Raw genomic sequence first — 70,053 nt, 5'->3', positions numbered from 1 at the left:
GGAAGCCTCTGTCATGAAGGCATTCAAGTGTCACCATGTGGTAAGGGAGGGTCAAGGGCACTGTCAGGGTCAAAATTAAGGTGAAGTTCATGTGGTAAGAGGGAAAAGATCAGAGATGATTTCAGGGCACCATCGAGTTCAGGATTGGGCCTGTGGTTAGGATCCTAATTGGGGTAAAGCTCATGGCTGGGGTTAGAGTCGAAACAGGGTCATCATAGGGCCATGGTGGGATCATGGCTAGGGCTGAAATCAGTCATGGTGGAAGTCAATGCTGAGTGTTCACATCATTGTTAGGATCGTGGTCAGAGTTGATTCAATCATGAAGATTGGGATGATAGTCAGATCGATTAAGGTCACGGGTTAGCGTCAGGGTCATTGTTAGGTCAGGATTAGGGTTATGGTCATGGTTGGGGTTAGGAGGGTTGGTGTCTGGGTCAGTTGTGACAACAGAACAAGGTTTTGGCCAGGGACATCAAGGGAGCTGGGAAGACCTGCAACCAGGCTCTTTGTCCATCCCAGGTACGTCTCCTGGGTGTGGTGTCTCAGGGTCAGCCAACTCTGGTCATCATGGAGTTAATGACCCGAGGGGACCTCAAGAGCCATCTTCGATCTTTGCGGCCTGAGGCAGAGGTAGGGACCAGGAAGATCCTGGGTGAAGGGCTGGGGAGTTAGAGAGGACTTGGGCACAGTTGTAGGGGTAATCATTGGACAGGAGTCCAGCCTCAAGTTCCTACTTCACTAGCCCCCTCTCTTGGCTCTAGAACAACCCTGGGCTCCCTCGGCCAGCACTGGGAGACATGATTCAGATGGCTGGTGAGATCGCGGATGGCATGGCCTACCTCGCTGCCAACAAGTTTGTGCACCGAGACCTGGCGGCCCGAAACTGCATGGTGTCCCAAGACTTCACCGTCAAGATCGGGGGTACAGAGGGGGCCAGGCGGGTGGGGGCAGCCTGGGTACAGTGACTCCCCCTAAGCGAGGCTTGAGGAGACCCAGGCCTGTCCCACAGCTGTGTCCCTGATAGCCCCCCACCCTGGATCTGTCTCCTCATCCGAGGGCAGCTGGATTTGGATGAGATGATCTCTGAGGTCCTTTGAGCCCTCACATTCCAGGATTCTTGGAGACTGTGGAGGTGGAGAGGGTTGGGAGAGGTATTCCTGGGGCAGGAGCTGGTGAATGGCTCTGTTGCCCCACACCCCGTCTACCCTCACTTTCCAGACTTCGGAATGACTCGAGATGTGTATGAGACAGACTATTACCGCAAGGGCGGGAAGGGGCTGCTGCCTGTGCGCTGGATGGCCCCTGAGTCCCTCAAAGATGGAATCTTCACCACCCACTCGGATGTCTGGTGGGGCCTGGCTGGAACAGAGGGCTCAGCGGGTGTGGAGGCAGGGCCTTGGGAGAGGCCTGGGTGCACTCCTTAGGGTGGGCTGAGCTGCATTTATGGTGCTGGGCTCAGGCCCTCCTCCACGTCCTCCAGGTCCTTTGGCGTGGTGCTCTGGGAGATTGTGACCCTGGCTGAACAACCCTACCAGGGCCTATCCAATGAGCAGGTGCTCAAGTTCGTCATGGATGGCGGGGTCCTAGAGGAGCTGGAGAGCTGTCCCGTTCAGCTGTGAGTCACCTCAGTCTGCCCCTGCCTCGTCCCTGCCCTGCCTATACCTGTCCCACCCCCGTAAGTCTGGCCCACCTCCTCTGATGCTTTTACTTGCACTCATCACCAGCTCTGAGCTCTCCAACTCAAAATCCCCACTACAACCCCCGTTTACTCCCCTGTGACCCTCGCAGACATAATCCCCCATGACCCCCCCTACAATCACACTGATTGACCCTCTCAGTGCAGGAGGCAGGACGTGTGCACCCCTCTGACACTGTCCCCCACCTCCACCAGGCAGGAGCTGATGCACCGCTGCTGGCAGCAGAACCCACGCCTGCGCCCAACTTTTACCCACATCCTGGACAGCATACAGGAAGAGCTGCGGCCCTCCTTCCGCCTCCTTTCCTTCTATTACAGCCTAGAGTGCCGGGGGGCCCGGGCTTCCCTGCTGCCCACAGATGCAGAGCCCGACTCCCCGCCAACCCCTAAAGGGGCTTCCTCAGACTTCAGCCCCCAAAATGGGGGTCCAGGGCACTGAGGGGCACCCCATTCCCTGGCTGGTTGGCCTCCCATGGGCAGAGAGGAAGGGACCTGACCTTTGCAGCCATGAGATGCTGAGACAGGGCATGGGGTGGCCGAGGGGGGCTCAGAAAGCAGGAGCAGGACAGATTGGGGGTGACGGGGAGAGCGGAGCAGAGTCATGGCAGGAAAGATTTTCTCAGGAATCTGATCCTCCATGAGAAAGTAATCAAGGCCACAACAGAAGTGGAGGTTAGACCGTGGACAAGACATCCTGCCCTCTGAGTGAGAGAGCCTACTCAGACTAGAAAGAGAGGCCTGCCCGCCCCAGAGGCAGGGTCTGGGGAAGCCCACCCCCGGCTTTGGAGCTCCTGTGGGCATCTGGGGCCATCAGCACATTTGAAACCAGATGAGCAGCCAGAATCGGGCCTGGAACCCTCTCTGTCTGTGTTTGGGATGCTGGGTTTGGGCGTCCACGTGACTGCTCCTCTCACCTCCTCCCCTCTTGCCCATTCGGCAGGGGTTGTGGGGAGAACCCAGGGACCCGGGCGAGTGGGTTCCCAGCCTGGCCTGGAGGCCTGCCCTCACCCCCCTTCCTCTCCTTTGCCATACCCAAAGACCCCAAGCTTGGTGCTCCCCCTTCCTCTTCTCCAGGGCGTTCCCTTGGTGCAGATTCACCCCTTCTTCCAGTCCTTTCCCCCTCGATCCCCCTCCTACCCTTGGATTATTAAGGCTTTAATAGCCTTGCTTCCTCCCTGCCCTCACTTCTGCCCCCCACCCCTGCCTCTCATGGGAAGACTGGAGAAGGCACAATAAAGGCCGAGGTCTCTTTATACCCTGGTCCCGGCAGCCCATTATCTCTCCATCTATACGGTGTTAACACTGGATGAACTTCCTCCCTCCCTCCTTGGGGACTTGAGGTGGTGACCCTGAGGCAGTGATATAGGATAAATATACTGCTGTCAAACTCCACCTGCATGAGGACCTGAGCAGCCAGGGTTGCCATGGCAGTGAAGCAGGACCATTCTGCTATTATCTGTGCCTCAGGTGGCCAGAAGTGGTTGAGCCCGGCAAGGGAACCTCCGTATCTGGCCTCCCTGCCTCACCAACCCGTCCCCCACACCTCATCCCTCCCTATTTCCACTGGGCAGACATTTCCTGGGGTATCACAGGACAGACTTGAAGTGGGCAGAAGTTGGGGTGGGGGAGGGGTACTGATGACATCACCAGTCCGTGGTGGATGCCCCCCAGGCAAGGCAGAGGACACACGTCAGAGCAGAGTCTGTGTGTCTGGCTCCCTACTGTTATTCCATCCCAGGAGCAGAGATGCCCTGGAGGCAGGTTAAAGGAGCACACGGGAGTCTGTTTCCAGGCTCTTATGCCAGTGCTGTCGGGGCATTCGAAAGGGAGGAGCTGCAGATGAACGACTTAAAACCTTGGTGAAGAGGGTGATAGCAGAAGGGGCTGGGCCTGGCTCAAGGCTTTTTCGCATCCTGTATCAGCGTTTCCTGCATCCAGGTCCTCAGGGCCAGAGCTCCCATGCTGCCACACACAGGCGTTCTGAGGAGGTTTATACTTCTGAGCGTGCTTGCTCACTCCAGCAACTGTCCTGAAAACCACAGCTCCTTAAGGCACGAGCGGAGTGTGCATGAGTCTGTGCGAGGCCGTCTCTATGAAAACCACAACTCAGACACTATCCTGTTAGGGCCAGGTGGGCAGCAAGGACCACCTGTCCCACCGCACTCACCCCTGCCCTTCCCTGTCCCTGCCTGTCATTGCTGGCTAAGGCAACAGTGACCCCTAATGGTTGCTGTCGGAACCACAGCTTAGCGAAAAAAGAGTGGGGAAGGTTGTCCTCTCCTCCCTGGGTTGCTGGTCTCGGGCCACCAGCGAGTACAAGGGAGGAGAGACTCCACACATAAGCCCTGGATCTGAGACCCACACACTCGCACAGCAGACAGGCACACTTTCACTTGCACAAGCCCAGAGGGCAGCCCTGGGGTCAAACCTTCTCCCCGCCACCCATGTCCCCTAACCTCCACAGGATGGGACACTGCGTGCTCAGGAAGCGCTGGGCATGTGGATGTGGAAGGGCCTAAAGAAGGGATTGGGAGTTGAAGGAAAGAGGGCTTCAGAAAAACACTGCCTGTGCCTCACCTCCAAAGAAACAACTTTCTTGATTTCCTCCTCCCCCCCAACCATCCCGATTCAGACAGAAGTCCAGAAAAAATAACCTACAGCTGGCTAGGAAGGGTAGGAAATGGTGTGGAGACAGATTAGCATAAAAGAATTACATGTTTACCATCTACCCCCTTGGAACTGTTCTTGTGCCCTCTTGTCAAGTCCCCCACCTGGGCAAAGGGATGCTGGTGGCTATAGGTCTCATGTCTCACCCCCTCCCAGCTCAGGAGCAACTGATGCATCTTTGTGGGGAAGAGGTTGGAGTCCTCCATAGTGAGAGGCCCAAAGGCCTGGGGCAGGAGGGTTCGAGGTCAAGTGGTCCGGGGTCAGGTGAGCTGTGCCACTGGACCAGACCTTGGTTGAGGCAGGACAAATTGGGGTGTTCACAGTTCCTCTTCCTCTAGACTCTGGGTACAGAACAGAAGGCTGCAGCCAGGGTGGTTCCTGGCTATCATCACGTGGGAGGAAGAGCCAGGTACGAAGACAGGAGAGGTCAGCACCCTGCTGCTGCTCCTGGGTCAGCCGCACAGCCTCATACTCCCTCCGAGTCCCAGGGAGCTTGGATGGCAGGGCACCAGGTCTTAGACGCCCAGCCAGGGGCAGACCTGGAGTAGAAACGTGGACCTTCCCCTTGGCCTAGTGTCAGCAACACTGTGGAAGCCCCTCCCGTGGTCCAGGAATTGTTTGTCTTCTTCTCCAACCTTAGCCGAGGTGAAGGTCAAGGGAGATGTTAGTCACAGCCATTAGCCCACAGCAAGGGTCTTCCTCCTTCCAGCAAGAGGCTTCAATGCCCAACTCCTCAGGCCACCAGTGCCCCCCCCAGAGGCACGAAGGAGAGTTTGGGGGTCCTCTCATCCCTGTGAGGCCGATGGGCAGTGTGCTGGCACCTCCTACCCACGCCTGATCTTTGCCCAGAAGTCAGAGGGCCTGAACACCTGGGGCTTCTTCTGGCTGCCTTCCATGAACGGGAGCCCCTCTGGGTCACTCATCTAAAGGCACGACTAGTGAGTGGACACTAGGATGACACTATCTGTCCCTGGAGAGAGTGAGGGAAGTGACGTTGAATGTGCCAACTCAGGAATCCAGGCTGGTGGGGTTGGGATGGAGTCAGAAGGAAGGGCATTTGGTGAGCCCCTGGGCACATGATCAGGAGCTTAAGATCAAGTGCTCAGGTACCCCTGATGCCTGGCTGAAGGAAGGGTCTCAAAGGGGCCACACAGCTAAGAGTTTTGATGTCCTCGCTGTGGAAAGGAGGCCTAAGGGCCATGGGGCAGGCATTCAGGGTGGGTGTGGTGAGGGGTGGAGTGCCCCTTGGGCCCGAATATCTGGATTACCCAAACTCAGGGGCACTTGCCCTTCTCCAAAGCCAGGAGAGGTAGCCACATGCCCAGGATGGTAGCTGGCTGAGTAGATGCTCCAGCCCAGCTTCCTCATCTGGTCCCTGGGAAGGCAGGACATCTGAAGAGTTTGGCTTCTTGGACTGAGCAGGCCAGGAGCTCCTCTTCCCATCTTCACTTCCACCACAGAGGGGAGAGAGGAGAGATGGGGCCGCCGGTCAGGGTGGGGGTGGGCAGGGGGGGCACTCGCAGGATAAAGATGTCAACTGAAATCCTAGGACAAAGAAGCAGGGGCACAAGACATTCCTTTCTGTCTCTCTCCCCGGCCCGAGGGGCTGCAGCTCTCAAGCACCAGGGACATCGTCAGATGTCAGGCAGAGGGAGGACAGGAAAGGATGGGGATGCTGGGGAGGTAGTGAGGAGGGAGAAACAGGCAGAGGAAGGGGGTGTGGGAGAGGAGACCCAGAGAGGCAGGGAGACAGGAGTTCAGAACCCCTCTTCACACACGCACTGGAGGCTCTGAGGACACCCCAGCCTGCCCCTTGGCTCTCTGTGGGTCTGGCCCCCACCCATCCCCACTCATGAGCAACAACAGGGAAACTCTGTGCTTGGTTGTATCTGGAGATGAAGAGGGGTCACATCCTGAGGGAGCAGAGGGTCACACAGGTTCCCACCCTCTCAGGTTGTGTCAAGCTGGTCCTCAAGCAGAATTGGACAGGAGAGGGGAAGTGGTCAGAGGTGCAGGGGGAGAGAAGGGAAGGATGGCTAGGGTGGCAGTGGCGGACAATATTCTGAGACTATGCAGGAGGATTCTTCAGCAAATGGACAGAGGCCCCTTCCTCTCTAGGAGGCAGAGAAAGCAGAGCATGTGGACAAAAGGACAGAGGTTGACAGCTGGGTCAGGCAGGAAGAAGTAGAGATGGAGGAGAAGGGTCTAGTCAGCATGCGTCTCTCCAAATGGCAATTGGAGTCGAAACTGACTGCTGCTGAAGCAGGAAGAATGGAGGTGGAGCTATATAAAGACTTCCGGGGAACAGGGTCGGGGGGCAGGGGGCAAAGGAGGCAGGAGTGGCCTCTTTTGGTAGCAGAATTACCTAAGAGAGAGCCCTCCATGAGAGAAGGCCAAGGGCTGAAATAAGATAATGGACACCAAGTGCTTTGTAAGCTATAGAGCACTATACAAATTATAGTTGTTGTTATCTAATTGTGATATCATTTAAAAAGATGCTGCAGAAGTACATTTAGTGCTATGGAAAGATGGCCATGATGAACTGCAGAGTGAAAAGAGCAGGTTGCAAATAATATAAATGCCATTTTTTGCATTTACATGTACAAACCCAGAGAAGTATCTCAAAGTGTAAATATACATCTGGGAGATGGGGTTGTGGATGATTTATATCTTCTTTTTGCTTATCTGTATTTTCTCTTTATGTTTTTAAAGAACATACATTATTTATGTTGTGAAAAACAAGCAGTTTGCTTTGAAAGGAATGAGACTTCCTCCCAGTTGGTCGAGGTCCTGGGCTCAGGAAGGGTGAGGTTAGAGTCGGCCGGGGCCCTGGCTCTGCCCTCTCTCTGCCTTGTTGGTTACCTTGGGGTCTGACAAATACATATTCTCCATGAACATTTTTTTTCCTCTATGCTCTAGGCTGGGCCAAAGTTGGTTTGCATGAATTTAGAATTGGCAGCATGTTTTTGTAACCCCACGATGTTTCAGGCTGGGAAGATATAAAACAGGGGGGAGGTAGAGAAAAGCAGACAGAGATCCCCAGCAACTCTGAGCCCACCCACAGCAGGGCCACAGCCCTCTGCTTGCAGTGTCCTTGGGACCACCTTCCCCAACCAGCCCTGCAGGATCAGCCTCCACCTACAGTGGCTTCCAGGGCCTGTGGCAACCTAGGTTCCCACCCCCACTCATTCCTCAGCCTTACCCATGTATCACGCCAACACCGAAACGTGGCTTCCTTTTTTATCCCTTCCCCCACCCTCTGCCTCCCAATCTGAGTGTGGACCATCACACCCTTGGAGGCCTCCCCCCACATTCTTCCCCACTGGGCTCCCACCTTGTCTCTTTCCCAGCCCGAAAACACCCTCCTCCCTCCTATGAGCCCCTTCCCCAGAGCTACTTAGAATAGTGCCTAATATCAATAATTCCTTATGCTGGCAAAGAACTTTCTGTTTCCAAAGTGTATGGAATATCCACTTAGAGGGGATGGCATCAGTGATCTGAGAGGCCAAATGACTTGCCTAAGATCACATAGCCAGTTCCTGAAGGTCCAGCCCCTTCTATCACAAACCCAGCCTCAAGGGCTGAGAGTAAACTGATTTGTCCTCTCTGTCCTTCAGTCCCTTCTTTATCTCTAAATTGCATCTTCTCTGGCATGTAAGCCTTCCACTTCTAGCTGCAACTTGCCTTTCCAGCACCATGATCTGCCCCACCCCAAAACAAACCTCATGTTCTAATCAGTCTAGACTCTTCCCTATCCACCAGCTTGCACCATGCTGCCCATCACCTGACCTGTGCTCTACTGGGAATTGCCTCCACATCTGCCCCACCCCCTGCCCCATCTTTGGTCTCTGGGGCTCCCTCTCAGGCCCCATCCACAGGGCACTGAGTACCTGCTGCCTTATCTAGCCATGATGTTAGCGTCAGGACTCCCCTTAGGAAAACTGAAACCACGCTAGGTATTTCCACAGAGAGTATTGAATATAAGGGGTTGGCTTTACTGGTGTGGGAAGGCTGAAAAGCAAAGAGGGAACACGAAGTAACACAGAGAAAACCGCAAGAGGAAGCTCCCACCTCTAGGTTGGGAGAACAAGCAGGTAAGGTTGAGGTTGTCAGAGTCTAGAACCTTAGGGAAGGGATACCCCAGAGGTGGGATCCAGATCTTGGAGGAGGTAGTGCTGCCCAGCTGGTGCTGGAGCAACGTTGAAAGAAAGCAACCAGAAGAAGCAAGTCCTCCCCTCTCTCCCTGTAGGCAACCTCCCTGTTTGCAGAACTTAATAAGAGCCCACTGGCAAACTACACTCTGCAAAATATGGTTTGCAGAGTCAGCCCCAGCCTCACAGAGCAGAGTATAGAAGGGAGGGGTTAGAGCTGAGAGACAATAGGTAAGTGACTAGCACCCATGAGGGTCATTATTTATTATGATTATTGGACCTAAAATGTACTGAGCACCTTCTACATATCTACACTTGACATACACTCGAACATAAAGAATAAAGTGGGGACTTCCCTGGTGGTCCAGTGAGTAAGACTCCTTGCTCCCAGTGCAGGGGGCTGGGTTCAATCCCTGGTCAGGGAGCTAGATCCCACATGCATGCCACAACTAAGAGTCTGCATGTCGCAACGAAGAAGTCTGAATGCCAAAACTAAGACCTGGCACAGCCTAAATAAATATTTTTTTTAAAAAAAGAATAATCTGGTGAGCTTCATTCTATCACTGACATTGTACAGATGAAGGAACCATGCCTTCAGGAAGTGAAATAACTTGCCCAAAGTCCTGCAACTAATAAATGGCAAAGCTGGGATTGAAAGTCCACAATTTTTCCACTCTATACTGTTGTCTACAAGGTGCCCCACACAGGGCTAAGAGGGCTCTGGAGAGGGGTGGGCATAAGTCCTTATGGGCAGGGATGGCAGATTGTACAATGTTCTGGCTGCAGCGCCAAACCTCCTTGAGCATGTTGTATGTGCTAAACCCCTGCTGACAGTAGTTCCTGCCATGGGTGAAGGAGCCACAAAGATGGACAAAAGCCAGGCCCTACTCTTGTAGAGCGCACTGTCTCCTGGGCAAGAAGGCATGCAGACAAATCACTGCAGTGCACCACCACAGTCCCATGGAGCCGTGCAAGAACCAGGGCTCCGAGAGCACTGTAACTGAAACTCAGATCTCATCACCTCCCTGCTGAAAGCCCCTCAATAGCTCCCTGGTGCCGACCAGCAAAGGCAAAGCTCCCAAGCAGGCTGACCTCTCAAGCTCTCTGCCCCTCACACCCATGCCACCCCCAGATGGCACCACAGCTCTAAGCCTCCGCACTTTCACTCACTTTGCTCCTTCAACCCAGAACGTCCTCCACTCTCTCCACCCTCCCCTTCCCATGCATCCTGAGGATCATCTGCTCACCCTTTAAACCAGCTCTCTCAACTACCACCTCCTCTCCGAAGCCTTCTTGACTTCGCTCCCCCTTCACAGCGTTATCCTGGGCAGCATGGACCACTCCTTCCTACACGCCCCCTGAACCACAGGCTTCTAGTTTAGCTCCTGTCACTCTGAATTATCTGGGTTTGTTTACCTATGTATCTCCCCTGCCCTCGAGTCTTTTTTTTTTTTTTTTTTTTGCGGTACGCGGGCCTCTCACTGCTGTGGTCTCTCCCGCCGCAGAGCACAGGCTCCGGACACGCAGGCTCAGCGGCCATGGCTCACGGGCCCAGCCGCCCCGCGGCACGTGGGATCTTCCCGGACCGGGGCACGAACCCGCGTCCCCTGCATCGGCAGGCGGACTCTCAACCACTACGCCACCAGGGAAGCCCTGCCCTCGAGTCTTATTTATCTCTGTAGCCCTTGAAACTATCACACACTCCAGTACATAATAGTTGTATTTTTTTTAATTTATTTTTTTTCTTTCTTTTCTGCAGCACGCGGGCCTCTCACTGTTGTGGCCTCTCCCGTTGCGGAGCACAGGCTCCAGACGCGCAGGCTCAGCGACCATGGCTTACAGGCCCAGCTGCTCCACGGCATGTGGGATCCTCCCGGACCGGGGCACGAACTCGTGTCCCCTGCATCGGCAGGCGGACTCTCAACCACTGCGCCACCAGGGAGGCCCCATAATAGGTTTTTAATAGATGCTCCATGAATTCATGATAACAAACCAGCCAAGGGTAGGGAGTGCAGAGAGGAAAAAAATACTGCCTTTGGAGCCAGACCTGAACTGAATCTTATTTAAACATACTTACTAGTTTGCTTGAGCAAGTTATTGGTAATTTACTGCTCCTGGCCTCTGTCAAATGGAAAGTCCATTGCACTCCTCACAGCACAATGCCTGAACCCAGACATCTGCAGGGCTACCTGCATTCTCTTTCAGGTGGTCATGGGTGAGACCCAGGCCATATATGAGGGCCTCAGCCCCAAGGGCTGCACCAGGAAGTCTGCAGGCCTGACTGCCATCACTCCTTCCCAGCCACAAAGTCTACATGATGGACATTCTAGAGGAGAGAGAGTGGGAACCCTAAATCTCCCCAGCCGCCCTAGACCTCAAGTTCCACGCCCCCCCCCCAGAGTCTATGAGATCCCAATCTCCCTTGAACATCTTCGTGTGCTGACCCACAATGCCCTTGGTGCCTTTGATGCCCCCAGCTTCACAGGCACCTCAGCACATCTGGAGCTTCCTCTGGTGGTCTGGAGTCCCTTGAGATCACCAGGATCCTCTACACTTCTCCACCGCTCTCCCTTCCCCAGTACCTCCAAGCAGTCCTGGAACCTGACTCTCAGTCACCAAGAACCCTCTCCGCAGTCTCTCCAGACTGCCAGGGTCCCGCAGTCCTTGCAATCCCTCTCCGCCCCCTCCAGGCGCTGCCAGCTCTAACCCTGCACCATATGGATGAGCGGCCAGCCAGCTGGCGCAGGGGCTTAAGCTGCTGCAGGATTCCTTCCGCGGCACTCCTGTCACTGCCGCCCAGCCAGCCCTTTCCTTTGCCGTGTTGCAATTCACTCTAACAGCAAATTCAGCCTGAGGAAACTTCTGGCAGCACACACATTCCCAAAGTACCCACAGCAGGGGAGAGAAGCAGAAGAGAAGTGGGGACGGCAAACCGATCTGACCCGGCGTGCTCTTCACATGGCCCCAAGTCTTTGCCCAGACATCCCCCAGGCCTGGGACTACCCCTCTGCCCACAACTTCTTATCAAGGCCCAGCCCAGATGTCCCCACATTGTACTCTCCTCTGAGACTCCTTCCTCCGTCACCCCAGCCAGAAGAGTGCTCTCTCCTCTCAAGTCCTGGAGGATGCACATGGCTCTGAGCATGACTGCTTCTCCTCTGTGGTCCTAGCTACCTTAGAACTTGAGCTCCTTGAGGGAAGAGGACAGGTTTGACATTTGGTATATGGACTGAATTGTGCCCCCTCAAAATTCATATGTTGAAGCCCTATCCCCAACGTGGCTATATTTGAAGATAGGGCCATGAAAGAAGTCATTAAGGTCAAAAGAGGTCATTAGGGTAAGGCCCTAATCCGATAGGACTAGTGTCCCGATAAGAAGAGGAAGACACACCAGAGATATCCCCCTCTTCCCCACATGAGCACAGAGGAGAGGCCATGTGAGGACACAGTGAGAAGGCAGCCACCTGCAAGCCAGGAAGAGAGGCCCCACCAGAAACCAACCCTGCTGGCACCTTGATCTTGGACTTCCAGCCTCCAGAACTATGAGATAATAAATTTCTGTTGTTTATGCCACCCAATCTGTGGGTTTTGTTATGGCAGCTTGAGCATACTAATACATTCAGGAACTCAGGGAAAGCGTTCTGGGAAGGGAACACCAGCAGACAAGCCGTCTCACATGTGCTCTTGAGCCCTTCCCATTATCAGCCCGGCAGCTCACAGGACAGAGGGGAGGGACCAGACCCAGCTGCTACAAGCCCAGCCAGAGGGAAGACCTGAGGTCTGACCCTCTGCCCTGGCCCTGAGGAGACAATGGTTAAATGTTCCCATCACGTTGCTAGGAACTTATAGGAAAGAAGGGAAAAAAATTCCTGAGCTCCTCCTGCAGATCAGACAGACCCTCTGCTGGGATCAGCACCCTTTTGCTGATGGAATCCCACAACTGCCCTTCCAGAGAGGTATTCTTCCACATTCCAGACCAGGCAACCAAAGCTTGGAGAGATCAAGCAACTTGCCCAGGTTGACCTTGGCACAAGGGTGGAGGGGGATGAAAATACAAATAAGGGTGAGAGACAGTCACAGCCTCAAGGTGCTAGAGCTCTTCCAAGCGTACCTACCTGACAAAATGCTGAGGCACACGCAAGATTTCGGCGGCAGGCCCGGAACCCGGTCTGCATTTACGGGAGGGATCCGCTGTACCTGTGTCTAAGAGAATTCATTCCTTGCCAGGTCTGCTGGCCTGGGCCCAGGCCTCCAGACAAAGAGAGTGAGTAATTCCATTTTAAAGGTGAAAAGTACTTCCGTTGCAATTATCACACAGTGTATCAAAGCAGTGGGCACAGTTTCCAGAAGCGGGGCGCCGGGGTGGGGGGAGGTGGGGTGTGGTGGTTGGTTTGCACACAGAGCAGCCAGAGCAGAGTCGTGGCATTTGGTGGAGCTGCACCAAGCCTGCCACCTCCCCACCCACACCCCCAACTTGGTGATCAATTAAGCGGCAGGTTTGGAGAAGATGGCAATCAGGTGTTCAAGTACTGATCATCAGGCTTGAGGCTCTCCTGCTCGATTCTTCTCTCTCTTCAAAAGGAGACAACTGATGGGAGGGGAGGGTGGCGGGTAGATACTTAATACCAAGCAGTGCTCATCCTCATGGTGTCCTCCTACTCAGGGGGGTGTAGAGAGAGATTCCATCCCCAGGGTCCTCCCTGTCCAAAAGGCAGAATCCCAAGATGGGGGTGACCAGGATTCTGGAATTCTCTGCAGAATCTCTGCAGAATCTGGGCTAGGTAGACAGACTTCTGGGCTGGAGAGACCATTGCAGCACCTCCACACCCCTCCTTTCTGCCTTTTGTCTTTGTTTCCATCTTCCCCAACACCTTTCATGCCCGCTCTGCCCCGCCCCAGGCCTGGGCCAGCCCTCCCTACTTCCCAAAGAAAGACTATTACGGGAGGTTGTAACTGAGCCAGTGCTGGCGTGGCTGGCGTGGGAAAGGCTTGCGAGGGAGCCACGCTGGCCCCAACTGCGGGCGGCTCTCAGGAGAGGTCAGCAGCCCACAGGCAGGCGGCTGCTTTGGGTGCCTGGCCCTGTGACTGTCACAATGCTCTGGGTCTTTGTACTCTTGCTCCCCCTGTTTGGGACACTTTCCCCAGACCTTGAAGGGCTGGCTCCTTCTCACCTGGTCAGTGGGTTACAGTGTCTGTCACCTCCTCAGGAGCAGCCTCCCAAAGCAGCATCTACTCTACATCCTGCAGTATCATCTTATTACTCGGATCACGACCTGAAATTATCTTTCTGATTTGTTACCTGTTTCTTTTCCTCTCTCCTCACCAGAATGCAGGCTCCCAGAGGGCAAGGGCCATGCACATCTTTGCTGCTGCATTCCCAATGCCTAGGCTGCCTGACACATCCTGGGAGGGCTCATCTCTGTTGAACTGGTCAACTGGATGGATCTCCATTTCTTATTATTACTCTATTGATATAATAAATAAAATAATGATACAGAAACACAGCAGACTTTTCCAGTTGACGAAGCATTGCATGAGTCACAGCATATTTTCTACATACGACAGCTTAGTCTGGGTTATCCCCATTTTACATGTCAGGCAACTGAGGCTCAGGCGGCCTCCAGGATTTGCCCCAGGTCACAGGGCCTGTAGGTGGTGGAGCAGGAGCTCAAACAGACCCAACTTCTATTCTCTTTCCACAGCGCTATATTCTTCTCTTCCTCTGACATTCTCATCCACGCAGGTGCCCACGGCAGGTACAAGTGTGCATGGCGAAGAAGAAGTCTGAACCGTGACAGAGGCTGTCCTGCAACTGTGCGCAAGGAGACACATATGGAACTGCAGGAGAGTGGCCTGTGGAGGGGACCGTTGCACACAGCATGAGGAGGTGGGGAGGTGACAACATGGAGCCACCTCTGCCTGTAGGGTTTTTTTTTTTTAATTGAAGTAGAGTTGATTTACAATGTTGTGTGAGTTTCTGGTGTACAGCAAAGTGATTCATTATACATATATATATATATATATATATATATATATATATATACACACATATATTCATTATATATATACATATATACACACATATATATTCATTATACATATATATACACATATATATTCATAAGAATATATATACACATATATATTCTTTTTCATATTATTTTCCATTATAGTTTATTACAGTATATTTAATACAGTTCTCTGTGCTATACCGTAGGACCTTGTTATTTATCTATTTTATATACAGTAGTGTGTATCTGTTAATCCTAAACCCCTAATTTATCCCTCCCCCACCCTTTCCCCTTTGGTAACCATAAGTTTGTTTTCTATGTCTATGAGTCTGTTTCTGTATTGTCAATATGTTCATTTGTATAATATTTTATTTTTTATAAATTAATTTATTTATTTTTGGCTGCGTTGGGTCTTCGTTGCAGTGTGCGGGCTTTCTCTAGTTGCGGCGAGCAGGGGCTACCCTTCATTGCGGTGCGTGGGCTTCTCACTGCTGTGGCTTCTCATTGCGGCACATGGGCTCTAGGTGCCTGGGCTTCGGTCATTGTGGCATGTGGGCTCAGTAGTTGTGGCACACAGGCTTAGTTGCTACGTGGCATGTGGGATCTTCCCGGACCAGGGTTTGAACCTGTGTCCCCTGCATTGGCAGGCGGATTCTTAACCATTGTGCCACCAGGGAAGCCCCTGTATCATATTTTAGATTCCACATATAAGTGATATCATATGGTATTTGTCTTTGTCTTTCTGACTTACTTCAATTAGTATCTCTAGGTCCATCCATGTTGCTGCAAATGGCATTCTTTCATTCTTTTTACGGCTGAGTAATATTCCATTGTATATATGTACCACATCTTCTTTATCCATTCATCTGTCAATGGACATTTAGGTTGCTTCCACGTCTTGGCTATTGTAAATAATGCTACCATGAACATTGGGGTGCATGTATCTTTTCATATTCTTCAGGTATACACCCAGGAGTGGAATTGCTGGATCATATAGTAACTCAATTTTTAGTTTTTTAAGGAACCTCCATACTGTTTTCCATAGTGGCTGCACCAATATACATTCCCACCAACAGTATAGGACGCTTCTCTTTCCTCCACACCTCTTCCAGCATTTGTTATTTGTAAACTTTTTTTAAAAATTTATTTAATTTATTTATTTTTGGCTGTGTTGGGTGTTCGTTGCTGCACGCAGGCTTTCTCTAGTTGTGGAGAGCGGGGGCTACTCTTCGTTGCAGTGCACAGGCTTCTCATTGCAGTGGCTTCTCTCATTGTGGAGCACGGGCTGTAGGTGCATGGGCTTCCATAGTTGTGGCACATGGGCTCAGTAGTTGTGGCCCACAGGCTTAGTTGCTCCACGGCATGTGGGATCTTCCCAGACCAGGGCTCGAACCCGTGTCCCCTGCATTGGCAGGCGGATTCTCAACCACTGAGCCACCATGGAAGCCCATTTGTAGACTTTTTTTTTTTTTTTTTCCCAGTACGCAAGGCCTCTCACTGTTGTGGCCTCACCCGTTGCAGAGCACAGGCTCCGGACGCGGGCTCAGCAGCCATGGCTCACGGGCCCAGCCGCTCCGCGGCACGTGAGATCCTCCCAGACCGGGGCACAAACCCGCGTCCCCTGCATCGGTAGGTGGACTCTCAACCACTACGCCACCAGGGAAGCCCCCATTTGTAGACTCTTTAATGATGGCCATTCTGAGCAGTGTGAGGTGGTACCTCACTGTAGTTTTGATTTGTATTTCTCTAATAATTAGCGATGTTGAGCATCTTTTCATGTGCAGAAGGACTGTTTTTAATTCTCTAAAAGCTTTCTTTTCTCCTTTAAAAAATGTTCTCAACATGTTAATATATGTTGACTATCTCTGACATGCCAGCATTTTTCCAGGCACTGGGAATTCAACATAAATAAGAAAAGATTTTCACCTTGGAGTGGAAAAGAATGAAAAGAAACTCGGAAACCTATCCTGCCATTGATTCATTGTTTCCTTTTTTTTTTTTTTTTCTTTCCTCCTACTCAGTTACATGGGGATCTTTCTTGTGGCTCTAGTTGTATAAGAGATCTTCTGCCAGCTTTCAGCTGGTATTCTGTTCCACATGAAGATGTAGTTTTGATGTGTTTGTAGGGCGAGGTGAGCTCCATGTCCTTCTACTTGGTCATCTTGATCTTCTCTATCTGATTCATTGTTTTGGGGGGTTTTTTTGTTTTGTTTTGGTTGGGGGGTACGCGAGCCTCTCACTATTGTGGCCTCTCCCGTTGCGGAGCACAGGCTCCGGACGCGCAGGTTCAGTGGCCATGGCTCACGGGCCCAGCAGCTCCGCGGCATGTGAGATCTTCCTGGACCGGGGCACGAACCAGTGTCCCCTGCATCAGCAGGCAGATTCTCAACCACTGCGCCACCAGGGAAGCCCTATCTGATTCATTGTTGACTCAAGGAAATCAGATGCTCTTTGAGCTCTTTTACTATTAAAAAGTAAGAAATTGATCTAATTTATCAGTGTCAATACTAATATTACATTTGCAAAAGGCCTTATAATTTTCCAAAAAATTGTAAATATAGTTATTATGTATATTACTTTATAGAGGAAGTTTTTCTCATACCTTCATAAGAACAAGGAACAACTTTACTAGGCCTGGCTCATTACAAATTCATGTACTAATTTTATAATAAAGCTATGATTTAGAAACGCAGCCAGACACATGCAGACCCACGGGGAAAAGGGGCTGTTGAGGGGAGGGCTAAGGGTGAACATTTCAGTTCACAGTCCCTCACTTATAGCGTGCTTCTTTTGTTACCTACTGGTTTTCAATTAGAAGTAAGAGGCAGTAAAAGGTTAATATGCCGTGGGCACTTCTCTTCACCCAGATGTGAATTCCAAAAGAACAGGTTGTTGAGTTTTTATTTACTTTTGCATGCCTAGCCCCTAGCATGTTTGGTATTCTGTAGGCAGAGAATACTTGTTGACTAAATAGATAGAGCAAGAGTAACTATAAAGTAATGCCTTTGGTCCTGTAAATGCCTAGAGCTGTTCAGAGAAAAGGCATTATGTGAAATCTGAAATATCACTGCTCCTTTCCATAGCATTGTGGGAGTGTGTCATGATCGCTTGTGATGTCAGCAGAGCACATTATGCTGGATGAAAAACTACATTCAAAGATACTATGGTTTTGCAAATGAGTCCATGTTGTGAGTTGAAATTGCAGCAAAGCATAGGTTACGAAAAGGGTACAGTTATGACCTGTGGTTAGAAAAGTTTCCTGGATTCTGATTTTTTTACAGCTTGAACATTTTGGTCTTCACAGGCAAATTCCTTAGAGGGCTTTTTGTTCTAGTGATAATTAAAGTCTTGAAAAGTCTGTACCTTTTCTGCTCTTCTCAGGTATCTTTAACATGAAACCATTCAGTGGGAAAGCAGTGAAGCAGGGCCCACCCATCCGTATGGAGTTATGTCCCTAACTTCTTGCCATCTGTATTGGCTAGTAGTTAATCAGATCTGATCCCAAGATCTGAAGCCAGACCGCCTGGTTCTAATGCCCACTTCCTGACTGTGTGACCTTGGGCTAGTCCCTTGACCTTCTTAAGTCTCAGATTCCCTGTCTGTGAAGTGGGGATGATAATCAGAGCATCTCCTTCATGGGTCTGTATAAGGGTATAAGAGTCCATGCCTGTAACGCACTTAGCACGATGCTTGCTAATGGCAAACACTCAAGACTTGGTGGCTCTAATCTCCCTCCCCACCCCCATACCTAGAGGTTCCAAGTTGGAAGCCCCAGGCTAAGACTAATGTTCTCATTGTGTGACTGAAGCTAAGTCTCTTGACCTTGATCTCAGTTTTCTCACCTGTAAAATGATGCCAGGTAACCCTCAAATAAGGCAAAGCCTGCCCTTGGCAGTTATTTATCAAGTAATAGCTGATTATACAAGGTAATGGTGGGCCGTTGGTAAAGTCTGAACACAGGGTAGGATGGTACACACACACACACACACACACACACACACACACACACACACACATGCACACACCAGTTTTGTTCCCTGAATGCAAATGGTAGGAATGAAAAAGTAAAGAATGATATTTGTATATATTATCCTTGCTATGCTGGACACAGATCTCCTCAGATTCCCCCCATTGCCACCTCCTTTCCAAAAGCCCTGGTCTGGAGCTTGCTATAAAGGACAAGATGTTGCTCCTTATACTTTCCAGCACTAAGAAAGAGACACAGCATTTATTTGGACTCTTTAGGTTTGGAGGCTAGGTGTGCTGCACTTGAGAATATCACCTCAAACTAGTTGTGAGGTGATCCAGAAGGCTGGCAGTTTTAAGTGAGTCCCAGAGCAAGATAGTCCCCTGCAGCAGGTCCAGGCTGTAAACAAGCTGCCCCGGGGCTTCCCTGGTGGCGCAGTGTTTGAGAGTCCACCTGCCGATGCAGGGGACGCAGGTCCGTGCCCCGTTCCGGGAAGATCCCACATGCAGTGGAGCAGCTGGGCCCGTGAGCCATGGCCACTGAGCCTGCGTGTCCGGAGCCTGTGCTCCGCAATGGGAGAGGCCACAACAGTGAGAGGCCCGCATACCGCTAAAAAAAAAAAAAAAAAAAGCTGCCCCGCCTCTTGGGCCTTGTGATCAAGCACTTTCAGTGGTGCTAGAAATCCCTGTTGTGATGGATAAGGATGCTGTGTGGAGTCTGGCAAGCTCTGATGGGGAAATGCAGCACATACCCTGGGATTCTGGAACAAGGTTATGCCCTTTCTGACAAAGAATTACATCTGAAAAGCAGCTCCTGGTTCGATACTGGGCCCTAATAGACACTGAGTGCCTGACCAATGGGCACCAAGTGACCATTCAACATGAGCTGCCCATCATAAAACTGAATGTTATCTGATCCACGAGTCCTAAAGTTGAACAGGCAAAGCAAGTAATTCATTCTGTAGTGGGAATGATACATCTGTAGCAGTCTTGAACTGATCCAGAATTCAAAAGTAAAGTGCATGAGCAGGTGGCCCAGACTGCCAATCTCCTGCCTCTATAGCTACTGCTTCTTCTTCAACCACATTTGTGACCTCATAGGGATTCCCTATAACCAACTGATAGATGTGCCAGGATGACATGTTGGCACTAGCAGCAGTATGGTCTCAGAGTGTCCCTGAAAGACAGTGCTAAAGGGAAATCCTCCCAGAGCTGCAGCATACATCAGTCATCCTCTTTTGCACATAGGGAAAGATGGTCCAGAGTAAGGATCAGCATGGACCACTAGGGAGTGGCAAATAGCTTGGCCAGCTGGTCAGAGAATGTCTGGGACATCTCTTAGTACTTCCATGCCTGGCGATGACTGTTAATGGGTAGCTACAACAACCAACAAGGGCAGGGCAACTAGGGGTCTATACCTTGGGGGAATGAAGTTCTGGATCACCCCACCAGAAAAACAACCCAGACCAGATGAAATGCTAACTAAAGGTGGGGGCATCTAGAAAGAGCGACAGAGGAGGGAGACGATGATTATCAATTGGAGCCTCTGGATCAGTTACAACTACAAGGATTGTAGCTTTTCTCACTTATCCTCTCACCTCAGTCTTTGAGAAAGACACCCTTGACCTCCACCTTGAAGGGGGTTGTGTGACTGAGTGTAGCTCCCCTCTTGGAGAGTGAGGATGTTTCTGTTTGTACAGAACAAATGTTAAGCCCTGTCTTGTAGTATAAGATCTGTATATGATGAGAAGGCACAAGGGGTGGACTGTTTTGGACACAAAACTTGTACACCTCCTTAGATTCTTTTCATTGACTCCTTGGCTGGCTGCCTCCCAAACCACTTCCACGTTCTTCAGAGACCCTTTTTTGGGACCTGAGCTGGCTAGAGTCCAAGCTGAATCCTAGGAGTGCACAGTCTTCACACCTCACCTGTTGAACCTATCTCTCTGAGTCACCTCTCCATTTCTGATTAATATCAGACACCACACCAAGGACCATGAGATCTGGCTTCCTGAGTGCATACCAAGGTACAGGGGATGCAATCTCTAAGTCGGTTCCTGTGGGACCATCTCGATCAATGGGAAGTGTGAAGTATGAGGGAGCTGGGAAGATAAGTTCCTCCTCCTTTCTCCCCTCTGTGGGTTACTCCAAGTTGTGGTTTCAGCTTGCACGCTGTCTGGAGAAAGTCCTCAAGTGAAAATGCCTGTCAAGAAACTGGAGGGCTTCCCTGGTGGCGCAGTGGTTGGGAGTCCGCCTGCCGATGCAGGGGACACGGGTTTGTGCCCTGGTCCGGGAAGATCCCACGTGCCGCGGAGCGGCTGGGCCCGTGAGCCATGGCCGCCGAGCCTGCGCATCCGGAGCCTGTGCTCCACAACGGGAGAGGCCACAGCAGTGAGAGGCTCGCGTATCACAAAAAAAAAAAAAAGAAAGAAACTGGATGTTTGTCTTCAGCTCATTTTGAAGTGGTAACCAATGCAGTAATATTTTTTTTTTTTTGCTTCACTTCTCTTCTCATCCTCACCACCCTGAGATTGTACCTCCCAAATAAAGTGTCAAACTTTGAGTCTTGCATTGAGCTCTACTAAGACACTTGCTAAGCTTGTCCTCAAGACTAAATCCTGAGCTGGGATGCTTCCTCACTACAGGAGACATGATTGGTTCATCAGTGTAGCCGTTGCTCTTCCCCATCTGGGCATGTGGAAGAATACGCATCCCTGGGAGTTCCCTGGTGGCCTAGTGATTAGGATTCCAGGCTGTCACTGCTGTGGCTTGGGTTCAATCCCTGGTCATGGAACTGAGATCCTGCAAGCCACATGCTTTGGCTAATAATGTGTTAGCAGAAGGAACATGTTTCACTCCCAGAGATGGGGAAAGCATTTAGGAAAGAGTGGATAACTCTTCATGATCCTCTTCCCCTGCCACAGTGACTGTGGGAGGGTGTGTAGATATGGCAGCACCATAATGTTTAGGCAACCTGGGAGGCTGAGCCACCACCTGGGCAAAAGCTGCCCTGAAGAGATGCCCAGCTCTTCAGTGTAACTTGCATAGGTAAGAAACAAACTTCTGTTGTGTTAAGCTGCTGAGATTTTGGTGTTCTTTGTCACCTCAGCATAACCTAGCCTATACTAACTGATGTTCCACTTCCAAACCATACGAAGGAGAGGTGTTCAAGAGAATCACACACCATCATGGGAGGAGGGCTTCAAGAAGAGGACAGGGGCATCTTGCTCCCTAGCTGACATCTGCTGAGCCCACTCTGCTTTCAGTGCACAGCATAGTGAGGGAGATAGATCATTCATCATGCCTTAGTCTCGATCCCATCCCTGGGGGCTGGGATCAAGGCTAAGGCAACAGTTTTTAAGGAAGGGAAGAGGGCTCAGGCAGCTCAGGGGGAGGCAAGGCTTTGGGGTATGGGTGTGGCTGGGCCAGCTGTGACTCCTGGGGGAAGTCTTTCCCTCTCAGAGCTGCTGGGGGAGTAGCTCTCCAGGCTGTTGGGACTCCAAAGTCCTTCCTGGGTGCAAGGCAGTGTGTACTCTGGCCCTGGCCCCTCCAGCTGCATAATCCACTGCTGGCAGCCCCCAAGCCAGCTTCTGCTCCAGTCACACATCCCCTGCTCCACCCTATTTCCTTTTTCCATGCAGTTGCACATGCTCATTCCTCTTCTAGAAACACCTTTCCCCACCTTCCTCAACCCTGCTCATCCTCCACAGCTCAGCTCAATCCCCTCTTCTGACATCCCAACCCCCTGTACATGCAGGCATGCACTGCACACATGGCTAGATTAGGAGCCTCTGAGGTGGGCTCCCGTAGCACCGGCCCACACCACTAACTCACCACAACCTTCTGTAAGTACCTGTTGGCAAGTCGTTTCCCCCTCTTGACATCTTGAGACAAGATCCATTTTCTCTCTGGGCTCTCAGCACCAAGAACAGTGCCTGGCACATAGCCATGGACTGTTGACCTAAATCACAGTGAAATTTGTAAAAGAAGGTCTAGTTTCTAGTCCCAACTATGCCATGAACATCTGAGACACTGAAAGACCCTGGCCAAGGCACTTAACTTCTCTGAGCTTCAGTTTACCCTTCTGGAAAATGGGGATAATGTTCCCTGACTTCTTTTCATTTGTGAGGATCACACGAGAGAGAAATGGGATTGGTCCTCTAGGGTGGCAGCAGATGTAAGCACACTGCAGGTTTACGACATCAGCACTGAAGTTATTAATAACTGCTAATAATGACCTGCTTAGTTGAAAGAAATTTCCCCTCCCTTTCTGCGGGATGGCCTGGTTTTGTCCTAACCCAGCTCCATTCTCTGCTTGATGATGAAGCCAGGTTCCCTCTTCCCTACCCCCTTGTCTCACAGGTTTCATATGACCTCAGAAAGTCCTTCAAGAGTCCGACCCACATTCTTTCTGTTGCGGCTCTGCCCCCTCCCCTCCTCGTGTGTCCTTAGAGCACAGTCCTGCCTATGAATCTTCAACGATCCTGAAGCCCCATCACCTTATAAGGCTTATCCTCCTGAAGTTGACGTCCCCACTGCCATTGCTCAGACAGAGGGAGAGAGAGGGAGAGAGAGACAAAGAGAGAGGGAGAGGAAGGGAAGCCCCAGTCTGGAGTGAGGGCGTGAAGAAAGAATCACCGGAGAGATGGAGATAAGACAGCAACAAGGACTCCCCAACACCCAGACACACAATGACACAAATACTCACCACACCACCGCCACCTTCAGCTGCCTGGCTTCCGGGGGAGGGACAATTGCCTTACGGCTTTCCATGACGTGAGTCCTCCGCGAGGGCTAGGGCTGTGGGTGAGGCGACATTTCCTGCCCCCGGGGGCTGGGGTGAGAGGAGAGATGAGTAGCTGAGTGTGCACAACTTTTGAGAACCCAGACACACACCCTGCTCCAGGGGCTCCTTTCCTAGGCTGACCCCATGGAGTTCCCCCTGGCCCAGATATGCCCTCAAGGTAAGTGTGAAGTTGGGGAATGTGGGTGAGAGGGAACATCAAGACCCCTATGATGCCTGCTCTCCTCCCTCTGGGCCTGAGCTCCCACTTCAGGGGTGACGGGCCACACCTCAAGCCAGAGCTGGCGGGCAGGCGGCCCACAACCCCTCCTCCTCTTCGGGGGCTCCAGGTCCACACATCCCTGAGGATAAGGGTGACAGGGTCTTCTGAGGGCTTCTTCGAGTGGAGAGAGGAGGCAGCAGGAGGATGAAAGGGGGCTGAGAGGCCGAGCATCCTGGGCCAGAAGAGGGACCTGCCCTGAAGAGATCTGCCTCCTTTCCCGGATTTCAAGACTTCCGGACCAGCCGAAGGCCAGCTGGCTTCCCAGCGCTCCTTCCTGGGGCCCAGTTTCCCTGAGAAGCCCCTCTGCGCCTCATTGGCCCCTTACTCCTCCTCCCTGAGAAATCGTGTCTGCCATCCCTCCTGCATTTCTCCTGCTGTCACAACTGTCCCTGTCCTCCAGGTCCCCAGGGAGAGGCCTATGGGGCCCCTCTGAGCCTGGGGAAGGGGCAGGCCCTCACTGAGAAACTTCTCTGTGCTAACAGGGAGTCAAGAAGCCCCCACCATAACCTTCAGCACCTTGCAGCCCGTAGACTTGAACCGCAGGAGCTGCCAGGGCCTGGGCTTGCTGCCGGGACCCAGACTCCAGGCCCTGAAGGCCCAGGAAGCCCGGCCCAGCCCCAGGGCCTCCGCTGTGCACACTGTGGTGAGTGGGAACCTGGGGGGTTGCTGCCTCCTCTCCTCCCACCGCCCCCCACGGGTGAGGGCTTGCAGGGGGACAGAGGCCAAAGCAGGAACGAGCTGGGGCTCCCGACAAAGCCAGGGGCCCAGAGGGAGGGTCTGCATCTCGGTCCGTGGCCTTCATTTGCCCAGTGCCTCCTCATCTCAGGCCTTCTCACTCACCCAGTCATCACGAAATCCTCCCCGTGAACCAGCTCAGTCTCTCCTACTGTAGGGTGAGCCCTCCCTCATTCTGGCCTCTGGCGTTCCCTTCATCCCTCAGGCCAGGGAATGCCTTTCTGTCCATCTGGAAGGCCTCATTCCCATTTCAGCACAGTTTAACAGTTCACTGCTACGGGATCAAAGGCCCACGGACCCAGACCGAAGTGGAAGGAAATTCCCTGGAAACAAAAATAGTTTGACCTAAAGAAGAGATTCAAGTTACACTTTGGGAGGGACTTTCTGGGCAATTATACCCTAAAATAGGCAGCAGGGATGGGGGATGGGGAGCTTCCTCCGCATGTCCAGGAGGGGCTAGGTATGAGGATGAGAAGGGAGTAGCTGGCTTGAAGTCAGAAGAAGGACCACTAATCATGGCTACTTCTCCCTCCTTAAACTCTTCCCCTATCCAGGCACCTCCCCAGGCCCCAGGGGCTGCCTGCAGCCCAAAGGATATTGGGAAGGAAGAGGTGCCTAGGGAAGGAGGCATGTCCCTGCAGGCTGAGACTCAGGCTTGGTTTCAGAAGACCCAGGCCCATGAGCTCCTGCAGCATGGGGCAGCCCCTGATTGGTTCCACGGCTTCATCACCCGGAGGTGAGTCACAGAGGAAGAAATAAGCTCAGAGAAGGGCGGGGGCCAGTCTTGGGTCCTGCGGTCAATCAGGAATAGGTTGAGGCTACAGGCCAGGCTATGACACCTGGAGGTTCCAAGGCTACTCATTAAGGCAGCTCTCCTGGGGGAGATCATTGGAGAGGCTCTAGCCCAAACCCCCACTCCATGCCTCAGTGTCTCCCTTCTAGGCTCAACTTTCCTCCTGTCTCTAAGGCTTCTAGTGCTCAAGTTTCCACCTCTGCCTCAGTCTCTCTCCCTCCATCTTTATTTACCTCTGGCTCTCTGCAGCCCTCTCCTCTTTCTTCCCTCTCTTGCAGTTCCTCCCTCTTCCTCAGCTTCACTTCTCCTGTATCTCTCTGTTCACATCCTCTGTTCACCTTGTGACTTGTGAAGTCTAGAAGTCTATTACCATCCCTGTTGCTGCGGCCGCTGTACTGCCCCCCTTAGTCCCCCACCCTGCTTTTCCAGGATGAGGCCAGGAGGAGGATGCAGGGCTGGGAGGTCTCCTGACGCCCAGTCCCTGCAGCAGGAGCGCAGTGCCCACATCCTCTCTCTCCCACCTCCACCCTTCTCTAGCCACTTAAGCCCTCTTGGTAGGGGTAGGGGTCCCCCCATGAGAGCCAGGGAGACAGGGGGTGAGGCTGGAAGAGTCTAAGCATCTTCCGTGTCTTCTCCATCACCCACAGAGAGGCTGAGAGGCTGCTAGAGAGCAAGCCTCAGGGATGCTACTTGGTGCGTTTCAGCAAGAGCGCCGTGACCTTTGTGCTGACTTACAGGTGAGGGGCGGAGCGCTGCGCTGGGCGACAGGGAGGCGGGGCTTCGGGCTAATCAGAGGGCGGGACTTGATACTGACGGACGTGTGAGGGGAAGAACTTCATGCTGCTTCCCATCAGGGGCGGAGGGGGGGTCTATACTCAGCCCCCAGGCTACTAAGGGTGGGAGACCCTGGCGCGGGGCGGGTAGGGGGTCACTCCTCGTGCTGGTGCCCTGGCCGGGAAGAGGGAGAAGGTCTGATCCTGACTCGTGCCTCCAGGAGCCGGACTTGCTGCCGCCACTTCCTGCTGACCCAACTCGGGGACGGGCGCCACGTGGTGCTGGGCGAGGACAGCGCCCACGCGCGGCTGCAGGACCTGCTGCGGCACTACAAGGCGTGCCCACTGAGCCCCTACGGGGAGACGCTCACCGAACCCCTCGCCCGCCAGGTACGCAGCCCCCATCCCGGGCCCTGACACTGACCCTGACCCTGGGAACCCAGGCCAGCGCCCCTCCCCACGCAGAGCCCAGGCCGCAGGACCTCGACATCAGGCACTTTCCCATTCCCACCGACGACCCAGCCAAACCTCCCTTGCCCACACATCTCCACGTGGATGCCCTTCCAGAAAGATGCATGTGCTGGAGGAGGGGTCCTTGAGAGACCAGCCCAGCCACACAAAGGCTGGAGAGGCTGGGAGTGGCCAGCTAGGCAGATGGGTCACTTGGGGGGGGTGTTTTTTGGTTTTTGGTTTTTGGTTTTTTGCAGTACGCGGACCTCTCACTGCTGTGGCCTCTCCCATTGCGGAGCACAGGCTCTGGACGCGCAGGCTCAGCGGCCATGGCTCAGGGGCCTAGCCGCTCCGCGGCATGTGGGATCTTCCCGGACCGGGGCACGAACCCGTGTCCACTGCATCGGCAGGCGGACTCCCAACCACTGCGCCACCAGGGAAGCCCCTGTTTTTCGTTTTTTGCCTCGAAGCTTGTGGGATCTTAGTTCCCTGATCAGGCATTGAACTCGGCAGTGAAAGTACCCAGTTCTAACCACTGGACGAATTACCGGGAATTACCGGGTCATTTGTTCTTTAAATTAAGAGATATTTACTGAGACAAGACATATGGGTGTCAAACCCACAAAGCTACTTACCAGCGGCAAAGACATATAATAGGAATCAAGTGTGAGAGTGTGATGAGAGAGGAAATACAGAGTGGGGTGCCATTTAACTCACATGGTGGGGAGCCGTGTCAGAGAGTGCCTCCCTGAGGAAGTTCAGGCAGTTCTGAGGGACCGCTCTGTGCCAGGCATTGGTCCAGGTACTGGGAAAATAGCAGTAAACAAAACTGACCCAAATATCCCTACCTCCATGGAGCTTCCATTCTAGTGACAGGAGACAGACAACGAATGCGCAATACAGATAACAAACAGAGAATACAGAAACAAGGGGTGACAGGGTTGGGGCTATTTTACATAGGAACATCAGGGAAGGCTATTCTGGTAAGGGGACATTTGAACAAAGGTCTGAATAAAGTAAGGGAGAAAGTCATGCAGATAACTAGAGGAAAAACATTCTAGGTAGATAGCACAGCAGGTGCAAAGGCCCTGAGGCAGAAGGATCCTTGATATGTGTGAATAAGAATAAGAGCAGTAAGGAAGCGAGCATGGGTAGAGAGGTAGGAAATGAGACCACAGGGGTGAAGGAAAGAGGCCCAGTAAATTCTTGTATGATTTGGAATTTTATTCTGAGATGGGATGGCACTGGACAGTTACAAGCTAAAGAGTGACATGACCTGGCAAGTTTGAGAGGGACATGGGTGACCAGATGGAGACCACTACAATACTTCAGGAGAGAAGACGGCAGCCTGGACCAGGTTGGTAGAGGTGAAGGGGTGAGGAGGTGGAACACTGGGTCTGTTTGGAAAGTGGAGCTGACAGGGTTTTTGCAGGATTGGGTGAGGAGTGTGAAAAGATGGAGTTGTCATTGACTGAGATGAGGAAGGCTATAGGAGGAGCAAGTCTGGGGGAGGCAGGGGAGACCGCGAGTTCAGTTTTGACATTTGCGGTTTGAGACATCCATTCAATATGCAAATGGAGATGTCAAGTACGCAGTTGGAATATAGGGATCTGGAGTTTAGGACAGAAGTCTAGGTTGGAGATCAACATTTGGGAGCCATCAGCATGAGGATGGGTTGATTCTAAAGGCTTCAGGAGGGATGAAATCTCAGGAATGAGTGTAGATGGAAAAGAATACCAAGTCTCCAGCATTGAGAGTTTGCAGAAATGGGGGGGAACCTACAAAGAAAACTGAGAAGGAGCAGTCAGAGAGAGAGGGGAGAAGAACCAGGAGTGTGATGCTCTAGATGCGAAGCAAAGAAAATGCATCAGGGAAGAGCAGGTGCCAGTGGGTCCAGAATTAACCACTGGATTTGGCCAACAGAAGGTCACTGGTGACCTGGGCAAGAATAGTTTCCTGGAGCTTGATTGGAGTCAGTTCAAAGAACTTGCCTTGAGGGACTGTGCCTAGGGGTAACTCTTGTGCGGAATTTTGTGAGGAATACATGGAGACCTGAAGATTCCCAAGCAGCTGGAACAGGGTGTAGGGAAGTCTGGTGGGGAGGGGAGCCAGCTGGAGCTGTGAGAGCAAAAGGCAGAGCTATCAGAGACCAAGCTCAATGACCAGCCCCCAGAGGGTCTTGTCACTTACGTTTTCTGGAGTTTGGGCTTTATCCTGGAGCAACAGGCAGCCACGGAAGGATTGCTAGGGGAACTTCTGCAGGCTTACTCTGCTCACGGAGTGGAGAATGGGTTAGCAGGGCAAGATGATGCAGGAGGAGGACTTAGGAGGCCTGAACTGGAGCGGTAGCTGTGGGAGAAAGTGTGCAGATGTAAAGATATTTAGGCAGTGGAAGGAGCGGGGCTTGTGCTCCGCTAGATGTGGGGAGGAAGGGAGAGAGGTGTCCAGGTTGACTTCTAAGGTGCTATCTTTTATTCATAAAGGGAATGCTAAGAACTCTTAGGGGGTTGAGTCAAGGAAAAAGAATTCTGACTTGAATCCATGAACTGCCTATACACCTTCAGACGGAGACCTACACTTGGCGGATTGCAGAAGCATGAGAAAAGGCCTATGGCCGGAGCCTTCCAAAAGTAGTGGGCATGTGGAGAACATTCAGGAACCCAGGGATAAATGCTGAGCAAAAAGCATACCTAACATGGGAAGGAACCCTATAAGGCTCATCTCCTCATCCTCGAGGCAGTGTCTCTGTCCCTAGAATGTCTAGCTTATAGCTCCATAAAGTAGTCGCCTGGCACCTGCAGAAATAAACATAGGCACAGAAGTCTTGGAGATCTATCCCCATGCCAAAAAATTTTAGGCTAAAGGCTTCTAAAGCCTTGTTGCAGTTTTACAACCACAGGTACACATGGCGACTGGCCTGGCCCTACGTTCCAGATGAAGTTAAGTTTAATGCTGAATATGGCCTGTGACCAGAGCGACTGTCCCGCCTCCTGGTCTCCTTGCCCCCTCTTCCTCACCCAGAAACCCAACGCCACCCAAATTTCTGTGTCGCACCTCCACCCCCGACATTATCCGTATGGACGAGATTATTTTGCTCCCCCCCTGCATCACCTGCCGACTCCCACCGGCCCCTCGTGCACCAAGTCCCTGAGGCCTCCTTTCCCCGCAGACTCCTGAGCCCGCAGGACTGTCCCTAAGGACTGAAGAATCAGACTCTGGAAGCAAAAGCCAGGACTCACAACCTCGGTATACCTCAATCCTCAAAAGGGAGCAAAGCGCAGCCCCCATGCAGAAAGACGGGGCGCGGGGGCCGAAGCAGGTACTGGGCGGGAGGGGCTGAGAGAGGTGGTGGGGCCTGAGAGAGGGGAGGAGCCGGGAGACGAAAAGAGGGAAGGCCCTGCGGTCAGGGGGCGGGACCATCGGGGAGGGGGCGGGGGCCTGCAGGGAGCGGAGGCTCGGGCTCAGCTGCAGCTTCGGCCCCGCCTGTGTTGCTCTGACCCACTCTCCTCCCCGCCTGCCTTCTCTCCTAGACGTCCCAGACGCCCAAGCCCAAGCCTCCCATCCCCGCCAAACCTCAGCTGCCTCTCGAAGTCTACACAAGCCCCCGCCCAACCCCGCCCCCCAAGCCCTCCAACCCCATCTACCACGAACCTGATGAACCCATAGACTTCTATGCCATGGGCCGTGGCAGCCCCGGGGAAGCCCCCAGCAACATTTATGCCGAGGTGGAGGTGAAGGTGCCTGATGCAGGGTGTGAGGACACGCCGCCCTGCATCCTCAGGCACGAAGTCCTACGGAAGTGCCAGTCCAGGCCTGTCCCAGGAAGCCAGGTAAATGGGGGTGCGAGGAGGATTTCCTGAAAGCTAGATTGTGGAGGGTGGAGAAGGTGTTCAGACTGGATGCCTGGGTCAGGGTGAATGCAGGTCAGAGGTCTGAGGTGAGATGGGAAGGACAGAGGGTCCAGGCTGCCAGCAGCCCTCTTCCAGGCCCAGATTTGCTCCCTCTCCTCTGCCTGGAGTTACTGGGACCTGCCTCCCCTTTGTCAAGTCCCCACTCCCTCCACTTCTCAGAGAAAATAGAGGCCCCGTCAGCCTTGCCCCAAATGAGCCTGTGTCCCTCTCACCTGGCTTGTCCTCTTCAGACCCACCTGAGATTGACCCCACCCTGTGCTGGGAATCTTGGCTCCACCTCTCCTCTCCTCCCAAGTCTGAACCTGGGCCTCTCTCACTGTGGCTCCCTCCCCTCAGCCTTCAGGGCCCTCCTAAAGAAGAGCACCTGGAGTTCCTTGTGTCACCTCAGATGAGCTCAGGGGAGGGGGTACCTGCACGTCCCCTCCTTCTGCACACACCTCCTCTCCTCCATCCTCCCACCTGCCCAGCCTTCTCATTGAACAGCTCAAGTCAGTATCTTGTTTCATGGGATGTTAGACCCCCCAGCTGCTCCCACGCAATCCCTCTGCCTCTGCCCCCCTCCTCAGGCCCCCTCCCCACTTCTGGCACCTCAGGCTCCCCCTCAGCGCTTGTGCCTGCTCACACTTATCCACACCCCTGCCACCTGCTACCATCCTAGAGCTGATGTCACCAGTCCGTGTCTCTATGCATACTTCTCTCCAGGCTTCTGCTCGGCTCCCCAGCATCCCACAGCTTCTTGGACTCAGCACAGCCAACACTGTTCTTACCCTACTCCCTGGATTGCTCCCTCCATTGTTCCCTCTCTGATCGGGTACCTCTCCAGTCACCCAACTATTCAAGATCGTAGGGCTCCCTTGACGTCTCCCCTCTCTTCACCCTCACTACCCTATAAGCCACTGATTCCTGCTGAGTCTCTTCCTAAATATATGTTTCCTTTCCCCAGTTTCAGCCCCCATCATCTCTCATCAGGACTAATCCAAGGGCTTCTTAACTGGTCTCCTAACCACCAGTCTTGCCACTTCTGACCCACTCTGCCCCAAGAAAGTCAGAATGGTCTTTCTAAAACAGCTACCTGGCCCATGAGGCCCTCTATACTTGTGTGGGCTGGGGAACCACCTCCTCAGTCTGACCATCAGCTGCTCCCACCCTCCCAGAACTGGTCACATTTCTCCAAACACACCAAGTGGTTTCAAACCTCCCAAGGTTTTGCACATGCCAGTCCCTCTGCCTACAGCTACTTCCTGCAAGTGCACGCTCCTGCTGCCCAGCAACCTTCTAATCATCCTTCAAGATCAGCTTGCCCTTCTCCTCCTCTGCAAAGACTTCCCTGACCTCACCACAGAGGCCGTCCACACAGAGGGTTTATACACACCTGCCATGCCACTGATCGTTGACACCCATCTCCCCTCTCCCCCAGCAGAGTGTGAGCTCCCTGAGGGCAGGGGCTGGGACTTGTTCATCTCTGTTTCCAGAGCACCCAGCACAGTGCCTGGCAAAGAGCAAGTGCTCAGGAAATGTTTGTTGAATGAATGAGAGAGGTTTAGACCTCCTCTCTGTTGGCCAATGTCTGTTAAGATCAGACGTCTTGGCCCTTGAGGCTGCAGGTAAGCCTAGGAGGCAGAAGGTAGAGGGTGTGACCTGGGACCATCCTTCTCTCTACAGAATCCAGGTGGCCAACAACTGCATTCTGAGAACTCTGTGGCTGAACAAGGCCCTCCTGTGCCCCACAAGCCCCTACCCCACTGGGGGCACACCCTCCCCCACAACTTTTCTAGACAGGTGCTTCAGAACAGAGGTCAGGCGTGGCTCCCCCTGGGGCCTCCTCAGTAGCTGCTGAGTCTGAGCTGGGGTGGGGTGGGGGGATAACTTGGAACAGCGGGTCCAGAGACCTTCACACACACCCAGGAGCCCTTCTCAGAAAATGTGGATGTAACAAACTGTAGATGATCAAAGCTGGAAAGGACCTCAGCCATCATCCATTGCAAAGATGGCATAAAGGTGTCACCTTGCATGCCAACTCCAATCCATTCATTGTGGCTGCCTAGAGCGTTGCATTGGAAAGGATGTTAAGGTCATATCTGAACTCAGCAGAAAAGAACTCTGTGATTGATTAGTGATGTCTGCCACGGGTGAGAGAAGGAAGAGGAGCAGCATCTCCTTTGCCCTTACTGATCAAGTTTGACTCCCTCACTGTGCAGATAAGGAAACAAAACCAGAGAGGGATAATGGCTTAGTCAAGGTCATGGACTAGAACCCCAGCTTCCTGTTTAGTGCTCTGTCCCGTACCCCACATCCACTAACTTTTTACCACGGGAAATGTCAGAGATTTCCTCAGGAAATCTGGCTGCTTTCCAGAGTTCTGCTACATGGGGGCCCAGGTGCTTGTTCCCCTCCTCCAGATCCCAGCTTAGCCCTGTTCCCCTAACTGGTCTGGGCCCCCACAAAGAAGCCTGTAGGTCAGAGGAGCAAATGTGGAGTCTGCTTCCTTTTAGGGACACACCCACTGGTTCCCTGCCAAGGGTCTCCAAGAATCCCATGGCTCAGTGCTTGCCTCTAAGGAAGTGGGCTAGGAGGGCCCTGCTGCATCCCGCTGCCCTGGTTTCTCCTCCTGGAGTCTGATTTCCTTGGCCCTCTGAGCCTTTGAGTCTGGGCCCTGGTCCAGTGCTGCTGTTGTCTGAGGAACAGTTTGGCGAGAACAGATGTTAGAACTTGTTTGTTGATTCTTTTCTGGCTAATAAATCATCGCCAACCACCTCCCCCAACAGGGATTCAAGTACTCCAGGCTCCTTCTGTCTCTCCTTCTGACTCTCTCTCTCATATTGTGGAAGGCAAGTGGTTGAACGACCATTGCAATAGTGGGAGAAGGGTCGGGGGTTGAGAGACTCCTGGGCAAGGGTCACAGATCTATGGGTTGGGGCAGGGAGACACCAAGGCAAGGGACACAGACCTCTCTCTGAAAAGTATTCTTTCCCTAACTGGGGTGGGCTGGGCAGCTAGCCAGGGGCAGAGGGGTGGCTACATCACCTGGGGGTTGCCAGGAAAGAAAGGGGAAGGGAGGGGAGTGTTTGAAAGGTAGCCCCTGCACCTCCTTCCCCAACCCCCTGCCAAACACAGGACTGGGAGGGGGAGGGGGCATTGTTAGCCTATGTGTGTGAGCCCCTTAGGAGGATGGGGAGCCCCCCTGCAGCAGCTCCCAGCCTCCCCTGTTCCTCGTATGAGGCTTCCTCCTGTCTGCCCAGACCCACTTCAGGGCCATCTTCCTGCCTCTGTGGCAGAGCTCTGCATTCTAAGCTTCAACCACCTAGAAGAATCTGCCTTGGGTCTTATTTTTGTCTCAGACTGGAGGCTCCCTGAGGCAGGGCTGTGTCTGCGCCTGGATGGCGCTGAGGGCTCAGAATAGACTGCCCCCAGGAGCCACTCAGGGGGCTTCTGGGTACTCCTGTGATGTGGTCCCAGCCTGTTCTTACCCTCATTTCTATGAGAGTTCAGTCAAGACAATCAGAGCCCATCGAGGTCTCTCTTCCTGCCAAGGGGCCCTGGGTACTTGCTTGAATCACAGAAGCCCCCCAGACCCCCTCCCTGAAGACATATTCCCTAGGCCTAGGTGCTGCCGCCATCATGCCACCCCCAGCCTGGTGCAGGGCCAGCTCCAGTGACTAGTGAATTCCCCTCCTTTCCACTCAGTGCTAATCAGCTCAAGGAGAAATATGGTTGCTGAGTCAACAGAGTGGGGTTCCACTTCCTTCTGTCTGTAGGTCTAAACTCCCTCCTGAGCAAGAGACGGGGGAGGGGAGGGGAAGCAGATGGCTTTGGGAGGGGAGGCTGAAAGCGCAAGAAAGGTCTTAGACTAGACTCAGGGAGTCACCTCATGGTTGGTTCTTCGTGGCAGGGGAGGAGGCAGGAAAAGGAGAGGCTTGCTGTATAGCAAGGGCTGGAAATCAGAGTCAGAAGATGGGATTTCCTTAGATTTTGGGATAGAACAGGATGGCGGGTTCCGGGAGGGGACAGAAATGCCTAGGCACCGTGACAGGGTACTGGAGATAGGACCAGATCTTGTCATCCCAGGCCGATGTTCCTCCTTATACCGTGAGGCCCCTCCCAGGCCAAAGGATAAGGCCCCGGTCCTCCCAAGGGCTCCAGCTGCAGGCCCAGCCCTGACGACCACGGTGGTGGAACCTCCCTTCTCCCCACCATAGCCATAGGCACCCCTGCACCATCCTGCTGATTTCACTCCCACGGGGGCCTGGGGCTGCAGTGAGACCTCAGGATGGAGAAGTTGAGTAACTAGTACAGGAAAGGGAGCCTGGCAGATTGTGCTGAGCAGGTTCCTCTGCCCCAGCAGAGACCACTCGGGTAGGGAGGAGGAGGGCATTTCCCAGCTGACTCAATCTCCCGTGGTTATTCCATCCCTCCAGCTCCCTCTAGGGAGGGCTCTCTCTGGCTCAGCCCGTCAGAAAGAAGAGCCTCCTACCCCGAGCCCCAGATCCCCTTCAGAGCCTGCAGAAGGCCTTGCAGCAAGTGGAGGTTCCAGCTTTTTCCTCCAGTTCCAGCCCCTTCAGCACCATGGCCGACCCTGAAGTCTTGTTTTTTCCTGCTCCTGTCTCCCTTAAGCTGTCCCCTTTATCCTATCAGCTCCCTCAGCTAATGCAGTAGACAGTCTCAGTAAAGTACCCTGTAACTCTGGCTCAGGGGACCAGGGCAGGGGCAGGGGGCTGAGAAGCTATTAAACCCCCAACCTCAGCTGTCCCGAGTCTATAGCACATCATTCCCCATGGACCCACTTAAGGAGGACTGGGGGCCAGTCATCACTGAGGCCCCATCCCCAACTACCTCTACTGGCCTTAGAACATGTGTCCCCACCAGAAACAAGGCTGAGCAGAGGGAGAGGGGGTAAAAGAAGTTTGGGAGCAGACAGCAGAGCCTTCCAGCACCCTTGCCACCTCCCCAGGCCCCACAGAAGTTCAACCTCCCCTCAACAGACTGCGGCTTCTTGGCCAGCAAGCTCAGCACCCAGCTGGGGCGAAGACCTGGCCAGGTCCCTGCCCAAGGGTCAGAGCTGAAACCCCCTTTGTGACAGCTGTGCCATCTCTGTGCAGTTCCTAAGTCTGCGTCCTAAGCCTGTTCCTTGCGGACCTCACCTTCCTCCGCTCCTCTGCCCTGGTCAGTGCAGCACTGCACACTTGGGCTTTGCCCTATAGCACCTCCAACACCTTCTAGGGCCATTGGGAGCTACTTCTGACCGAGGCCTTCACCTCCCACCCCCACCAACCCCGTCCCTTGGCTGTTACTGCCATGCCAATTTGAGCCAACTTATCATTCCTTATTCCTCCTTCCCTCTCCCTCATCCCTGTCTTCTCTTTCCTGTTTATTTATCAGAACTTGAGGTTAATACCTCAGGAAGCCCTCCCAAATAAAGTCTGTCCATTTTCTAACTTGTGTTTCTCTTGGTGACCAAGAAATTCTAACCACCAAATAAAATGTCATCTTTGGTAGGAGTAAAAAGTGGCTTCAGAAAAATGGCTTAATACTACCTCCAGAGAACCAAAGGAGGTGGAAGGCAAGAGGAAGCTGAAAGGTATCTGGCTTAACTATCCGTTGCCAGAAGACACCAGGACAATCCCTGCCCACCAAGCCTTGCCTCCCAACCCAGAGCACTTCCAGCTCCATCAAGATGCAGCCCCTAAAATGAGAAAGTTGAACTGCTGAATCTCAAGAGTGTGGCAACTCAGGAGGGCAGGGCTGCGTCTATAGCGTACTGAATACAGAAACAGCACTCGACTCCATGGGACCTCAGACTTTGGGGCCCTGCTGAGCCTACCTCACCACCTCACTGCATTATGACACCCCAGAGGGGCGACCTCAGCCCTCACTGCCTCTGTGGATGGCGGGAGTGGTGGTACGGGCTAATGCTCCTTGCTGAAGTCTGGCTGGATGCACTGACTTGGACAACTACAGCCCAAGTGTCCCTGTGGGATGCAGGAGCCCTGTCTGGCTCCAACCTGAAATAGGTCAGATTTCAGATAAGCGGGTGGTTTTCCTGTAAGTGATGAAACCCTCCTCTGTACTTAATGAGAAACAGACTCCTCAAGTTACCCCAGCTGACAAGACCAGAAGCATGGTGAGATTCCTCACTTCCTTCTAGTTCCCAAGTCCCCACCACACACTTCTTCAAACTGGCCCTCTGGCCTTAGCCTTCCTGTCACCAGGACTGTCAAACACCAATTCCTCCCAGTGTTTTCCCCATTCAGAACCTGCAACGACTAGAGTCAGGCATCTTCGTCCAGTTAACGTTGCTCTGCCCAGCATCTAAGGCCTTTCTTCTTGCAGGAGTTTAACAGTCCCTTCCTGCAGGAAGCCACTGCAGTTTAGCCTTGCTCGAGTCCCAGTACCCTCAGCAACAGGTTTCAGCAGTGTCTACAGGAGGATTTGCATGCTGCTTTGTGAGCGATACCCAGTATCTTCCATCTCTACATGAACCTTGCTCTGAGGAGGAATCATGCCACCTATCTTGTGGCTCCAGGGCACCACAATGCCCTACAGCTAACTCAAGTCACAGACCCTGCCACCTCCCTTCCCCATCCATCCACCCACCCAACCTGCCCCTCCCTCTCAAGCAAAAAGCCAGGAGTCCGGAACTCTCCAAAATCTGTCTAGCCTCCAAGCTCTATGCAAAGCTTCCAAACCAGTCCAGGTCAATGACAACCAGTATAAATTTGACTCATCTTTAGGGACAGGCATTTCACCACTTTTTCATGTCCAACAACAGTTTCATGTCACAGAAACAATCTCCTTGACTTCCCCCAATCTTCAGAGATACCCGAGATCAGCAATACTTTCCATATTTGGGATCACAGGCCCGTGCCATACAAAACTACGTACAATTCCTAGAGTCTTCAATGGCCATGACCCCAGGTTAGATGGTGAGTACTCAGAAAAGATGCAAAGTAATCATAAGGCAGCTCATGATAGTTTGGAGGTTGCTTTACACAAAGTAAATATTGAGATCCAAGAACAGGATAACAAATGAGAAGGGTCCAAAAAAAAAGAGACTTCACTTAAAAGTAGGAAAGGGTCAGGGCAGGCAGCATCTGTCAGACAATGTTTTATTTCAACAGACATCCCTGGTTTTAAAAAAAAAAAAAAAAGATGGAGGGGTTCAACATTTCATCACACCCAACAGGGAGCAAAACTCCCATCCAAGAACTCAGAGCCCCTTCTGAGGCAACACTTGAGTCTTTGCTAGCTCCAAGACAGAAAGGAGCTGAATTTTCTAACTTTTGTTAAGAAAAATCTATCAAATATGTTCATTCTCGCAGAGGCGAGGGCTGGGTCCTCAAGGAAGGAGATCCTGGGCTTGGAACAGCTGGGGTCCCAGAGATGAAGCTGGGGTCCCGGCCAGCTGGGCAGCAGGAGATCCAGGGGGCAGTCAGGTCCAGAGCCCTAGAATCCATATTTGGCTTGGGTCTGCCGGCGGCTGAGCTTGTTCTCCGACCAGGTGTTCTTCAGTTCCAGCTCCCGCTCCTTAGCCTATACAAGGAAGAGGGCGCAGGGGAGAATCACACTAAGCTTCTGAGAAATATTTTTCTTTACCTCTGTGCACTTCCCAATTTAAAGTCTTTCTCCATCAAAACAATTATGTGGAAAAAGCAAATCCCTTGTAAGATTTAATTTTCCCTTATTCAAACAGAAGGGGAAGACCCTGAGAAAGCAAGGAAAAACCATCTCTTTGGGGAGCTAATAGGGTTTAAGCAGAATAAAGAGTCAAGAATCCTGGTCCTTCATCAGCTAGAATTAAAACTGACGTGCTCAAGTGGGAAATGGACAAATGAGAAATTGAATTTGGCATCTGAAAGAAAGACAACTGGCTACCTTGGATACCTAACTAGCCAAGTGGGAGAGGACAGCCTCGAAGACTTGGACAGGTCAAAACAGGACACCAACCAATAATAACTTAAGTCTGGAGCCACAGTTTGCTGTTGTGTTGAATACAATGTATATGGTACCCTAGAAATTCACACCACTTTAAAGTATAAATTGAAGCTGTGAAAAATTGACTGGAAGGAACTAGAATTAACGCTTTCTCCTTCTGACCGCGAAAACTCCTGGCTCTACATTGCATTCTGGGAAGGTACAAGCGCCACCCTAGAAAAGGGGCTCCTCAACCCAACTCCCACAAGCTAGCTGATACCTGCTCATTTCCCCTGGAATGGGGTGGGGTGCTAAGGGTTTGGGTTTTAAAAAAGACCCTACAGGGGAGCAGTGAGCAAAAAAAACATAATTAAAAAATAAAAATAAATTTAAAAAATTTCTGAAAGACCCTACCCTCAAATTCTTTCCCTACAAACAAGAAGACAGGGTAAGGGTACAAAGGAGTCCCTGAAAAGGAATGTGAAAATATGATAAGAACAACGAAAGCAAGTTTTGCCACTGAAATCACCAACCAGCATATACACTCCCCAGGGAAATGGCCAGAAAAGAGTCTTATTCCTGTCTGTACCCTTGACAGCATTTAATACAGTAGGTCTCAAAAAGATATTTAGTGATTCAGTGAATATTTGAAAGCTGCCAGGTCCTACCAAATAAATACCAAGACATATTCTAATTCCAGAAGCTATCCTGGGTTATCTGTAATTTTGAATTATTTGCACTGATGTTTCCTGCCACAGAAATGGAGAACATAAATAAAGCCAACTTCCTCACGAGGTGGATGTTTTGCTAAAAGTTGGTGAACCAATTTTTCCTTAAAGTTTTTTTTTAATTTTTAAAATTTATTTATTGGCTGCATGGGGTTTTCATTGTGGTGGGCGGGCTTCTCACTGCAGTGGCTTCTCTTGTTGCGGAGCGTGGGCTCTAGGCGCATGGGCTTCAGTAGTTGTGGCATGTGGGCTCAGTAGTTGTGGCTCGCGGGCTCTAGAGTGCAGGCTCAGTAGTTGTGGCGCACGGGCTTAGTTGCTCCGCGGCATGTGGGATCTTCCCAGACCAGGGCTCAAACCCGTGTCCCCTGCATTGGCAGGTGGATTCTTAACCACTGCACAACCAGGTAAGTCCTAAAGTTTTTTAAATTATCAGATAAACTTCCTATTTGAAAGAACCCTATGATAAACCATTTCACTCCCCTCTTACCTTTATGCTTTGAATATCTGAATTTTCACGTACAGAGTTTATTCCAAGCACCTGTACTTGAGTCTTATCTGAGGTGAGACTGATGCAGAGCAGGAGAATTCTGAAGGACACATCCCCACCTAGTGGCCGTATGGAGAACTGGGGAGGGTGCCTGCTGGAAGCTTCTTAGCCTAGATCTCAGCCTTCAAATCCCCAGGTTTACAGGGATCCTGCCCTAGGGCTCTCAGCCCTCTCACCTGATGAATCAGATACGTGATCTGGTGTTTCCGCCGCTGCTGGCCTGTTGGCTGCTCACCTTTCTTCTGCAAGGGAAGAAATCAATCATTAACCCACTGAAAAAAAAGTGGAAGTTTCTCATGTGCCCCAATGAGGCAAGGTTGGGCATTAAGAAACCAACTATACACAGCCCAAATCCTAGGGGGAAAAAGTCAACTTGGAGCTGTTTTTATGTCTGTATACTTACAGTTGTTTTTATTAAAGCCATTATGCAAAAATCCCAAGCTCAGACTACTTGCCTAAAATAGCCAGCTAACATCCCCATTATACTGGAAATCCTGTGGGGTCAGGACTGTCTACTACGTCTTTGGTAAGTAACCCCACACCGCCCCCAGCACCAAGCATGGTGTTCTGCCCACAGTGGGCACTTGATACCAGCTTTACTGCCTGCAGTCGGTCTAAAACAGCTGAAGTGCCAGGGTACAGGAGACCTTCCTCCCACCCTCCAGACCCTCTCACCACCCCCTCTGCCCATCTTCCCTGTAGGCCCTCTTCATCTCTGTCCACCTCTCCCCAGTGAGGCCAGATGTCTAGTCTATCTCCTACCTACTGCTTACCAAGCTCTCTCCCATCAATCACCTCTGGCTGAAACCCCACTCCCTCATTTTAGTAACTGCCAACAAACAACTTCCCTGGAATTAGATTTTCACCATCACCCTACCTCTCTCCAGTCTTCCAGCCTCCACCCGTAACTGCACTGAACACCTAACCAAACTTTGATGCAAATGATTTACTGTCAAAGTCTATATTGGTCTGGACTTCCATTCTGCGGTTTTTCTGTCCTCTGCCAGCCTTGTCTCAGACTAGAAGCTTCCTAATCAGCCCCACCCAACTCCCAAAACTCCTCTCTGGAGTCTCCTCAGCACTTATGTAATCAATCTGCACCATAATCATTTATACTCAAGTGTCCTTAAATCTCTTTTTCTCAACTACACTGTAAACCCCTCAAGGACAGGAACTGTATCTTTCTCTCCTTTTTTTTTCAATCTAGCTCCATACAATGAGATGATGGAGAAAAAAAAAACTTAGACCTTGGAAAATAGCAAACTCCAATTCCTTGATGCTATTTAATATCATTTAATATGACAGTTAAAGATGACAAACATAAAACATCCAGCTCCATTCCTGGCCCACAGTGAGCACTGACAACAGTAGCTATTACTATGTGATGATGCTTCTCGACCCACAGTTAGTAGAGCATGCTCTCCTAAGTGGTTTTTCCAGTAAACAATGATGGATCTATGCTGATCTAACCACAATCCTTTGCTCTGTCCTGTATGGCCGCCAACATTCAGTTAAAACAAATGGCTGGGGCTCAGATGGCCATCTGTGGCCACAGAACAAAGCAAAGAAAATGGATAGAGAAGGGAATAAAATGCCCAACCTTGGCCTTGCTGGTGCTCGGCTAGAATCCAGGGCTTCCCCACATTTCCCCCCCTGTGGCAGGCTCATAAATGTCCACATTTGCTGTACTCAGCTACTAGGTGAAGAGATGTTCATCATACTGACTGAAGAAAACTGGCAGCGAGAAGGTAGGAGTATGGTGTGGGAAATGTGAGGAATAAAGCATCTGAAAAGACTACAGCTGGCTACAATAAATAATGGAAAGAAAGGAGAGAGAAGGACATGTACACTCAGCACCTAGGACCCCAGGGCTTCTGAGGCTCTGTTGTGCCCACACCTCACAGATGTGCTGTGCCAGGTCCCAACTTAACAGGATGGAGAGAGGGATATGATTGCAGAGAGGGAAGAGCAGCTATGGATCCTGTCCAGCCAGGGAAGGAGCCACACATATCAGAGATCTTCCCAACTGCAGGTTAGGAAACTGTTTCAACCATCCAATGTCAGTAACCAGACTCCACCACCCAGATGGAGAGCAAAGTGCTGCAAAATTCTGAAAGGCGGGAGCTCTATCTGGGAGGCTTGGTGTACTCTCCAGTACCAAGGGGAACAGGTGTTTGCTAAAGGTGCTGGGACAGTAACAATGGGGTATGGGGCCAGATTTTGCTCTGGCCACCCACTAGACCTTTCCCACTTACTTTGCTGAATGATTTCATGGTTTTCTCTTCTGTCAATGACTTGGTCATCCACTGCTGGGCCCCACTGAGCTGGTCATCACCTTTGATCTCCACAAAGTTGATCTCCTCCCTCCCTCGGTTCCTTTTGCCCTGCAGCCGCTTAAACTGGAAAAGGGGAAAAAAATTCAGAAGTGGGGGGTCTGGGTAGGGGGTCAGGAGATGTCACCAAGGATCCAGAGTTTATGGAATGGTTTTGGGCCTCCCCAAGTCCACTGCACTCTTAATTCTCTCTATGCAGTATGTCCTTTCACCGTGCCACCTACCAAGTGGCCTTAAAGCCAAGTGAAAGGCTACTTCTCAGAAGTTCTCCTGGCCTCAGGGAAAGGAAGGCCAAAATGTATTCCCAAACATAAGTGAGTGCAGAGAATCACTGATATGAATTTGTATCCAAATTATTTATAAATTGTATCTGCCTAAAAGGACTGCATACTATTTTCAAATTAAGGGTACAAAAAAAAAAAATTTTAGGATTTCTCTTCTAAAAATTGGTTCTTTTAACATGTCTGTTCCTTTGCATTGGTTCAGTGTCACCAAATCAGCAGACCGCACACCAGACCAGACATTAGAGAAGGAGAACGTAGAGATGGGGAGAGAGGAAGCCTCAAAAAAAAGACCTGGCAAATTTTCTAGGAGACTGCTACTCTTTCCTCCTCCTCAAAAAAAAAAAAAAAAAAAAAAAAAAAATCACACCACAAGTCACCAGGAGATGTGCCTAGAAGGAGTGTGAGTAAAGGGGAATTAAATTCAACAACACTCAGAAACCTGCAATGAAACCCAGGTTGTGGTCTGATTAGCAAGGCCTCCTGGGGTCACTCTACCCATAAGAAGCTGACTTTTGCCACTGGATGAGCTCTCTGCTGCCTCCTAGGCTTAAAACAAAAAGGGCCTAACTACTGAACTTGTCAAGGAGGATATACACAGGGAGGTGGATGAACACAGTATTAACCACAGGCAGAAGTTTGCAAAGGGATGCACATCTTTCTGTGAAAAGGTGAGAAGAAAATTATTTTTATAAGAACTTACATGCAAAGAGGTAGAATCCCCTATTTCTCCAACCCACTCCTAATAGGCTGTGACCTCCCTACAGATGGAATACTTTATCTCCTGAACATGACCAGATGGCCACAAGACATGGGGTTTTCATCTTCCCTTGTGCTGAGTTGGGGAAAAGCTCAGCAGCAGGGAACACAGTGATGTGAAACACAGGGTTATTTACTGTGGCTGCTGTTCCCTCCCCAAATCCACTCTCCCTATCTCCGTTAGTGTGAATGAACCCAACATTTTGGCTAGGCATATTACCACCCAGAGAAAAGACTACATTTCCTTGCAACTAGATATGGCTATGTGACCAGGTTCTAGTCAGTAAGATAGAATGGGAGGTGTTCTTAGGAACTTTCAGGAAGTCTCCTAAAAGGGAAGGTGACTTTCTTTCTCCATTCTGCTGCCTGGTATGCAGTAATGATGGTAGCGGACTTATCTACATTCTTATTCTTATCACTAACTGTAAGAATAAAGGCCACAACCTAGGGATGGGCAAAGTAATGATCAGAAGGGGATGGATCCCTGACCACTTTGTGCAGCTGCCATACCAGCCTTCACCTACCTACCTCTAGCCTTCTTTTATGAAGAAAAAAGTTAACTTCCCTTACATAAGCCAGTATTACTTGAAGTTTCTCAATTACATGTTGCCAAACCTAATCCTAAATGAATGTAGTTTAAAAAAAAAAAGGAATTTCCTTTAGCTTCAGATTTGAAACCTGGTGTCCAGGGGTCAAAGATGGTCACTTGTGCTTTGTTAACTTACTGCTTCGTCATCGATGAAGGAGGCATCTGGGGCAATTTCCTGTGGGGGGACCAGAGTCGGGTCCTGTGCAGGATAGTAGCCACCACTGTAATAATCCTGCAGTCAAGGAGGGAAAGAAACACACCAGCTGAGGGCACAGTGGAGAGGGGACAAAGAAAACCCTCATCAAAGAGGCAGTGGTGACACCCACACCCACATTACAGACCCTCAAATGGACTGGTAAAAGCACAGATCCTAAGGACCTACCCTATAACTCAAGAACCAGACTTTCTTCTCATCTGCACCATCCAGATGGATATTTTTTAGGGAAGAGAGATAAGAAATAATGACACTCCCTCTGGCTTCAATTTATACCCTGCTCCCTTGGCTGCTTCCCAAGAGTGATTCCCACTCCTGACCTCTACTGTGCCTCAGCCCTGCTCCTCCTGCTCGTAAGACCCCAGTAAAAACCAGCGTGAGCAGAGGTGAGAGGGTGTGAGGCATGCCATTCCTGCTCCTCGTCCTATCTAGCACCCTGGACACAGGGGATAGCCTATAACCGGCAGGGAGGTTGCAGATCTCAGATAAAAATCAACCACTACAAGGGTGGTATAGAATTTACAAAGCTGGGAACAAACCAGGTTTGCATTACCAGATTTTTAGTTCAGGAATTGATGATTACCCCTTAGAGGTGAGCTGTCCAGATGTTGTTATGGATCCTAGAGGAAGAGGGGTGAAGGCAAGGGCAAGGGCCCTACTGTGGCCAAGTCAGGCAGCCACAGAGCTGAGAAACTGTTTCCTCCCTGCCTGCACTTTTTCCTAATTCTTCCACCTTTGCCCAGAACTCCAAGAAACGCTCCCCTAAAAACATTCATTTTATAGTGAGCTATATGAAAAATAAGGTTTAATTCTGACTAAAAATAATACATAAAAACCCAGAGTAATTAACTGTCATTGAAAGTTTGATAATAACATACATTTAAATTGCAGGGCCCCCTAGTGTATTTAAAGTGCTTTAATTTGCACAGATTACCTCAATAGTGTTTATAACTGCATACAGAATTCCAACTCATACTCATTTGCTGCATGTAAACTAGTGGTTTCTTAGATTTTTTTTTTTTTTTCCCGCTGAAGAGATCAAAACACTCATGTTCCTCCTTCCTTCTAACAACCTTGAGGGGAGATGCATTGTCCCTGATCAGCCTACAGGATACAACAAGGTTTAACGGCAAATAGTTTTCAAAGTCTTTGATCAGAACAGAGTCCCTTCAAAGCCCACTGCCTAGACTGTAGGTAATATTAACACTGACCATTCAGAGAATCACAGTGGCTGAAGAAGACTGAAGTCTTGAAACCATCGCATGCTGGCAGGAAAACTTCCTACAGCTGCCCGGCCACAGGACCAGCCAGAGGCCTCTGTTCCACCTCCACCACTGCTGTGAGTCCCCGAACTCCTGGGAGCCCTCTCCATCTCAGGAAGCTCTGACCACTGGAAAAGTCTTTCTTAAACCTATTTACAACCTGGTCTCTCATATATTCTCACTCTCTGAGGCCACACAGAACAATTTAAACAGCTCTTCCAAATAACATTTGAATAAAAAGTTATCATAACCATTTACTGAGCATTTGCTATGTTCCAGGCACCACGCTAAACCAATGTAATTCTACCTAGCAACCCTGAAGTTGCTAGTATTCTTCTCATTTTAGAGCTGAGAAATCTGAGACTCAGAGAAGCAGTTACGTAATAGACTCACATAGTTTGAGATTCAAACTCCAAACCACCCTCAAACCCCATTCTCTATCTCTGCCCAAACTATGGTCCTCCAGCATCTTCTTTCCAGGGAATTGCCTCAGTCCCTTCAACTTCCTGTGACTCAGTCGAGGCCTCTCACCATTCTCCTTATTCCCTTTTGCATTTGACTCTCTAGATTCCCTCCTGTCCTCCGTAGTCCCTCCTCTCCCTTGCAGTCCTCAGCACTCCCCACCTCCAGAACTCTTCATGGACTCACTGCTGTCTAGGAGTCTATGCCACAGTTCACTTTCCTCCTCACCCACATCTGCAGAAGCTACCTGGGATCTCTAAGACTAGAGACTGCTCCTCTTCCACTTTCTCCCTATACCTTTCATCAGCTCCTACAATGACATTTTGTTTTCAGAATAAAACGGGTCAATTATGTGTTTCGACCTATCAGACTTCAAGACTTAGCATAAAGGCAGTATGTTTTGAGGCCTGACAGGTACAGGAAAACCAAGACACCAGAAGATTCATAAATTCTGCCAAAGTGATGCCACAGAGCCCATATCACTGGCTCAAAGCTCTCCCTGACAGCCATACTCCAACATTCCCTGGCCTGCCCTCCATGCCTCTTACCCACCTGATAGTAAGCACCAGCGGCATTGGCATCGCCATACGTGGAAAACTGATTGTAGCTGTAGTCATCCCCAGGCTTAGGCATCCAAGGGGCCCCACTTGAGCCTGCTGCCATCTTGAACTCTAAGGGGGCATTGGCTGCATCGTCCTGGAAGGCCGGCTCTGGTTCCGTGCCTGGAGGCAACTCTTCAGGGACAGTGGGAATGGGGTAAGGGTATGGCTCAACTCCAGGCGGCTCGGCCTTCTCAGGGAGGGAGAAAAAGTTCTCAGGGGCTACTTCCTCATCACTATCGTCCTCTTCCTGCGTGATCTGCTTCGTCACCTGCAGGGCAGCACTCTTGGCAGCAGCCTTGATAGCAGAGGGCGATGGAGTGGTGGTTGTGGTGCCCACAACAGGGGCGAGAGAAGAGGGCTTGGTCTTAGAAGCTTGTCTGGAGGGCTTAGTGTCAGAGGAGCCATCCGAGGGTTTCCGGGAGAAGGCATGGGGCAGGAGCAACCTGTTAGTCTCTTTCACAGTCAGGTTTTTAGGTTGGGGAAGCAAGGCGGACAAACCAGTCCCCTCACTGGATCCCTGGTGAGCCCAGGTTTGGGTAAAGAGGGAAGAAAGATGACAAATGAGATGTTATGATACATACTACTGACATTAAGAACAAGCATTACAGATATGTGCTCTAGCCTAAAACCTTACCAGCCTTGTTTCCGTCTTACCTCGGCCCACTAACGTCATCCAAACTGGACTTGACTCCTCCTACCTCAGGCCATTCTGCTGTCCGCTTCTCCCAAGGTAAGATGTCATCCCTGTTTCCCTCATCCATCTCAACCCAGCTCCTCTTCCTTCTGCCACAAAGCCTTCCCTGACTCTGATTTTTTTGCAAATATGATAATACATTTGGCAAATACATCATCCTTCTTCCCAAAAAGCCCAGGGCTCTCTCCAGCTGATCACTGAACCTCTATGTCCTAAAGGTTCCTCTTAACATGGGATTACTCCCTGCTTCCTTTGGCTTGCCACTCAAAGTCAAGAGCAAGCCTATGTCCAAAAAAGACATTCATACATACCGCCAAAAGTTCCCTCCCCGACCCAAGAAAAGCCCTACAGATGGGATATATTCAGCTTGCTTACGCCAGAGTCATGCATTTAACTTATCAATTTGTAAGCTAATTGGCTCAGCCTATCCAGTGTTCCTCAGCCCAACCAGAGTTGCTATTATTCTTAAGAATCTCTGGGATTCTGCTTTGCATGTGCTACAGGACCAGCTTGGCCTAACTGCAGGGCTGAGGGAGGTGTCAGTCTGAAAAAGGAGAATGGAATAAGGTCATTGTGTCACCGTCCTGGAGTACCCATGTACTTCAGCTCTCTCAGCCAAGAAATGCCCAGAATGAGTAAAATAAGACTTCTGAGTCAAGCAGGCCAGGCAGAACTGCTCATCCAGAAAATGGGCTCTTCTCCCTGCTGTCTGTGTTCACAGATTTGGGTCATTTCAGCCTGGTAGACCCCAGAGGCTCAGGTTCATAAAAAGCAGACTGAGGTGGCAGGTGGAGCACATCCTCAGGCTACCTTCAAAGTGTCTGACTTCTCAGATACATCTGGGATCATGGCTACATCCCTTTGCAGTAGTGGGTCCATACTCTGCCTTAACAGCTCAGAGCTTCTCTATGCACTCATCTCTTCCTACCATTAGAAGACTGCTTTTTACTCCTGGGGTGCCTTCTGAGCCAGTGTCCTCTCATCTCTTTAGTTGCCAGTCCACGTCTTCCAGGAAGCCATTCTGATAACAGAGAACAACTGGCTTCATTCAGTCTCAGCAAGTCAGTATCTTCCATGATTCCTCCTCCATCACCCACTACAAACATGGACACAACATCACTCTCACTAGTTATCTTTCTAACTTTCACATGACTTTGTCCTTCTAACACCTCCCAGCCGTGGAAGTGATACCTTAACAGAGTCAGGGGAAGGAGCAACTTCAGCATCATATACCTAAATCATGAGACAGCAACCTTATAAAGGCAGAACTGTTTTTGTTTTGTTTTGTTTTTTTTGGCTGCGTTGAGTCTTCGTTGCTGCGCGCCGGCTTTCTCTAGTTGCAACAAACGGGGGCTACTCTTCGTTGTGGTGCACAGGTTTCTCATTGTGGTGGCTTCTCTTGTTGCGGAGCATGGGCTCTAGGCACGCAGGCCCCAGGAGTTGTGGCTCACAGGCCCTAGAGTGCAGGCTCAGTAGTTGTGGTGCACGGGCTTAGCTGCTCCGCGGCATGTGGGATCTTCCAGGACCAGGGATCGAACCCGTGTCCCCTGCACTGGCAGGCAGATTCTTAACCACTACGCCCCCAGGGAAGTCTCAAGGCAGAACTGCTTTTGCTCTTCCTGAGGCATATAATCAACATGAGGTCAGAGAGTGTATAAATCACCGACTGTGGAGCTGAACACGAAGAAACTTCTAGGAGCCAGAATAAAGGCACAGGGACAAAGGGAAACAGGAAACAGCAGCGAGATCATCTCCTGACACTGTCTGGTTAAGGACTTCTGGTCTTGATGACAGAGCAGCAGCCAAATGCAGCAGATAAGAGCTTGGACTCTACAGTCAGACTGCCTCAGTCTGAACCCCAGCTCTGTCCTCACTAGTTGTCTGACCTTGGGCAAGTTCCTTAAGCTCTCGTTTTCCTTGTATATAACATAGGGATGATAATAACGCTATGACTTCGGCACTATTAGGAGGATTAAATCAGTAAACACTGGTATAGCACTTAGTGCCTGGTAAGTGCTATTTAAGTGTTTCTTTTCCAGGTTAAAAATGAGACAGGGAGAAGATGGATAATTTTAAAGTTCAGATGTTCCATAACAACATTTTGACCAATCCGTTTATTCTACCGTTCCTAAATAATCCTTTTACCTGAAATGTAATGAATCAAATTGAGTTCCAATTCATCTCCCTACCACGCCTGTCCTCCAGGAGAGACGCCAGTGTGCTGAAGCCAGGGAACAGGGAGGAGAGGGTAGAGAAGCACGAGGTCTGATGTTATCAGGAAAACAAAACTACAACCAAACAGGCAGTCGTCCAATACTTGCATTTGCTCTAAGCCTGACCTGGAAATTTCCCGTCTTTCAGGAAGCAATATGGGAAGAGAAGAAATGGCTTCTATTATGTCACAATGCTTACCTGAAGGACAGTTTTCTTCTTTGTGGGTTCATCTTCCTCGGAATCTGACTAAGAGAAAAAGAAACAGAATAAGGCCTCACTGTTTAAGGACAGTGGAGAAGCACTCACATTAAATGAAGGACATTAAATAAAGGACTGGACAACAGGGGCCATCATCCTCTCCGAGCCCGTCCTCTGTATGAGAGGTGCACCCCCCAGAACCAGCCAAACAAGCAGAGCTTCCTTCCTGCTCTCAAACAGCTTCAGAGAACAAGGTATGTGTTGACCACGCCTGGTCACTCATTCCCATACCTCCAGACCTGTTGCACAGCCTTCTTAGCATCCATTTCTAGTCCTTTAAATTAAGACTACTTCCTCCCATTCAGTCTTTGGTGGAAAGAAAAAGCTACACCCATTCTTCTTCCTATAAATCTGTCCACTGGAAGATGAATGGGATTTGGCTCACAATCTCACCCAATCACAGTTTCACTTCTAAAACCACTTATATAGACTACATAACCACAGGGCTGGGGAACTCCGGTGGGATTAAGTGGTATGTTAACTACTCTTCTATGAGGTATTAAAGGTCAAAGCCATTGGAGAAATCCATTCCAAGTATGATCTATTGTCTGCCAGACAGAGTTGTTTGTGCCCAGGAAGAAGGTGAGCAAATGATGACTGTGAGAATTTGAAGCAAGAAGGGAACTCATCTGTGTTACCCCTCTGACTCATCAGGATTGTTTCTAATACAAGCTCTCACACTAAAAATGTCTAAACATTTAGCTCAATACCAGTTCCTCAGCATCTCCAACTATCAGAAAGATGCAAAGCATATGAAGAGCAAGCTTTCACATTTTATTTTAAAAAATTAATATCCAAACTGAGAACCTTAAAAGTTTTCCATTTGTTCTTAGAACCTTGGTTTAGGGAATCTGTAAATAAAGGTGATTAGGCAAGAATCTAAGATCCTATTCATCTCCAAGATTCTAAAGAACTCAAATCCTCTGCCTGTCTTTCTCAACTGACCCTCATATCTCACAAGTTCCTTTTGGGGTTTTTTAGGGGTTTTTTTGTTTTGTTTTTTTCTATTTTATTTTTATTTATTTATTTTTTTGGCCACACCACATGGCATGCGGGATCTTAGTTCCCCCACCAGGGATCAAACCTATACCCTCTGCAGAGGAAGTGCAGTCTTAACCACTGGACCGCCAGTGAAGTATACAGGTTCCTTTTTGGATTTGTGTGCTACAAGGACTTTTTGATCATCATTACTCAGAACCTACTGTATGCAAGACACTGTGCCAGGTACCATAGACAGAGCTTCCCAACTGGTGTCTTACGGCTGGGTTATAGGTACTATGATGATACTGATCCACTCAGCCCACAGGGCATCAGGCAGGGCTTGGAGCAGGTAGAGTCCTGGCCCACTGGTTTCCAGAGGCACAGCCTGTACCACTTCCCCCACTGTAATTCAAAGATTTTCTTGTGTGCCATGAAATGAAAAAGTCCCTGCCCTCAAGAAACTTACAGTCCAGTTAAGAAGAATGACAAGGACCCAAATAACTGTAATAAAGGCAGTAAAAAGATAAGGGCATCAAGTGGGTTCCAACATCCCCTCAGAGAATTGGCTGATCCTCCATTTGTGCTTTCTTTCACGTAAGTCCCCCACCTTATTACTCCCTCTCCCCTACCTGAATCACTGACACCTCTCACTCTCCTGTCAGTCTGCACTCTGTACTTCCTCACTCAAAACTCCTACAGTCTTTCTGAAGAAGCTCACCTTGCTCTTTTTCACTCTGTGTCCCTAAGTTATTCATTTGTCTGGGGTGGCACCATGCTAACAATGATTCATTTGTGCTTGCTCTGTAAATGTTACATTTTTCACATGCGTATTCTTCCCTTTACTCTGACAGCCAAGGCTCTGTCTTACAGTTCAATATTACCTCACAGTAGTCAGCACAAAATGATTTTAATTACTAACTGCTGCCAATTGTAGTATTAAAAAAACCTGTTAAGAGAAATCTGTCTTGGACTTCCCTGGTGGCACAGTGATTAAGAATCTGCCTGCCAATGCAAGGGACATGGGTTCGAGCCCTGGTCCAGGAAGATCCCACATGCCGCAGAGCAACTAAACTCGTGCACCACAACTACTGAGCCTGTGCTCTACAGCCCACAAGCCACAACTACTGAGCCCGTGTGCCACAACTACTGAAGCTCATGCACCTAGAGACTGTGCTCCCCAACAAAGAGAAGCCAGCGCAATGAGAAGCCCATGCACTGCAACAAAGAGTAGCCCCTGCTCACTGCAACAAGAGAAAGCCCGTGTGCAGCAATGAAGACCCAACACAGCCAAAGATAAATAAACAAAATAAATAAGTATATATTTTTTAAAAAAAGAGAAATCTGTCTTAGTATTTAAATATGGGGGTAAGAGAAAGGGCAGTAAAGGACAGGACAGTCATTTGCTGAGTAGCTACTATGTGTCAGGCAATTTATTCACAAGTTTTTATTCAATCCTGAATAAAATTTCAAGGTAGGCATTATTACCTCAACTTTACAGGTAAGGAAAATAAGGCTCAGAGAGGTTAAATAATTGCTAGTACGTGGCAGAACCAGGACCTGAATCAGTTTAGGCTCCCATGCTTTTGCAGCGACACCTGTCATGCTTTTGCAGCTGAGCTGTGCGTGTCTAGACCTGAGATCCACACTGATCAGATCCCACTAGATCCCACATGATACAGCCGAGAGCACAAGGCACAACATCAGAAATACAGGTTTGAATCTCAGCTTTGCCACTCATTGGCTGGGAGGATCCCCAAAGAGCCATTTAACCCCCCAAGCCTCAGTTAGCAATAATACTTATCCATGTCACAACATTGTTCTAAAGACTGCATGAGCTACTATCCATGAAAATGTATATAAACTAAAATTCTTAACAGAGTTCAAGGATTACTATTCTCTCTGGTTTGTCAAGATGTCAAACACAACTGAAGAATAAGGCTTAAGCCCCAAACACCCAAGCATTTCTGACCTTTTCTCTCTGTTCCAAACTCCCACTGCCTCAGGGGCTACTGACCATTTCCCTCGTCTTCTGACCGTGCAGACTTTTCTCCTTTCCAGCAGACTACACAGAGCCCTACCTCACTATGGGGTATACAAGGTTTTCATGAAGTCCCCAGGCAAGTTTAAACTTTAACATCTAAGGCAATATGTCCAATGGAAACAATCTGAAAATAAAATTTTATCAATACGTTTATAAAATTGTACAAGCATATTTTTATTTTTCAGATCCTGTGACAAACAGAAAGTGGCTACTTTGAAAGTGTAGGCAAACTGTCCCACAGCTAATAGAATTGAAGGCCAGATCAGCTGTGGGAAGAAAATTCAATTTTTCCTTAAATGTCAGATTGTTTCCATTACACTGTCAACCTAAGTTTAAAAGCATGCACGCGCACACACACACACACACACACACACACACACACACACACACACTGTACAAAGACTTTAGGAACACCTTATTAATTCTGGATTTAGAGAACTGCTATGGCTACTCACAATCATGCTTCTTTGAACATTTTGTACTAACCTACAAATCATCTCAAGATGGGCACAAAATATGACAGACTCCCTAAAACAGAACACTAAGACCCTCAAAAAAAATGTGCTGAGCCCCTAAACACTTAAGTCATGACTATTCATCTTTGAAGGAGGGGTAAAAATAAATCTTTACCTCTTAAAGCTGACAAACAGGACTCCGAGACATTCAGTAATCTACCCAGGGCCACAGAGGAAGTCCAGGGCCACTGGGAGAGTGAGGAAATAGAATGAGAACCACCTCTTGCCCCCCGAACTAACTTTAGCCAACTAAAGAGGTTGGAACACAGAATTCACTGGTTCACTATGAAAAGAGGTCTAGATGCCACTCAAAATACTTATGGGCATGTGGGGGCCTGAATGAAAACTAACAGGAAGCAAAAGGAAAGCTCAGCAAGGAATTATCCAAATATCTCAAACAAAAAAATAAACTTTGGTTCAGAGTACCAAAAAGGAGGAGATAAATAAGCCAAAAGCTAAGAGATGTGCCATATATCCTCCAGTCACAGGGTAGGGGTTGGAGTGGGGGGGGATACAGCTGTCTTGGAGCATTTAAAAGAAAAATTAATTCAGCTATCAGGAACCACCTAGAAGCAATGGGCTTAGCCTAAATACAGTATTTGACTAAGACACAAGAACTTCCTTGATGGTGAGAGGTACATGAGTATACTGGTTTTTTTTCTCTTATCATGGTAAAACATATATAACACAAAATTTAACATTTTAACCATTTATAAATGTATAATTCAGTGGCAGTAAGTACATTCACAATATTGTATAACCATCACCACTATTTCCAGAACTTTTTCATCATCCCAAATAGAAACTCTGTACCTACTGAACAATAATTCCCTATTGCCCAGCCCCCAGTAACCTCTACTCTACTTTCTATCTCTGGATTTGCCTACTCTAGGTACCTCATATAAATGGAATCATACAATAGGTGTCCTTCTGTGTCTAGCTTATTTTACTTAGCATGATTTTTTTTTTGCGTTACGCAGTCCTCTCACTGTTGTGGCCTCTCCCATTACGGAGCACAGGCTCCGGACACAAAGGCTCAGCGGCCATGGCTCATGGGCCCAGCCACTCCACAGCATGTGGGATCCTCCCAGACCGGGGCATGAACCCGTGTCCCCTGCATCGGCAGGCGGACTCTCAACCACTGCGCCACCAGGGAAGCCCTCATTCCTTTTTAAGGCTGAATAATATTCCATTGCATGTATATACCACACTTTTGTTTATCCATTCATCTGTTGATAAGTTGGGCTGTTGCGCTGTTGCCACCTTTTGGCTACTGGCTACTGTGAGTAGTGCTGCTGTGAACACTGGAATACAAGTATCTGTGTGAGTCTGTTTTCAATTCTTTTCACCTAGAAGTGAAATTGCTGGATCATATGGTAATTCTAATTAACTTTTTGAGGACCTGCCGAACTGTTTTCCACAGGAGTATATTAAATGGAGGCTGTGGAGTCAATTCCTAGAGAATGCTAAAGACCAGCAAATGGTGATCTGAGTGGGTCTGTTTCATTAGACCCAGAAAGAAGGGTGATGCTAGAGATACGGGAGGACCCAGGGCTGGAAGAGTATGCTGGGCCAGAACAGGCATTCCCGGGTTTTAGAGACACAAACCGGTTATGTCTCTTAAGAAGAAAGTATTGTATTTCTTCTTGGCCTCATTAGAGCCTGAGCCTCAATGGCCACCACTGTCCTCTCTGTTCCAGCTGCCAAGAGTGACAAGACACACACACCCAGAGACTGCTGAGCAAGAACGGAAACAGACATTTTCCATTAAGCCAGGCCCAGTGGGATCTGCTAATCTATCAGAGCCTCATTCCCCGTGGCAGCCTCCCTCTTATCTCTCCAGGCTCTGGTTCTGACAGACTCCCTCTCCAAAAAAGCAATCACTAGTTGCCAGGGCCAGGAGCCAAGAAGAAAATCAGGGCCCAAGCACAGACTCCCCTACCCCCAGGCTCCAAACTCTAATCACTTCTACACTCCTCTCTGCTATTATCCCAATTAGCTAGATTCATCAACTTCTTTACCCTTTGGTCTCAAATATGTTCTTACATCTGCCCTTCAGTTAGGACATCATTTTCTCTCCCACTTTTGCACTGCTCATCGTATCACTTTCATAGTTCTGGGTGCTCAAGGTTCTCCTATCTTTTTGGTAGGCACTATGATAAAAAGGAACAGAACACACCTGGGTACAAATACGACTTCTGCTACTCCCAAACTGTGTGGTTTTAGCTCTGTTCTCCAAATTCCTATCTCCTCACCTGTAAACTAGGGATAACACTTAGCTTACAGAGTCGCTTAAGTGCCCAGCACAGTGTCAGACACTATGCAAGTGCCCCACAGGTGTTAGTGCCCTCCTCCTTCCCTTTCTATCTAGAGCTAAATCTTAGCTAAATCCACCGCAGTCAACTCTTATATTACTTGGTTAACAGAAATGAGCAAAATTAGTGAACTTGCAATCTCACAGCTTCAAATCTTCCACTACCTGGGTAAACAATCTAAAAGGATGGGTAATACTAATCCAGATAACCCTAAAATTTCTATTTGTGTTGTAATGCACATTATATGACAGAAAACTCTTACAGCAAACTTATTCCTCTAATTTTGTTTTTTTGGTATCCTAATTTTAGAAGTCTGCATCCCCTAAGCCCGCAAAATCAACAATAAACCACCGTTCAGAAAAAGAACAGTAAGAAGGGAAAAGGAAAAGATGCTTCTCCATTTTATGGATCATTCATAATTCCTCACATAAGTAAAAAGCTGACTGAATTTGATTTTGCAGTGCACCTGGAGAGAGAGATGTGGTACTACCCTGTCCCCTGACTGCAGCTGGTTGATGAGCTTACCCAAACCAATCATATTCTCTCCCCTGGAAAACCAGAACTGGGACTAAGACTGTAGGTCAATCTGAGCCAATCACTAAAAGGAAGGAACTAAAAACCAAGGAGGTATGGGTGGCCATCTTTCACCTGCAACAAAAGTTAAGAAGTGTGTCTGCAGACAAAGAAGAATGAATCAAATGTGCAAAGAGAAGCTGTGTGGGTCTCCAACAGATCTCCAATTCCTGATTCCAGGCCCTTTCCAAGGTACCTCAGTATATTTATGACGCATTTCCATTTAAGCCAGCTGGGAGCAGTTTCTGATACTTGTAACCAATTAAATCTAATCCCCAATCTGCTCAGCCTCTGTATTCCCTAAATAAATGGCCCACTACACTCCCAGCTGCCTGAGCCAAAAGGCAAGGGGTCATCCTTGAATCCTCTCCTTCACCCATGACATCCAATCAATTCCCTAGTCTTAAAACGTCTACCTCAGAAAAAGACCTGGAGCCTCCAGCTCTCTCCATTCCCCGCTACTCCCTCATCCAGGCCGCCATTTTCACACTCTCTCTGCCAGTCTTGCTCCCTCCAGATCTTTCAGCACCCTGTGATGAGAGAATTCTTGCTCAGACTTCAAGGGCTCTTCAATACCCTAGAAGTATGTACAAAGGCCTTGGCATGGTATCCAAGGCCCATTATCATCTAGCCTCAGCCTCTTTCTCTCTAGCTTCATCTCTCATCACTGCCCCACCTACCCATGTTCTCCAGCCATGGTGCCTGACGAAAGGTTCCCCCAAAGCATTTTCATTCTCTCACCTCTGGGTTGTTGTACATTCTGTTCCCCTGCCTGATGTTCTCCTCTCCATCGCCCCTTTCTTTGGCTACCTTCTGCTCATCTGTCTTATCTCTGAAGTTTCGACATCGACTCCTCCTGGAAGCCTCCCCAACCTGTGAACTAGATTAGTGCCCCAAAGGAGTGCTCCCATGGCACCAGCTCTATCATGGTTCTTCTCTGACTTGACCTAAAATCTATTTCCTTGTCTGTCTCCCCACCATTGACCATAAACTCCTTTTGTGACAGGATCTATCATGTTCACTACTGTACTCTTAGCTCCTGGCACAGAGAAGCAGCTCAATACTGAACGAACAAATGAATGAATGAAAATTCAGAGTTACTTACTTCTACTTCAGCACCAAACCCTAAAGGGAAATTATTTAAGGAAACCTAATTCATTCACTCAAATGTTTACTGAGAGCCCAATAAGCACAAGACACAGAGCTTGGAACCACAGGGCCTTAGAACCACAACTATTTCAAAGGCAAAGGTCACCCTCACCTAATCATCTTGGAACTCTCTTAAGCTACACTTCCCAGAAACTATATGTTCAGAAAACAAAAATACTAACTTAAACAGAACAAAAATCGGAAAATGGATCAGCTAAGGGCTAGGATTTGGCTTTATTTTAATTATCCACATCAGAATTCACCTCAGGAATTTAGTGAATTATACTTACAAAGGAGGGATAGTTAGAAGTCCTCAGAGTTTTTCTGCCACTTCAGTCAGCCTAAATGGAAGATTCTACAGCCTCTACCAGCAACTTTTCTTAATGCTACCTTTGCAGACCTAAAAATGCGCCTTTCCACCGTCACTGTGGAGGGTGGAGGAAGGCAGGCTTAAAGTGCCATCTTCCACCATATATCACAATTAGGCTGCAAGAAAAGTTGCTGGGAAAATTGTGAAAAGAAAACACCCCAAACAACAAACCTATTTTCCTCTATCCTATTCAGGGACTTTCCTTTGTTCCAGGTTAAATCAAGACCAAACTAAGTTTCAGTGGAGCAATACAAGGCTTTTTGGGAACCTAAACTTAGAAATGACAAACTCAGGCGAGAAAGAAGGGGGAAATGATATGGAAAAAAGTTTGGAACAAGGTAGTAAAGGAGATTCTGGAAACTCCTTCTATAAACAATCCAGGGCTTCCCTGGTGGTGCAGTGGTTGAGAGTCCATCTGCCGATGCAGGGGATGCGGGTTCGTGCCCCGGTCCGGGAAGATCCCACATGCCGTGGAGCGGCTGGGCCCGTGAGCCATGGCCGCTGAGCCTGCACGTCTGGTGCCTGTGCTCTGCAACGGGAGAGGCCACAGCAGTGAGAGGCCCGCGTACCGCAAAAAAAAAAAAAAAAAAATCCATATTCATTTGAGTTCATTCACTCAAAATATTTAGGTAGTACTCAGCTTGTGCCAGGCACTGTTTTAACCACCAGGGATATAGCAGCAAATAAAATAAACAATAAGCCTACCTTCATGGAGCTTGTATACTAGAAAAAGGAAAAAGGCAAATAAAATTATGTTAGACGGTGGTAAAGTATTTTAGATGGTGGTGCTACAGAGAAAAATAAAAGAAGTGGGATGGGGAGGAGCGTGTGACAGGAAGTTGCAATTTAAATAGGTCGGCTAGGAAGTCCTCACCGAGAACTTGTCTTTTAGGCCAAGATTTGAAAGAGGTGAGGGAAAGAACATTAGGACTTCGGGGGGCGGGGGAGAAGAGAAATAGCCTCCAGGCAGAGTCGGAAGTCTGAAGAAAAGAAAGGGCAAGAATCAGCTTCTTCTCTAAGAGGGTTACCAAAGGTGAGCCAGGGACTGACCCAATTAACCTTTTAGAAGAGAGAGAATGAAAAGAATTCCAAATAACTCTAAAGTATTACCTGCCACCTAGGCTGTCTCCTTTATCCCCCAAAGCGCTCACTCCAGAAAAGGCCTTCAATTTTTCTGATACAACATTCAGAAAACGACAAGAGCTTGGTTGCCTCTCTAGGACCCAAATGTCCTAATTCACCTAGGCTTGAGAAATACCTAAACCGTGAAACTGAGGCACAGGCCTGGAGTTCAGATAATCCCTTAATCTTCACTCTGCCCTTTGCCAGGTAAGATCATGCATACTGGACACCTGTTTCTCATCTGTAAAAATGAGAATGTTATCTCCCAGAGTTCTGTAACAATTGAAGGAAAGGGCCAGTGCCCGGCAAATGATCTGTACTCAACAAATACTCAATTTCTTCCCTAACTCCCCTCAAAAACAGAATCCAGGATTCCTATCCTTTTCGTTCCGAACCCTGATGCTTTTAAGTTCAGAGGCAAAGGAAAAGGTTAGTCCTGAATGTTCAGCAAGGGCTCAGGAATCCTGTCTCCTGTTACCTCAGATGCCAGATTTTATGCTGTTGTCAGTATAAGACAGAGAGAGGAAAAAACAAAACAAAACCAAAAAAATGGCCTGCGGTGAAGATGCAACAAGGCGGAGTGGAACCAAGTGTCCCTAAGCCTGGGCCTGTCAGTGCCAGGTGATGGTATATGGCCCTTCTGCAGGCGAATCCAGCTTGAAGAAACCCGCATGGACAAACACCCTAACTCCCCAAAGCTGACAAACTTCAGCGCAATTCATCGCACTGTACCAGGAATCCAGCGGTCCGGAATAAACGGATGCATTTACAGGAGGGAGTCTCGGAATCTCCACAAGTCCCTCCTACAGCTGAGCCCATGCCCAAACCCAATGGACAGTTTGAGGGTGCCCTCCTCAGATACTCACATCCCCCTTATGCAGCTCTGGCGCCGCAATCTTCACCGGCTCTGTCCTCTTCTTTGGCTTGGGAAGCCCCAGGGGGGGCCCGGCCCCTCCGATAGGGGGAGGCAGACTGAGGCCAGGGCCTCTGGGCGAGGGCAGCCCCAATCCCAGCCCCTCCCCAATTCCCGCCGCTTCAGCCGGGCTCACGCCTGGAGGTGGGGGGAAGCCTCCCAGACCGAAGGGCAAGGAGGGAGGAGGCTGGAGCCGGGGGTCTCCGGTGGGTGTGGGCAGCAACAACGGCGGGGGAAAGGCTGGGGACAGCATCTGGGGGGACGGAGGCAGCAAGGCCGGACCCTTGGGCGCGGGAAGAGAAGCGAACAAGCCTCCTAAAGTGGGCCCAGGTGTAGGGGCCGCCGCCTCCTCCTCCTCCTCCGGCTCCGGCTCAGCCTCATCCGGCTCACTCTCATCGCTGCTGGCGTAAGCAACCAGCGACATGGCGCCTCCCGCCTTTGGGGCGCCCTTGCCGGCAGACGAGGCCTACTTGACACCGGGGATGTCCGGAGGCCTAGTGAGCCCCGCCAGTTAGCGGGGCGGTGAACCAAAAAGCCCGCCTTCTCCGTACTCTAGGGGTAGCCCCGGTAGAGGCCCATGCCCACAGTTGATTTCCACCGAATAAGCCTTCCCTCTCCACTTAAGCTCCCAGTCCCGGGCAACTACACACAGCTAATGGCCGCCGAGTCACTCCACCTCCTCCTCGTCTCACCAATATACGAACTACAGCTCCCAGAAAACACTTTGACCACAGCACCATTCTCTGCCGCAGGGAGCTCAGCGCAAAGCACGGCGGGAGTTGGTGTCCGAGGAAGGATTAACGGGTGCGGAGAAAGACAGGAGGTAAACCCGCCTCTGACACGAGGACTCCTGGAATGAGTAGTTTTTTTGGTCTCCTGACAATTCCTAGGTAACTACGAGCCCCATCGGTCACCGCGGTAGTCACGGAGACGGATAGGAGAGCATTTCGGTACTTGAAGTTCCCTAAAACAGCTGCCTGGGCGCTAAGGTTTATGGGAGACGTAGTGCTCTTAGAAACTGCAAGCGAGGTCGGGAATGAGAGGGAGTCTGGGAAGGTGACGGATTGAGGGAACATAGCTTAAAGGAAAAGAGGTTTGTAAATGAACTGATGAAGCTTCCGAGGCCACTGAAACCCCGAGTTGGAATAAAACACCCCAAGAAGAGCCAGGGCCCGAGACACCTGTACGAAATTGGGCTGCGAGCCAGAAAGAAGCAAGACTTCTGGCCTAATTAAAAACATCTGAGAGCTGAAATAAATGTGAAGTAAGAGGGAGTAAGTGATCTCCCTCGCCTTGACCAAGGTGCATATCCAGGAGCACACCTGACCTCTCTCTGCAGTGAGACAGAAAGATGGGCAGGGCCCTGGAAGGCAGAGCCTGGTACTTGAGGTTAATCCCTTCCCCTCAGCCCAGTGGGTTAAGGGGGCCAGCTACATCTGAGCCCCCTTCACAGATTTGAGGCATCACCTGAGTCCATATCTGTCTGCATATGTCCTTTGTATCTGGGTGTCCGTGCTTGGTATTCGTGTGATTTTTTTTTTTTTTTTGCGGGCCTCTCACTGTTGCGGCCTCTCCCGTTGTGGAGCACAGGCTCCGGACGCTCCGGACGCTCCGGACGCTCCGGACGCACAGGCTCAGCGGCCATGGCTCATGGGCCTAGCCGCTCCGCGGCATGTGGGATCTTCCCGGACCAGGGCACGAACCCGTGTCCCCTGCATCGGCAGGCGGACTCTCAACCACTGCGCCACCAGGGAAGCCCGATATTCGTGTGACTTTGTGTGTGACCTTATTCATCGGTCTCTGTGAGTGCCTCTTATATCTATCCATGTTTATGTGTGTCCTTTTCCAGCTCACATATGTCTGCCCGTGATTCTGCAGCTGTCCTTCCCTGTCCGCCTGTAATTTTGTGTCCTTTTCTTTAATTCATCTTTGCCCCTTCCTATCTGCCTGTGACTGGGTGCCCTCTATTTGTCAACTCTTTGCATATCTTATATATGCCAAACCACCTCTGTGTGGGCTCTATCTCCCAATTCCCAGAGCAGAAGACTCTACTGAGCTCAGCCCATAAAGACTGTTGAGGTTTGGGGAGGAGGCCAAAGAGGAAGATAGAAAGGATGACAAGGGGGGGCGATGATGATGGCAACAACAGAGTGGGACAGTGAAAGCCCAAGCATGAATTCTCCGTCAGACAGGCCTGCTATGGCCCCCTCCTCCCCACCTTCTCCATGTGTCTAAATCTCACCCTGCCTTCACCAACAAACTCATATGTTGCCTTCTCCATCTGTTTGCTTAAATCTGTTTGCTCCCTGCTCTGGAGGCCCAGAGCATTTTTTCTGCCCACCAATTCTTAAACTTTATTGTGCCTAAGATCACTGGGAAAACTTCTTAAATATGCAAATTTCTGAATTCCAGCCTAAGAGATTCCTCTTAAGTGCGGGGTGGGGCCCAGAAGTCTGAATTTTTAAGAAACTCCTCAGTTGATTGCAAAGCAGGTGCACTGAGAACCCTGTTGAGAAACTAGACCTTCCAGTCCTACCTCGCAGCTGGTATGCTTTGCACAGTGCTGACTTCTAATACCACCTTTTCGAATCTAGGTTCCCCAACCTACTTTTTGGTGACTTTGGACAGTCACTTCTCTTCTCTGAGTCTCACTTTCCTCCTTTGAAAAATGGATAGAGTATGAAGGGACCCTACCCTACTTCTGTGAGGAACATCTGATATTAACACACAGTGAAATGATTTAGAACGTAAGAGAATGGGAAACTTTCAAAGGGAAATGACTATCCTTGTTCCTGGTCAACATATCTTGCTGCCCTGCAGTGAAGAGACACCCCAAAAGGGCAGAGATCTTCTTGACAAACATTTTCTAAGCAGGGTCCTCTTACTGTAAAGATTAATGATTTACCTTAATAGGTAGATACCCTGCCCTCGAAAGGTTGTTTCCGTGCAAGAAATTGATAATAGAAACTTTAGGACAGGGATGGGAAGGGGATTTATTTCTTACTGCTTACTCCTTTATACCTTTAGAAATTTGTAACTTGTGCATTACCTATTCAAAAGTAGTAATAACAGTTATAAAGTCTTCCATTAAAGATAGTGAATAGAATAGACATATCTAATTTGGTTCCCTCCTGAAATTCTACTAAAACTTCAATTAAAGGAATTTTTTAAGTCATTAAAGATCATTTTGAAAAGATTCAACCCCACAAAGATGGGGACATGAGAAAAGGAGATCACAGTAACAACATTTGGAAGGTGAAGAGCAAGATGCATCAGTGGTACTGACTTGGCATATCCAAGAGAGCCAAGAAGCAAGCTGGCCTTGGGGAATGGTGAGAATGAATCTGAAGTATCTGTAGAAACCTCAAAGGGCTCAGGAGTGGTGGCATCAAGTACCTCCAGAAGTGAATGAGAAGGGAAGGGAGCAAAAGTGAGGGCTGGTTACAAGCTGGTTAACAGTTAGAGCCCTAAATCCCCTCCCCCACTTCATGCTAGTAGAAGACTGCCTCTCCCCAATCCCAGAAAAAATAAAGGGTTTTGGTTTTGGTTTTTTCCAGAGGGAACAAAACAGAGGGTTTCTGCTATGGGGAAAACCAGGCACAGTCAAGGGCAGAGGTATTTTACAGAAATCAAAGGAATTAAAGCAATATGCACATGGAATACTGAGACCCCAGACCTATTTCTCCAGAAGACTGGCCGCCGGCCTTTACCCTAAAGGCTAGATGCTGGGAAAAATCTCCACAGGAAATGTGTTCAGCGCAAGAGGAAAGATCTATGGAATCCCACATCAGAGATTCCCCCTACAAATTTCCCATCCAGATAACCCTCACATCAAATTCTCAATTGAGAAGCCACACCACATGCCCATAGGTACAAGATGTCTTTTTAGCCCTTCACTCTTTTTTAAGTCCCTCACTCTTAAACATGAGCAGGCACTCTGACATGAATGATAGAGACAAAACAAACAAGTAAAAATAGAGAAAGTGCAGGGAGAAGAAAACTTCCAAAACCTATCAATTTTCTCAGAAACTACTGTATACATGAAACAAGAACAGAATGCCATAAAAAAGTAACAAGCAGAAAATAAAATATAGCTCTTGAGAAATCAAAATATAAGCACACAAGTAAAACTCTCACTAGAAGAGTTGGAAGAGAAAAGCAGAAAATCAGAGAACCAGCCCAGAAAGTCTAATATCTGAATAATAAGGGTTCCAAAACAAAAGAGAGACAACAGAAAAAAAAAAGAGGGAAGGAAATCATCAAAGGAATAATTACAGAAAACTTCCCAGAACTGAAGGACAAGCGTTTGTTTTCAGATTGAAAGGGCCTACCCACTGCTCAGCATAATGGATAAAAATGGATCCACACCAATATGAAATTTCAGAACACTGAAGACAAAGAGAAGATCCTGAAAGTTCCCAAGGAAAAGAAACAGATCTCTTAAAATGGATCAGGACAGGGACTTCCCTGGTGGCACAGTGGTTAAGAATGTGCCTGCCAATGCAGGGGACACGGGTTCGAGCCCTGGTCCAGGAAGATCCCACATGCCACCGAGCAACTAAGCCTGTGCACCGCAACTGCTGAGCCTGTGTTCTAGAGCCCATGAGCCACAACTACTGAGCCCACATGCCACAACTACTGAAGCCTGCATGCCTAGAGCCTGTGCTCTGCAACAAGAGAAGCCACTGCAATGAGAAGCCCGCACAGCACAATGGAGGGTAGTCCCTGTTCACCGCAACTAGAGAAAGCCCGTGCACAGCAGTGAGGACCCAACACGGCCAAAAATAATAAATAAATAAATATGCTGCAAAAAAACAAAACAACAACAACAACAAAAATGCATCAGGACAGAATGTGCAAGGGCTTCAAAAATCCAAAGGAAAAATATTTCCAACCTAGAATTCAACACCAAGCCAAACTATCAATCAAGTGGGAGGGTAGAATAAAGACATTTTCAGACATAGAAGTTCTCCAAAATTTTCCATTCTAAGCACCGTTACTCAGGAAGCTACCAGAGGATGTGCTCTATCAAAAAAAAGGGGGGGGAGGGGAGACCAACCATGAAAAAGAAACGCCTAGGATTTAGAAAATACAGGAGAGGGCTTCCCTGGTGGCGCAGTGGTTGAGAGTCCGCCTGCCGATGCAGGGGACGCGAGTTCGTGCCCCGGTCTGGGAAGATCCCACATGCCGCAGAGTGGCTGGGCCCATGGGCCGTGGCCGCTGAGCCTGCACGTCCGGAGCCTCTGCTCCGCGACGGGAGAGGCCACAACAGTGAGAGGCCCGCGTACCACAAAAAAAAAAAAAAAAAGAAAATACAGGAGAGGGATGAAGGGGATCCCCAGGATGCTTGGGAAGGGAGATTCCAGGAGGAAAGCTGGAGACCAGACTACTACTGCCAGCCACCTATTCATCTTCAAACCTACGCCTTGCCCCCAACACTCCCTCAGGGCCTGGCACAGCACCTACAAATGCCCTAGGAATATATGTGGGGGTGAATAAATGAAGCTTCAAGCCCGTGGCAATGTGGTGGCAGAAATGGTGGCCTTTCAGTACCTCCATGGCCATCTGTGCCCACAGAAGCCATAATCAGCTTCCTCCAGCAGAGCCAAAACTGCTGCTCTCTCTCCCTCGGTGGTGAGAAGGGGGGGCGAGGGGCAGAGAACCCACTAGGGCTCAATCTTATCGTTCCAGAAAAGGGCCCTTGGTCCCTCCTCACCCAGGCACCTCCCAGGCTCCTCTCCTCCCTAGGCCTCTGTCCCTGGTGTCTCAGAGCAATGCCCTTGGTGGGAGAGGGCTGAAAATTGTGGTCAGACACGATGAGAGCCACAGCAATTCTGTCAGCCTGACTCTGGTCCCAGACCTCATTCCTTTAAGTCTCAGGACCAAGGGGAAAGCAGACAGACCTGGAGTTTGTGGCTGTACACAATGGAGGCTTCTCATTCAACCTTAGATGCCCCTGTCTATAATTAGCAAGGTTACTTCCAGCACTACTTGTCAGCAAACTCCTGCAAATAATGTTGCTGTGAATGACCTTTTTCATCTTGCAAATGGGAGAGAAAAATGGTGAGAATCCTCACCCGTGAAAGAGATGAAATGGTACAGTTTTATTCACTACAGCATTATTGCTATTATCAAAAGAAAGGAAAAAACCTAAACATCCATCTACAGGGGACTGATTATATCATTTCTGACACAGAAATGTTGTGAACTATTATGCAATCATTAAAATGAATGGGGCCAATCCTTGTGTACTGAAATGGAAGGAGTCCCAAGATATACTGTTAAGTAAAAGGTAGTAAAGTGCAGAATGGTGTAAGTGAGATGCTACAATTTGTGTAAAGAAAATAGATAGCTCTGCATTTGCTTGAAAATTATATAGAGAGAATATTACTAGAAGAATACATACAAATTGGTAAATTTTTGCCTCTAAGAAGAAAATTGGGGTGGCAAGGGATAGGGAGGAGTAACATGAGATGACTTTTCACTAAATTATCTTCTTGACTTTCTAGATTTTGTATCATATACACATATTAATTACATATACAAAAATTAAGCTGAATTTTTTTAAATGGCATCTACAACTCACGGGGATCTTGAGATGCTTTGACTCTTTCCTGGTCTATGAAGGCTGAAGTTCTCTCCCCTGAGGGCTAAGGAGCCGTTGCCACCATAATTCTCAGAAGAGTGGAGAAGAGAACCCAGGAATACAGCTCCACGGGAGCTTTCACAGCCCCTTCCACATGTGGGGTCACACGTCCCTTAGCAGAGACCACCGCTGTCTGTACCCTCTCCATGACCTGGCAACTCCAAGCCACTCCACACCCATGCTGCCTCCAAATGAAGCTTCTAGAAGTTCACCTCTGCTCATGTTTCTCTCTTGCCTAAACACTTTAACAGCTTCCACTGTCAACCAATTAAATCTAAACTCTGGGGAGTCTGGCCCAGACATTAGTATTTTTTTAATTCTTCAAGTGACTCTAATGTACAGCTCAAATGGAAAGCCATGGCCTTGGAACAGTGCTGTCCAATAGAACTTTCTGAGCTAATGGAAATGTTCTGTATCTGCTCTGTCCAATACAGTAGCCAATAGCCACATGAGGCCACTGAATACTTAAAGAGTTGCTCATATGACTGAAGAAGGGAATATTTTTTGTTTGTTTGTTTGTTTTGTGGTACGCGGGCCTCCCACCGCTGTGGCCTCTCCCGTTGCGGAGCACAGGCTCTGGACGCGCAGGCTCAGCGGCCGTGGCTCGCGGGCCCAGCCGCTCCGCGGCATGTGGGATCCTCCCGGACCGGGGCACGAACCCGCGTCCCCCGCATCGGCAGGCGGACTCTCAACCGCTGCGCCACCAGGGAAGCCCAAAGGGAATATTTAGTTTTAATTAATTTACATTTAAATAGTCAGATATGTTAAAAGAATAGCTTTAGAGAATGAATCCAATGATTCTCACTTTTTAAAAAACAGAATCCAGGGCTTCCCTGGTGGCGCAGCGGTTGAGAGTCCGCCTGCCGATGCGGGGGACGCGGGTTCGTGCCCCGGTCCGGGAGGATCCCACATGCCGCGGAGCGGCTGGGCCCGCGAGCCACGGCCGCTGAGCCTGCGCGTCCAGAGCCTGTGCTCCGCAACGGGAGAGGCCACAGCGGTGGGAGGCCCGCGTACCACACACACAAAAAAACAACAACACGGAATCCAGGAGTTCCCTGGTGGCCTAGTGGTTAGGATTCCGGGCTTTCACTGCTGTGGCCCAGGTTCAGTCCCTGGTTGGGGAACTGAGATCCCATCCCGCAAGCTGCATGGTGGCCAAAAAAATTAAATAAAAATAGAATCCTCTTTTAAAAAAATATTTTTCTTATACAGGATATTATACATACAGAAGAGTTATAAAACATAAGCATTTTTAAGAAAAATAGCTAAGGGAATTCCCTGGTGGTCCAGCGGTTAGGACACCGCATTCTCACCACCAGGGGCTTGGGTTCAATCCCTGGTCTGGGAACTAAGATCCCACAAGCCTGTTCTAAGCACCTGTTCTAAGCCTGTTCTCAACATCCCCCTTTAGAGATGGAAAACTGAGGCACAGAAAGGTTGAGTAACTTGTGGCTGGTCACACGGTTGGTAAGTGGTGGAGTGGGACTCAAATGCAGGTAAATGGGTTCCCAAGCCCATGTGAACACCCACATTCATTGTAGTAGTGCCAGCTTTACCAGCGCATAAGGCTAGTACCTAGAAGCTCACTGCAAAGTAACCCATTTTCTTGAAATAAATATTACTCAATCTAATCTGACAAATACAGTGATAACTGATTTTATCAAGCATTAACCATGTTCCTGGCTCTATTCAAAGCACTTTAAAATACATTAAATTCATTCAATCCTCATCACAACCCTTTTCACAGACATGGAAACTGAAACTCACCCATTTCACAGACATGCAAACTGAGGCTGGGGGCAGTGAAGTAGGTTTCCTAAAGCAATACAGTGTGTCACGGTGGTGGAGCAGGTACTTAGACCCGTTATCTCTGACTCTTAACCACTCTGACTCCTTGTAAAATGCATAAAAGCATGAATGCTTTTTTATTTTGGGAGGCACCAGTGGGAGGGGACAATGGAGGTGGTTTCGAAAACCACTGGTCTAAACTACCCATCCTTCTCTCCTCCATTTTCCAGAAGCGGTAACCAGGCCCAAGAAGTAGTAATGGGAGCAGGTCACACAGCGTTGAGGGCTGGGACCAGAGGCAAACCCCTCGACTCTCTCTTAGGAGTTAAAGGGAAGGAAGCTGACATTTCCTTTGAACCTAATGAGCAGGTAAGGTTTTCACTCAGATGATCTCCTTTTCTCTTTACAACCACACCATAAGGGTAGCTATGTGTATTAGTATTTTTGCAGTGGAAGAAAATTTTGTTTAGAAATTCTAGTTAAGTCATTTGCTAAAAGCAAGTTTCAAACAAACACAGGTTGTTTCCACTAGACTATGTTGCCCCTTCCTCTAGTACTCTAAATTCCACAACCCTACTGCTGTGCCAGTTCCTCCTTCTTCCTGACATGGGCAGAAAGAAGTCCGCCACCATCTTCCCTGACCTTGTTCCTCCAGACTCGCGTCAGAACCCTAGAGCCAGATCTGCACCCTCAAGCCTTCTCTGCTCTAGGGCCCCAAGTCCACTGTCTGTCTTAACCTCCCTCCCACACAAATGCAGAATCAAGCACCAGCATCAAAGGAATCATTTCACTGAGACATCTGTGAATTGGTTCCAAGCTGGACTAGCAGTGGGAGGCCTGTGACCCAGTGTTTTAGACCTTACTAATCAAATGGAGGTCCAAAGCAGCAGCACCTTGGGTGATGAAATAGAAATGTGGGCACCCCACACCTACTGAGTTAGAATCTGCTTTTTAAGAGGATCCCCAGGTGATTCATTTGCACATTAAAGTCTGCAAAGCTGCTAAGTTAGACCTGAATCCCAGGGGAAGCAGGTTTATGCCCGCCCCTGTAACTGACCCTCTGTGGCTCTTGGCTTGGTTGTTAGGGGCAGCTGTGAATTGGTTGATGATGTTATTGTAAGGAGAACTTGGATATTAAATTGCAACCAAGGCCTGGGAGATTATTGCAACAAAGGGAACCCTGGTTGTTTTATTGCAACCAGCATCTGCATGGCGGACTGAATGACAGGCCCAAGAGATTTGTTGCAAAAAGAATTTAAGAAGGCTTATTGCCATCTCCATGCAACAAAGTGGAGAAATGGATAGCAGTCTTTGGTTTAAACTAAATTGGGGTATGCTAAATTGGAAAATAGTTTAAAAAACATGTTTGTTGTACTGAAATGGCATATTTATAATACTGGCCTGAACACTAAAAGGAAACCAATTGTGACACTGGATTTACTGAAACATTTCTAAGAACTTGTGACAAGATTCTCTCCTAACAACAATAAGAACAACAAAGAAGGGTATTAGCCTGACAGAATCTGGACTATCACACTGACTGCATTTCAAACTGGAATGCATGGTAGAGTAAACACCAACTGGGATCTAGCTGCTCTGTTGCAACAAGTTTGGATTTGCTATTGAAACAAATCGACAAGTCTGTGGCTGAGGGCATGCATGAGGACCTTGCAGAGTGCCCCGCTGTGCCAGTAGCCTGGGGCTCGGAGTGCCTGTGGACAGGGCCAGAGGACTCCTATCACAAGGTGGGATTATGCTGAGAGGCCACATTTTATAAAGGCAAAAATTGTGAAATGCATTGCCATGGACATAAGGATAACCAACTGATATGAAGGTCTGTAGGGAGCAAGGTCAGGCCTCGGCTAATGATAAGCAGCCCTTCCAGTCTGTGATGTTGGCAGGAAAGTAATGTGATCCCATATCACAGCTGAAGAAACTGAGGCTCAGGGAGAAGTTCACGGAGTAGCCAAGTTCTCATGACTAATGAACAGCAGGGTAGGATGTGGATCTGGGCCTTTTGGCTTCATCCTGCACTTCTTTTTCAGCAAAACTTTGCATATGCTTTGAAGTAGGATCAGGAAACTTGTGGGAAGAAAAACACACATATTTTATCTCTTCAAACCTAGAATATTTTGTTGCAAAATTTTAAGGATCTGGACATACTATAACATAAGATCCAAATAGCTTATTTCTAAGTTACCATAGGTGTCTGGAATTTCGGCAAATCCAAGATCAACAAAGCGACAGCAAATCAAAGATGTAATTACGGCAAAGTCTTGTTTGGCTTAATGGTAAGCGACGTGAATTCAAGTTTTGGCTCTATCAGTTCTTAATATACAACCTAGTCTAAAATGTAGTCTCCGGAATCCGGCAAAATCACATTCGTCCTTTAAGGCCCAACTCAAAAGTCACCACTTTGTGAAGCCTTGCCAGATTTTCCCCCACTCTCACTGCCCCAAGAGAGCTAGTGACTTCACGTTTTATCGATGGTTTGGGATTTACTGGCATTCCACTGTCTCTTCCCACTAGAACAGAGCTCATCTTTGGGGGTTTAAATGGTGGTAAAGCCC

General features: G+C 49.5%; 3 protein-coding genes across 3 annotated transcripts in view; 2 read left to right on the top strand and 1 right to left on the bottom strand.

The window, feature by feature from the left end:
* INSRR (insulin receptor related receptor) overlaps window positions 1-2,135 on the top strand; it is a 15,374-nt gene extending 13,239 nt beyond the window's left edge. Inside the window, exons 17-22 of the mRNA XM_059052892.1 lie at window positions 1-40; window positions 520-630; window positions 762-921; window positions 1,219-1,348; window positions 1,481-1,615; window positions 1,892-2,135. The exon at window positions 1-40 is cut by the window's left edge and continues 190 nt beyond it. Coding sequence (XP_058908875.1) covers window positions 1-40; window positions 520-630; window positions 762-921; window positions 1,219-1,348; window positions 1,481-1,615; window positions 1,892-2,135 — 820 coding nt within the window. The remainder of the gene's footprint in view (window positions 41-519; window positions 631-761; window positions 922-1,218; window positions 1,349-1,480; window positions 1,616-1,891) is intronic.
* A 21,179-nt stretch (window positions 2,136-23,314) lies between these two features.
* On the top strand, window positions 23,315-35,648 carry SH2D2A (SH2 domain containing 2A). Its single transcript, XM_059051580.2, has 8 exons — window positions 23,315-23,455; window positions 24,040-24,200; window positions 24,847-25,028; window positions 25,733-25,822; window positions 26,080-26,248; window positions 29,478-29,627; window positions 29,839-30,138; window positions 31,882-35,648. Exons 1-8 carry the CDS (start codon window positions 23,422-23,424, stop codon window positions 32,047-32,049), a joined length of 1,254 nt encoding a protein of 417 aa, XP_058907563.1. The 5' UTR covers window positions 23,315-23,421; the 3' UTR covers window positions 32,050-35,648.
* A 1,660-nt stretch (window positions 35,649-37,308) lies between these two features.
* On the bottom strand, window positions 37,309-59,943 carry PRCC (proline rich mitotic checkpoint control factor). The gene is made up of 7 exons (XM_059051452.2): window positions 59,003-59,943; window positions 49,011-49,058; window positions 45,855-46,421; window positions 43,501-43,596; window positions 41,658-41,801; window positions 39,579-39,644; window positions 37,309-37,746 (listed from the first exon to the last, which is right to left on the bottom strand). The coding sequence occupies exons 1-7, from the start codon at window positions 59,471-59,473 to the stop codon at window positions 37,660-37,662; spliced, it is 1,479 nt and encodes a 492-aa protein (XP_058907435.1). The 5' UTR covers window positions 59,474-59,943; the 3' UTR covers window positions 37,309-37,659.
* Window positions 59,944-70,053: the final 10,110 nt, after the last annotated feature.

Source organism: Kogia breviceps, chromosome 1 (assembly GCF_026419965.1).
Source record: "Kogia breviceps isolate mKogBre1 chromosome 1, mKogBre1 haplotype 1, whole genome shotgun sequence".
Taxonomy (NCBI): Eukaryota; Metazoa; Chordata; class Mammalia; order Artiodactyla; family Physeteridae; genus Kogia; species Kogia breviceps.
The sequence above is the reverse complement of the archived record's forward strand: the minus strand, read 5'-3'. Positions and strand labels throughout refer to the sequence as shown.

Excerpts from the sequence above, each read along its gene's own strand:
- SH2D2A (XM_059051580.2), top strand. The coding sequence starts at position 23,422 with ATGGAGTTCCCCCTGGCCCAGATATGCCCTCAAG. Across the intron at positions 25,029-25,732 it reads CACGGCTTCATCACCCGGAG|AGAGGCTGAGAGGCTGCTAG; the intron begins GTGAGTCACAGA and ends CATCACCCACAG. Across the intron at positions 30,139-31,881 it reads GGCCTGTCCCAGGAAGCCAG|AATCCAGGTGGCCAACAACT; the intron begins GTAAATGGGGGT and ends TTCTCTCTACAG.
- PRCC (XM_059051452.2), bottom strand. The coding sequence starts at position 59,473 with ATGTCGCTGGTTGCTTACGCCAGCAGCGATGAGAGTGAGCCGGATGAG. Across the intron at positions 46,422-49,010 it reads AGAAGAAAACTGTCCTTCAG|GGATCCAGTGAGGGGACTGG; the intron begins GTAAGCATTGTG and ends TGGGCTCACCAG. Across the intron at positions 39,645-41,657 it reads CCATGAAATCATTCAGCAAA|AAGAAAGGTGAGCAGCCAAC; the intron begins GTAAGTGGGAAA and ends CTTCCCTTGCAG.